Source organism: Platalea leucorodia (assembly GCF_965183815.1).
Source record: "Platalea leucorodia genome assembly, chromosome: 1".
NCBI classification, from domain to species: domain Eukaryota; kingdom Metazoa; phylum Chordata; class Aves; order Pelecaniformes; family Threskiornithidae; genus Platalea; species Platalea leucorodia.
The window spans coordinates 34,861,577-34,933,665 of NC_138823.1; the positions used below are offsets into that span (position 1 = coordinate 34,861,577).

At 38.2% G+C, this 72,089-nt stretch overlaps 1 protein-coding gene across 1 annotated transcript; it reads right to left on the minus strand.

The window, feature by feature from the left end:
• Positions 1 to 37,971: 37,971 nt before the first annotated feature.
• On the minus strand, positions 37,972 to 58,654 carry PI15 (peptidase inhibitor 15; the record flags this gene model as incomplete). The annotated part of the gene is made up of 5 exons (XM_082337880.1): positions 37,972 to 38,107; positions 40,690 to 40,805; positions 40,951 to 41,083; positions 41,367 to 41,485; positions 58,382 to 58,654. 5 exons carry the CDS (start codon positions 58,652 to 58,654, stop codon positions 37,972 to 37,974), a joined length of 777 nt encoding a protein of 258 aa, XP_082194006.1.
• Positions 58,655 to 72,089: the final 13,435 nt, after the last annotated feature.

The following is a 72,089-nucleotide window of genomic DNA, read 5'->3' on the forward strand; positions in this document are numbered from 1 at the left end:
TTTCCACAATTCTTTTTCTTTTTTTTTTTCCATAGCAAACTAGCTGTGCCATTTCTTCACATGTTCAAAACCAACAACTCTCCTCCTCCTCGTCTAACATCCAAAACAGGTGTGGTTGAAATTCACTGTCACTCTTACACTCAAAGAAACTTCAATACTTTCTTCTCAATTAAATTTTGTTACATGACCATGTAAGATACCTGCAATCACTGAAAATAAACAGCAGCATTTACTTTAAATAATTCCTCATCCACAAATGAAAAGGCTCCATTCTATTTTTTATATGGGAAAATGGCGCACATATGAAGGTCTGATATATACATTAAAAACTTGCTCAGGTTCAAAATGAGCAGGGACATCTTCAACTAGATCAGGTTGCCCAGAGCCCTGTCCAACCTGTCCTTGAATGTTTCCAGGGATGGGGTATCTACCACCTCTTTGGGCAACCTGTTCCAGTGTTTCACCACCCTCAGTGTAAAAAATTTCTTCCTTATATCTAGTCTGAATCTACCCTCTTTTAGTTTAAAACCATTACCCTTTGTCCTATTGCAACAAGCCCTGCTAGAAAGTTTGTTCCCGACTTTCTTATAGGCCCCCTTTCAGCATTGAAAGGCTGCAATAAGGTTTCCCCGGAGCCTTCTCTTCTCCACGCTGAACAACCCCAACTCTCTCAGCTTTTCTTCATAGGAGAGGTGTTCCATCCCTCTGATCATTTTTGTGGCCCTCTTCTGGACCTGCTCCAACAGGTCCATGTCTTTCCTGTACTGAGGACCCCAGAGCCAGATGCAGTACTGCAGGTGGGGTCTCGCCAGAGCAGAGTAGAGGGGCAGAATCACCTCCCTTGACCTGCTGGCCACGCTTCTTTGATGCAGCCCAGGATATAGCTGGCCTTCTGGGCTGCAAGCACACATTGTCGGATCATGTCCAGTTAATGCTTACCCTGAAAAGCAATCAGTTTAAATCAAATGGCTCACTTGTTAGTAACCCAAAGCATTCAGAGGTTCACTTGTATTCATATAAGATCATGGCGGTGATATTTATCTGAAAATATACAAATAATCTGAACCTTGTGCCTGTAAACCCATGCTGAAATTTTTGCAAGGACAGACATCTTGAACCTTGCATTTTTTTGTCAGGCTGAAAATAATGTGGCAGCAGTGTTTATGAAGTATTTTGGCCATTTTGTATTTCTTAGCAAGTGAAGACCCATATGACACATAAGCTTGTCACAACTATTTTTTATGAATCTGAACAACATCTTGATTTACATTTGTTTCAATTTCAGACTGCAACTCACCTCACTTTTTATGTTAATTATACTTCTTCAACGCTTCTTCGAATTTTCTGAAATCTTTGGAAAGAGAGTGTCAAGATGTATATAGCTTGCTTTACACTGCTGACCTTCAGTCTTTTATAAACAGCTGACTTGCAGAAGTAGTCAACCAAATAACCCATTTATCAAGAGCTGTTTGTATGGAGAAATGTAAGTTCATTAACTTTACTAAGCTCTTACGTAGTTTTGCGAGTTGTGTGCTTCAACTTCCTTGTTATCTGTACCTGAGGTAGCTATTTAAGGCAGGATCAGGTCTAATGACAGAGTCCGCATCTGTTGTAGTGTAAATATAGCTAAAGAATCTATTTTTGTTTCCCTGAATCAATTAAAAAGGAGTTAGGCATACCACAAAACCAACAGAATATACATGTGTTAAGGTAGATGTTACCTTTCTTTATAGAGGGGGTTTTATGCACATCAGTCCTCATTTCTTCATGTGGCCACTAGACTTTATTTCATAAGAGGCCTGTGCTACCAGCCTTATCTACCCCATCAATATGTTATTCATCATGATCTAGGATGTCCAGATGCAGTCTTAAATTTGGATGTAAAGGCTTTAATTCACTGTGTGAGGCTAACGAAGAAGAGGACTAAGCACACATGTCAGTCCTGTGCTTTCCTTCTGAAAAGACAGAGTATGAAACATCATAAAACTCCTCTGAGCCATGGACTCAATCCAGCAGAAATTTTGCAGGAAGCAAAAGGAAGCTTACCGTTGAGAGAACTGCACTGGTCATGTTCCAGTCTCCAGCACATGTAAATAGACATAACCTCACTGTCAGGAGAACACAGGCAATAAGGCTGTTATATTTAATCCTTTTGAATAAGCTATTTAAAGAGGGCCAAAGTGTAGTAAAAACAATTAGAGGCTGTTTACTCCTTGGCTAGTGAAATCTTTGGATATGTGACATGTGCTGTGATGGGAGAGGGGGAAGTGGCCATCTCTACCATCAATGACAGCTAGCTTTTATTCTGGATGTAAAGAATCATTTTTTAGAATTTCTTTTCCAAATCTGAACAATGTCTGAGCAAAATGTTTTTAAAAGTTTTATTTGGATATTTTGAAAATGCATGATCCAAAGGAAATAGTTATTTTGAAATTATGTTACATTCTCTGTTCAACGGCATAGATTCATCTATGAACATGATACTTCTGAAGGCATGTATTTCTGCTGGGAGTGAATCTGTTGGCTCCAGATTGATGTGGGGGGGTGAGGTGTTGAATTCCCACAAATACGCCATGAGAAAGCAGTCTTTTACTTCTTTTGCATGAAAGACAGCCTGAGTGTATGAGTTTATTATTCAGGGCATGGGACTTGATACCTCTTATTTCTGCCTGAGCTATAAGAGCTTGCAGTTCGGTCACTATGAGTGCTCTATCCCAGTAAAGGACTGATGCATTTTTTTCTGCAAGTACCATGCTCACTGTGTGATTCAGCTTAGTAGATCTAAGGGCAGTGGGGTGTTCTCCATCCCTTAACAGAGAAAGGGAGCTGTCCCAAAACCCCTCCTTGCAGTCACATCATGAGGATTTACCCATGGCTGAGGATGAGCGCTGACTGGGTGGCCACTACCAGTAAGACCCTGAGAACCAGTGCAGGAGCCAATAACTAGTGAGAAAGGAGTCTGCCTCCTCTACACTGGCTGTGTTTCAGTGCCACTGTAGAGCTGATTGTAAAGATAGTTTCTTGACCTCCCTTTTTTATGCTTTTCTGCAGGGCTCTGTCCCAGTCATTCAGATGCTCTCATTGCACTGACTTCTTGCAGCTATGTCAAGGACAGTAAACCTTCAGATTGCCAAATGAATGTTATGGGCAGACTTGGAAACCAAGGGATAATTTCATGGCCTATATGTACATTACATTTTCCACTCTTATAAGGCTGGTTTCTGGTTTACTAGTCTGTAGGGAAGAAAGGGAACTGCATGAGAAATTCCCACAGTATGAAGTTCTTCTCTCCTTCAAAGTGGAACAGACCTAGAAATATTGCAATGAACCATCATACAAAACTTTAAAAATAAAATATAAAGGTTGATCAAAATGTCTTATTTCAATAAAGATTCAAACAGCTCATATAAGGGTATTTTTAACTTATAGGTTGTTTTGAAAATAAAACAGAAATTTCTGAGTGGATAGCAATACCAACTTTCCAATATCAGAACACATCCTTTTAGGTTTTTCTTCCCCCAGTTGAAATACCAGTCACTTGGACCACTTCTATTAAATATTTAATTGTGATTAGTTTTCATTTTCCAATTGAAAAGTGTTGCCCTGGAGAATGTAGAACTAGTTCTTCTAAATGGCAAATGAAGAAAACATGTTTCTTGTGTCTGGAAGAGAATGATATACCTCTTGAACATCCTTATTCTCAGAGTTGCCTCAAAATCCAGGAAACTGTGCAGCAAGAGGCAGACTAATGGCTATCCCAATATCCATTCTCCAGTAATTTATCCATAGCATGAGCTACACAAAGATTAATCCTGCTTTCAGTGCCAGAGAATATTGGATAAAACTGATAATCGTATCCAGTGCGTTTCTCAGTATTTCATTACTCTCTATACTACAATAGTTCTCCCTAAGTAGGCAAGTTTCTTATATATACAAATACAATGGAGAGAAAGTTGTGTAGGATACATTGGAAGCATTTTTTTAGGAAGCAGAGTAAATTTAATTTATTTTCTATGCCAGCCTGTTCTGGATTACAGTTCCTAATTCAGTTTCCAATACAATAGGATCAGCACTATTGTCTTCTATTTCACTGTATGATTTTACAGTATTGTCTGTGTGTCTCTGCTGAATCAAACCTCAGTAACCTGAAGAGTGTTTTATGCACTGTGTATTAATTTCTGTTATCTTTTTGACAGCCATACTTATGTAAATACAACATAAATGGATTATCTCACTTGTCATCTGGTCCTACTCAGCTCGACTTCCTATTCCTTCATAAATCTGAAAATAAATAAAATTATTTGAAACTTTGAAAAATTTGAAAAATTACTTAAATTCTTAGGCCAGGAAAATGTTGAAAACATACAGGAAAATGTTGAAAATATACATTTAAAATTCTGAAAAACAATTTGGGGCTCCTCTTGCCTTTTGGCTTGTTTCCAAAACAGAAGAAAGCACCTCACAATTTTCTTCCTTGGCCTGTGAAGTATTTGGGTGGCTCAGTGACTCCTCTAATTCTTCCCAGGAAAGTTTAGACATCTATCAAATGAGTTCACTAAAAATAATGTTCAAAAATCTTCCAGGTAATTTTCCCTTAGAATAAGTGTAAAGGCATCTTTAGGACAAGTATGGTAATCCTCTAAGCTGAAAAAAAACAAAAAGAAAACCTCTCAGTAATTGACTCTACCCTTTTCTACTCTGAATTGTCTTCTGCAGTTGGGCCACTAACTTGATGTGGAAGAGCCATACCCTGGAGCCCAGTGCAGAGCTCTCCCAGTAAATGTGGGAATACTGAATAGAATGTTCCTCTTTCCAGAAGTCTTTGTCTCGTTTCACCACATCATTTCTCTGTTCTCTACTGATGCCCATTGGAGCCTTAAAAGACAGTCTTAATTATTGTTTAACTGCAAATAAATATTGTAACAGGAACATTTTAAGTTTGCTTGTAATGTTTTAGCATTTGGGGGGTATTTTTCTGTAATATTTATAGCTCCATCTTTAGTCAGGAAATAATTATTTTTATAGCAGATACCCACTTTAATGAATGCATCAGAGTAATGGTTACACACAGATTGTTATGATGTACTAGGGATAAACTTAAGGTCTCTTGCTGAGCTTTTCTGTCAGGAATAAAGCAAGTTTCTTTACAGCTTTAGGCATAGTACTCAAAATATAGGCAGAGTCGGAGCAAACCCCACAAAACATTACCAAACTAAACATTTGAAACTGAGATCAAAAGGCAGTAGAATTGAATGGAAAGAAAATATGTATATTTCTGTACTTTACATCTCCCACCCACATCTAGTAGTTTAGTGACAACTCAAGTCTAGGGAAACCTAGAGTTGGAGCAAATGCTAAAATAAACTGTAACTGTTTGCCAAGCAAAATTTAGGAGGCACTCAGTTTCCATTAGTTTGAGAGTCATGACTTCAAGTGACAGATGCCAGTATTGTTCCCAACTGATATCTATTTGTAAAGAATATCTAATTCTAGTTTGCCTAGATAAGAAGAGACATTTAGGTAGAATACTCACAAAATTTGAGTTGCAAGATAGAAGAAAAGTTCTGTAAAGGAACTTAGGAATTTCTTATGGTTATCTTGAGGGAAGGATGACCATGACTTCTGCAACACTCAAGGATCCCTAACCTAACTGAGGAGCAAGTCTAAAATGTCTATAAATATTTTCGTAATTCTATAGTTGAGAAAGAAAACAGAGATGAAGTGAACTGTGTCTGCGCTGAAGGAAGTCTATGGAAAACAGGAAGCTTGGGTTTCTTTTTTTAAAAACTTTTCTTTTCCTATATGCAATGTAATAAGACCAAAAACATGCAAATATATAAATAAACCCCACTGTTATTATTGGGTTTTCTTGCTTTGATCTCTTAGTAAGTGAGAAAGCCCTGTGTTGCCTGTCTTTACAGGAAGAGAGACTATTCAAGGATGTCCCACTTTCCCATTCTCCTGGGGCTCCATGAGCTCCCCTGACCTGTTTTCTTGACTTACTAACATACCAGTTTCAGGTGCAAGGTTTTCACTTGCATTTCCTATAAGGTAATCACAGTTTTGTTTTTTTTTCCCTGCTTTGTGGAGTATTCATCTTCTTCCATGGATTAAGTTAGTACAGAAACACTGATTTGAAGTTGCTTTGCTCATTTCTTTAATTAGCTTTTATTCTTTAAATTATAAAAACACTCAATACACTTTATGTCCAATAGATGGCAGTGAAACACTGAAAATCCACCAACTTTGTTTATGTTTTTATTTTCAAATGTCTTCTGCAGTGAAAATAACCAGCTACTGCCCAATGCTCTTCCTTAAGAGCAGGCAAATTTACACTTCCCTCCAGATTCTGAGCTGCTGTTTCACAGGAATCTGACATTTTCACATGCATCATAATCTACTCTTTGCTCTGTGATATTTTTGTGTGACTGTTTTCTCTGCTTCTGTTCCCCCTTTCTTAACTCTTGTCATTCACAAAAGTCTGTGCCTCTTTTTTGATTAGATATTGATCACTGTTGACAAGGTGATGAGAAATTCCTTCCAGTGCTTATCTCTTCATCAAAATAGCATAATATCTTCAGTGTCTTCAGGATGGTGACCAACTGACCTATTGACTATATACAGAAGATCTTTCTGTGTTTGCTCTTCTGAGAAGTATAGAAGCTTGTACTGCATTACTCAAAGTTTTTGCATCAACTGCATAAAAAGCATAGGTTTTGCAGCACTCAAGGGAAGGAGTTGAGTTTGCAGTTTCAAGGAGGAAGGTTGTTTTCCACTGTATGTAATGTTCCAAGTTTCATTTGATAGCAGTAGGACTTTGCAGAAAATCTTAGAGCAAATATTTTGTATGTTGTTGAATGATTGTCCCCAAGGAACTTGTTGTTGCCTTTTCACCATGAGACTTCATGCTAAAACTGGTAATTTATTTGCACTTCAGAAAAACGTGAGCTGCAAAAACTGGTGATGTCCTATTTTTATGATTGCACTTTCAGTCTAGCGAGATCTTCAAATAAAAGTACCATCAAAGCAATATTTGCTATTTGGGAACTACCAGAAAGGGCAGAAGTTGTGAAATATTTCCAAAAGGACGCACATGACATCTGATAGCTAGAAAAATTACACACCCACTTTATAAACATACTTATGATTTGTGCTACGCAACACAAATCTTTTTCCCACCCTGTGGAACATGTGGGAACATAATAAAGGATTTGTATTTATAGTTCGATTTACTAAGAGTTGTTTTATGGCTGCTTGCAGGAGTATGCAACTTTTTCTCTAAAGATTTGAGGTTTTGTCCTCACTTTCTTCAGATGGTTGGCTAACTTTATGAAACGGTATTCATACACTGAAGAGCCCTTGACAAGAAGATCAGTATGAGAGAGGAGGAGAAGCAAAGAGAAGATATAGTCTGAAAAACTAAGTACGGAAGGTTCGTAAATAATGATTTTACCTGTCACATGCTGAAATTCTCTGCAAGAGAAGATTTCTACTTACTGATTTCATTGGTTTGCCTTGGCTATTTCCATAAGGACTAAATTTAACATCTGTCTTGTGATATGAAACACTTAAAGGACAAACTGTAGGCAAAAGTGTTGGGGACTTGCCATTGGTGGTATGTTCCACTGCTGCCTTTCTAGCCCAAAATACAGACCTGCCATTTTGTGGTCCCTGCAGTGCAGCAGCTATTCCACCCAGTCCCTAAAGACCACAGTTTGCAACAGAGATTCAGCTTTTTTGCTTTGGTAGTAAAAAAATTAATAAAATTGAACATGCATTTTTTTTGAACATCAGTTACCATGCAGTAATTTTTTCCTAACTTCAATATTCATATCTTTTTGGCCCACACCTCTTTCCTATAACAACATTATAATAGCTAGTGGTTTGGATGGAGATGATACATCTTTGAATATCATGTCAAAGATCAGCATAAATAGTTCAAAGAGCTGTTTTGGCATTGGATCAAAATTCTCTTGAAAAAATCTAAGCTTGTATTTATACAATAAACTGTGCTAAACAATATAATTATGGTTCATCATGTCAACTTGAATAAACTTGAAAGGTTTCACTATTTTTAATGCCATTGTAAAAATGTACCAAAAGTGAAAAACTGAATACTGTGTATTTTCTATTGAACCACAAAAGAAGTCTAAGTCCAGATAATACTAAGGGTCTCATTTAAAAACCACAAACTCCTGAGAATTTAGAGTTAAGGCTAAAAATACAGTCTTAACTTATTTTGTTGCATTTAGGTATTGAAGAGGTAGAACTGCAATACCTACACAGAACGGGGTTAGTTAAGGATCCTAAACAGACTTTGAAAATATCCACAGACACAGCATTATATGTCGCCAGTCCCATTTATGGATACTGCTATATTAGTGACACAATATTTGTTTTAGAGGCCACCAAATATCTTTGCCAGATTAAACATTTGTAATCTGGATCCAACTTTAATATACTCTTTCAAATGGGAAAGCCACAAACAGCTATAGGCAACATCAACACAGTCTCCCTCAATCTGTTAATTTGTCAGAATTACAGACAAGGTAGAGCCAATAATAATAAGCACCTTCCATGAGGACATTAATTAGAACGTTAAAATAATGAGACTCCATGCTATGAGCAAATCTGAGTTCAGTGTGCTGCAAGAAAATCCTACGCTATCTCAACAAAAGACTAGCAGTACACTGAGATCAGTCCAGTGAAATGAGAGCAGAGAATAAACTTCTTGACCTCTTTTTATCCAAAGATGCCCATGATCCATAACTTTTGAATACACCTGACCATCTTGTCTTTATATCATTCAGTCCTTGCTTACCATTTTAGGCATGTATACACAGTGGATCTGTTCACTTAAGTATAGAATATAATTATTTTAGAAATGTCCGCTTCACTTCCTTAGGAGTAACTAAGGGGATTATATTGTGTTTTCTCTCTAGCCACTGGATTTGCCTTTGCAATTCCATGGACTTTTGATGCCATGGCAAAAAGGCAAATGGAGAAGGAAGAGGAGCAGCAACATGAAATACAGCATTAATCTGAAGCAACTTCACCAGTGGAGACATTTTTCTGGACACAGAGTGCTAGCAGTGACTAGTGGACTAGGTTAATGGTACAAACATGGGACACCCAGCCACGACACTGATCTCAATGGTAACATAACTCATTTTCTGTGAAAATCTTCCTTATTCCCTTCCCCCCAGTTTTGACATTTCTGTCCTCTACTCTCACAGAAGGATTCTTCTGCAAAGGCAAAATATTTTCCCTGAAAAATAGCCTTTGTAACAAAAGGTTAATAGTTGTGAGGTTGTGATTGATTTTGAGGTTGCAAAATGGATATGCATTTGGGCTTTATGCATGTGATGGCTTGAGTGGCTATGTGGCACTATAGTAATTCTATGTGTGTCTTAGCAGACTGTACTTTACAGGCGACTGCATCAGCTGATGTAAATATGCACGAGCTACAGGAAGGACCCTTTTAGAACAGGCAATGAGCAAAGTAACAGCAGATACCATGCTGCTGTTTCCCATAAAAATTTGCACTGATACAGCATAGGAATAAAAGAAACTCCACCTGTATGGACTATTTTCCTTGCAGTCTGCTTCCCAATGTACTACAGTTCAAAAATGAGCCAGTATACATTTTTGATTGTTATTCTGTCTTTTCTGCTTATCACTACATTGCCTCACAATGCAATTATTATTATTTTTAGATAGATTCATATTGGCGCTTAGGGACATGGTTTAGTGGTGGACTTGGCAGTGTAAGGTTAACAGCTGGACTCAATGATCCTAAGGGTCTTCTGCAACCTAAATGATTCTATGATTCTATGATCTTCATAATCCTATCAGTCAAAGATGGCGAAAGAGAATAAAGGGGTAGAAGGATGTAATGGGTTAAGATGGTTGAAAGAAAGGGACAGTAAGCAGAAAATGGGTTGGGGAGGGGGCTGGTGGGACCAAATGCTGGGAGAATTGCTTATGCAGGGAAATGAGGATTGAAGTTTGACAAGTGCAGCATTTTTTAACATGCTGAGAAAGAGAGAGGAAGAGGAGAATGGGGACAGAAGAAAGCTACTTGCAGAGTACCACAAGAGAAGCATTAATTCTGCCTTATTTAGCCCATATCCAGAAATCTGTGAAACCTTATGTTTGCGTAACGGCACACAAAATACCTGCAAGCATAGTGAAGCATCTTTAGGTTTGTTCAGGCAAAAAAACTCCTGATGGCCACAATGATAGTTTGCCTGTCTCCATGATTAAGCAAAGCAATGTCTATATCTGCAAAGTCACTGAGTTTTGGGATGCTCTGACTAAATGCTTTGTGATTGGGGCCCATGTCTTACAGGAAGAGCTCTTCAGGGGTTGGGAAGAGGGGACTTGTTATGTTAAGCTAAGGGCACCCCCATATAGCATGGGGGCTTTTTATCAAATTTTACAGTAATGAAATTTTTTCATGATTCGATGGTAGAACAAACTTGCAGTCCACTTCTTTATCATTGGGACAGCATAAGATCCATAAGTGCTCCCTTTTCTGTTTCACTCTGTAATATCTGTATAAGGATGCCTGTGTCCTGTCAGTTCTCCAGACGGCAGTAAACATGCTCCAACACTGAATATGCTCCAACCAGGGCAATTGAGTCCAGCCACTCGGAGCTGGCATACCCAGATGCAGGGACACCCTGTGAGTGATGTTATAATTATCTGCCTCTGTTTTTAGACTGCAACTTCCTGAGCTGCTCCAGGCTGCATGATGAAGGAGAGCATCTGGAAGAGCTCAGGATAGGCAGGTGCCTGAACAATAGCAATCAAAACACTAAGCAATGGGAGATAACAGTTCAAAGCATTCAGAAGTAAGAGTGGATTTGGACAGAACCAGCTGGAGATACACAGGGCCTTCTAATCATGTACTTTGGGTCAGGTAGGAAATGATCAGCACAGCGGGCAGCAGCGAAACGACTGGGCTAATAACCTGTGTTCAAATATGAAAAGATGCAAATCCTAACAAGGCTCTTTTCAGCATGGGATTCAGTGCTTCTGCCTGAAAGTCCAGCTTGTAATCGGAGGAGCTACAAACACAACTTCCTAACACAACTTCTTAACCTTAAAATGAACAAGCTTACTGCAAAATGGAGTTTCTTCTGTTCTAGACAAGGTTAGAGGCCTTATCTATTTGCTTTGTTTATTAGAAAGCTGTTAAGTTTGAAAAAAACTTGTGTATAGAAGTAAGCCACTTAATAGTGAACTAATTAAAATTGTTCAGATTTGGCTTTTTGGGATTGAGACATGTTTTTAGTGTATAATAGTCTTCAAGCACAAAGTGCAAAATATGTTGCCACTAAAGTACCTCGGTTTTTCGGTTGGTTGCTTGGTTGCTTGGTTGTTTTACTGTGGTTACTTTATTAATAGGTCCATACCATGTACAACATATTCCCCTTGAAAGATCATAGCTGGAGGGAGTGGCATTGATTTATAAAATTAGTTTTGAGTGCTGTTATTGATTTCTCTTCCAGAAAATATGTTTAAAGGATGGCACTCTTGAGAATCCTGATAGATCGGGAAATAAATCAACTAGTTTATAACTTTGCATCGTATTTTTTCTACTTTTTGAGAAGCTCAGGTAAGCAAAAGATTAGCAAAATCAAACACTGATCAAGTGCTTTGAACTCCAGCACATATATTTTACATGCAGTGGTTTAAATTGCATTTTAAAAAGTGATCTGTATTTTTAGAAGCACCTGTATAAAAAAAAAGTCATCCCACTATTCTGTCTTATTTCCTCATCCATGAAAGAAGCTGGTTAGTGTACTCGCATTTGCCAGGTCATTTTAACCAACATTTGTACATGCATAGCCAGCAATTACAGAAAGTTGCAGGACATCCAGAGACTCATAAGAAGGCCTCTGCCTCTTCTGGTAAAGCAGAAATGGACTCCAACAAACAAATATTTACTCAGATCTGTGACTCACAGATGCTGTAACTTCGGGTTACAACTTCATCTTCAAGCCCGCAAAGCACATCCAGCTCGTATTTACCAACTACAGCAGTCTGCTGCTTGTGCTCTTTTGCTTTACTCCAAAAGTAGAAGCTCCATGACTTGTTTCTATATCTCTTTTAGGTAGAGATATAGGAATCAGTTATGTAGAGAATTTGATGATGTATATTTAAGAATGTAGTAAACTTTTCTAATATTTAGTATGAGGAAAAAGAGCAAGATTTGTCCTGTTTATTATTTTTGTGCCTGATCTGAATTTGACATACTCTTGTTCACAGGGACTGATCCAACACCTACTGAAGTTAGTAGAAGCGTTGTGTTCTTTTTCCGTAATAGATGTTCTTAAACTACTTTATTTGTGATGCATTAATATAAAATACTTTCTCTTCTGTTCATCAACAAACTTGAGAAAATTACTATATGTAGAAACAAAATTCTTAAAACGTGTCAAAAAAGGTAAAATTCATAAAAAGTGTCTTTTCCAAGCCACTTAGCATGCACAACCTTCAAAAGATTAGTAGTTTAAAATTTCAGATGGTTCAGAAGACACGATTGTGTTCACAGGGTATAATTTTTGGTGATGTGGTATGAGAGGTGCTGTCTACAGGGAATAATGATCTGTGACCACAGACAAACTGACCCCAGGATCATTAGCCAACCACAAACACAGCACTGGGATTTAAATGTGGCTTCCAAAACCACAAACCTCCACCCACTGAGCTAAAACAGCAACGCTACTAGATCAGCTAATAGAGAGGACTGATGAACAAACACACGAGGAGGTGCATCATGTTTTCATTACAGCACACGTGTACTTCAGTGATCACATCATTAGCAGGTACCAGAAGGTTAAGCAAAATAAAAGCTTCTCACACACAGACAGAGGCCATACAGAGGGAGATCTATATTTGACAGCAGCCTTGGACATGCTTGGTCCCTTTTTAAATAGACGAGTATTCTCCCTGGCTAGTGTCCCCTTTGGAGCCTCTTCTCAGCCCTGCCTAATTCATAATGATTCAGTGTTTTCTATCTTCACAACTAGAGGTGGAGTGCTGTGATAGAGCCAAATAAACAGGAAAGTAATGGACATACTGGTGAAAATTAAAGGTTCAAAAGGCAAAGCAGCAAAGTTGCTAAACCCATGACTCTTATCGGGGGGGGGGGGGGGGGAAGGACAAAACCTAAAGAGGGAGAAAGGGTATAATTTTCATAAATCAAGAGATGTCATTCAGCATTATCAGCTCCAACAATGAACTCCTCCTTTGGCAGGTTTCCATAAGAGCATATTAAAACTGGAGAAAACAAAATGCTTCATCTGGCTAGCCTTCATCAGGAGCCTTTGTCACACTTCTCAATTCACTTGTGTGGCTATTATGATAAACTTACCCAGGGAAAATATTTACAAATCTTCAACATCAAGGTTAAAAATGAAGCGAGAAGGAAGGTGAAAAACAAATCTTCTTTGGTGGAAACTCTGAAAGACTGGAAGACTCACAACAGCTAAACAGAGCTTTGCAAACTGGCCTTCAAGTACTTAAATACTTCATCTGATGAAACCCATGTAGAATTTAGGATTCTCTCTGCTGTAATTCTCTGTATTTACAGACAACATATTGTTTTAAAAAGCAGATGATGCCATCATATTGCTGAAATGTGACTAGCTGGAAATAACTAGGTCAAAAAACCACTGGAAATAAAAACCATCAAAAACTGTACTCATTCTCCCTGGATGTTTACATTAAAATCTCAAATCTCAAAGGACTTGAAATTAGTCTGTTCATCTTTTTCAGTTAGCTTTGTGGTGAGTTTTGTTAAGAGAGGTCTGTGTTCCTCAGAGACATTTTTCAGAAATCTTTCAAGTAATTTCAGTGAAAACCTTATAAAATTAACAAGTAAAAGCCAGATGTCCAATGGGTATAAAATATCAGAACTCTATTGATCCTGTCATTCTGGATCAGGAGGAAATAGGGCTAGCTCAGGTGGAATTACTGGGAAAAAAATAAAAACAGCTCTAATGTTTGTTTTCTCCTCCTGCCCCAGTCTATTGACTGCCTGTTAAATTGTTATCTGACCATTAGACATTCAATGGCTACTTAAGCGTCTAAATTCCACAAAAAAATTTGTTTTAAGTCAACACTGGTAGTCACAAAACCACCATCTAGGACTATCAAAACTTAGCCCTTTCAGAGCCTATATTTCCATTACTAATGTTGCTATGGTACCAAAACCTTTTTACTAGGAATGTACATATCTGCTTGTAATCTGACAGCAGTAAATTGCAGAGTTCCTTTCTCATAGCTCAACTCCTTCAGGGCCCATAAAATGTGCATTCCTCCACTTCTCTCAAAATACAGTTTGATTTGGTAGATGATCATGCTTATCAACACTTCCCCACGTCCCCCCTTCCCACACATTCCCAAGCTAGCTGAAAGTGTAATTCTTGTTTTACTCGATAGACCAGTCATTAAAGCTCGGGGTGCTTTTAACATTTTTTGATCCCTCTTTCACCAGAAGTTTTTTCCTGCTCCCAGAAGACAACATAAACTGCCAAGCTGTGGCATATTCCAGGATGGTCTCTGTGTGACTTTCTCTTGTAGTTCACGTAGAATATTTAATTTTATGTTGAAGGACGAAAGGCATGAAAAAGTGAGGATGATTGTCTAATGAGTTAAGGGACTCCCTGAAAAGGGCAGACTGGGACCCTTTACTTACTCAAAGAAATTATTTCTGTAAAGCAGAGCAGCTTCACCAAGGCTATGGTAGAGCCTTGCACTAAGTCATTGCATTACCACAGCATCCTAGAGCTGTGGTTTTAAGTTCCCTTCAGGCAAGGAAGGGGACTAGACTTTGAATCCAGTCATCATACACAAAACAAGGACACTGAGAAGTTACGTAGATATCTATTACTAAAATCATATCCTGATCCAGTGTTTTGGAAAGGACTGATCTGTTCGTATTATCCACTCGGATTGAATATCAATGAGAAAAGTCCTGAGAGTTTATAATTTTGCCTCCAGTTTATATTTAGCAGTCAAGTTATTTATTCCAGTAATAATATTTTTTTTCTGGCTTATGGAGTTAAAAAAGGCTATTTTTGCTGTTTTGTACCTTTATAAAACTAGTCAATATATTCATTTGGTTTTTATTTTGTTTTTGAATAAAAGTCTCTAAATCATTGACTGAAAAATATGTACTATGTAATTATTACTATGTAATATTTTGTATACATAGAGTAATATACTTAATGTGTTTATACTGCAACAAAATAGTCCCCCAAAACATTGGACAAAGGAGCAAAGGAAGTATTATTTTTATGAAGAAACATAAGTTTTCCTAGTTAAATAGTTTGGGTCATACTTTGCTTCTAGGATAGCAGGGGAAATAACAACAAAAACATTCCTTTGGAAGTTTTGAATGATACCTGAGAAGTTCCAGGAATTTGCTATCAAACACATTCAGTATCTTCCGGAAGAAATTAGTAACATAAATCTGAGATCAAAAGTGTTTGTCACTCAGGAATGGTCACTGTCTATTCCCAAGAAGCAATTAATTGTACTAAATTCTGCTTTTCTACCTGTTAAGCCATAAAAATGTGATTATACAGCTCTTCACTAATGCCTCTGTAATGAGATGCAGTTAGCTCAGTGCCATGGGAGGTTTGATTCCACTGATGGTTTCCTGTCCCTACATGAAGGATAGTTTTTTCAGTTCATGGAGGTTTTTTTTTCCCTTTAATGAACAGTGTGTTTATGATGTCCTTCTGCCAGCTCCAGGGAATGTAACAGCTACAGACTAAAGGCACGATCTCAAACAGAGGTGCTGGAGTATTATTAAAAGAGTCTGTCTTCTATTCAGCACTACAAATGGAGTCACACGGTGGAACTGCTGGGCCTTTTCCATCTCTTGACTGCCTGGAGTTCCCTCCAGTCTTGTGGTGAGGGGACAAGGCAATTGCCAAGGAGCTAATGATATTGGAGACAAGGGGAGGGGCCAGCAAAAAAAAAAAAAAAGGAAATATTCAGTTAACACCTACTTAGCTTTTATAATAATGCTCAGACATAATTATACTGTCTGGTGTTAGAGGTATATGTCTCATTAACAGCGCTATATATATTTATGTATGTTTTGGCAAAGGAGACTGAATCCTAGAATTTTTCATAATGGCAACCTTGCTGTTGTTAACTTCACCCTACATTCTTGTGATTGCACATCATTCCAATGTTTTCATACTTTTTTTCCTACAAATAACTCTGTTGGAAATACAAGATTGTTTTGAAACCAACTGTTATTTTTCTTTGAAAATAAACATTTCTTTGCATTTCTCTGTAGGGGACTTGCTTTGAGCTTACTCATGGTTTTCAAACTATTCCTTCAGAAAGCTTCAGATCCAAGCTTTCCCTGTGCCTGAAGCTGATCCACAGAAAATGGAGCCCTTTAACAGCTACACCAAAAACATGGAGCTTCAGACTTATGGTCTGGTCTCAATGGTGCAGCACATTTTCCCTTTAAATCCAGATGTGCTCAGATGCAGTCACCTCTTGATAAAGCTGAGCAGATGCTTAAGTGTCCCTATGATGTTCTTACTATGATTTCCTACTTCTGACTCTTGTGAAGGGCTTAATCAGGCCAGTCACCTAATGAGCAACTAACTATGAGAGCAAACCTCCACAATAAGGATTAGCACAAAACACTGATGTCACAGATAGATAGAAATATCCTTGCTTTCATTTTGTCCCAAAGGTCCCATAAATAAAGTGTCAGCTGGAATGTGATCGGTATGGGTTTCACTTACCTTGCTTTCTAAAGGGAATTTGCACCCTAAGTAAGCACTTCTGTTCCTGAATGTTCTAGGATGGCCCTCTTCCCTCTTACATCAGCATTTCCCAATGGATACTTGAGACAGTTTCTCACCTAGTACTAACTGTTTCAGACTCCCCATGCCCTCCCTCAGCTGACTGAAACTAGGGCCATAAATTCCTCTAGACAGGAAGTTAAAAATGCTGCTGTGTCCATCCTCATAGCTAAGCCCTTTTGCTCAACTGTTTTAGTGCATCCTCAGAAAGTTGGAGCATGGGGTCCACAGTCCATGGACCTGAAGTATTCCAGCAGCAATTCCTAAATTATGTGAGAAGAGAGGAGAGAAACAACCTGAAAATGCCTACTGGCATGTCGACAAGTCTAGTTGTAGGCAGCAGCAACCATTACACTCCATTACACCCCTCATACTTTCTCACTGGTGACTTCAATTTGCTTGCATGCTGCAGAAGGGAGTTGGAGCGAAGGTTGTGCTTCTTCAAGAAGGTCACACTGTCCTCCTTGAGAAGACCACAGTTTTGTGTCTTTCATAGCACATGGCCCTTGGCATGTGATAGCCAACATGCCAACTAGCAGTGTTACAGTTGTAGGGTAGACAGGGAAAGCGACAGTTCCCACGTTGCGGCTGTTCTCTCTTCTGCAAGGTAGACATGGATCAGTTGACCAGCACAGATAAAATTATACTGTCTACAGCATGTCACAGATATTGATAAGCTAACAGCTGTTCCTGTCACCTTTCATCCTAGCAAAAATAGTGCTATAGAAACAGAAACTGAAAAAAGTCCACTTTTTAATAAAATTCCCTTCTACCAAGGATCTTGAAAAAGGCAATTTACATTTACATTAAAAGAAATTCAGTGTCATCTGTAGTTTCAAACAGAATGGCAACCCACACATGCTGCATGTAAAGATTACAAAACGTGATTTTTAGACTATTTCAAGGACACTTTTATGCCAATAGAGATTAAACTGAAATGAAAATCTGATATTCTACAACTTCCAATGGAATGAAAACATTTCTTAAAAGAAAAGATGTTTTTGAAAAAGTAATTATCTTTGAATCAGTCAAAACACTTTGTTCTGATTTTGACTTCATATAGTATGGCAATGTATTTATTTTACAAAATAACACCATAAGAAAAACCTTATGTTGAATTTCCAAAAATGCCTTTATTTTCCAAAAGGAATTAAAAATTCGACTAAGAAGCTCCAACATAAATTCTTTTTTCAAGAGTATCAAACTTATGGATGAAAATTTTGCAAAATTAATCTCTAACTGTTTTTCCTCTCTACCTTATGAAACCTATTATGCTCACTGCACCTGTCAGAAGGATCACCTGGATTTTCACAGAGGGCCAGTAGACAAATTGTTGTTATAAGGCATTGACAGGGAAGCTCAAGCTGGACTGCTAAAGCTGCTATCATGGCTCTTTACTCTTGTGCCATATTAACACAAATTCCAGATTTATTTTTTGAAGAATGACATTCTGCTTACAGAATGAGTATTAGGTTTTGTACAGTCTGCTCTTTTGTAGGATTTTGTAATATCTGATTATAAGATATGTTAATAAATAATGAGCGGAAACATAAAATGGTGAAATTTGAAGATTGCACAACTAGAATAACATAATTGGAAGAAACTCAACCATTAACAGTCCGGGAGGAGCATAAAATAAGAGACATTGCATAATCTCAACACTTTGTACTGTTAGTCCAACACAAATATCACACAATTAAGCAGCAATAAAAAACATATAACATCCATCTTGGCTAATACAGCTTCTGAAAAGATGATTGTTCTATTGTCTGATGATGTGATGACAGCTGTAGTACTGTATCCCATGGATTTACACATAGTTGTCTAGAACACTTTGTTTTAAGAAAAAAGAGTGGGTGGTGAAATTACCTTTGTTTAGTCATGTTGAATTTCATATGATCTTCAAGATACTCACACCTCATTAAGTAGACAGAGAATAAGAAGGCTCATTATGTGGTGAAACCTTAGTTTAGACACTTTGGCTTTTTTTTTTCACATTTTCAACTCATATGAATGTGATATGCTCCCTCCATTAAAGGTACAGCATTAAAGCTCCCACAGATGGACTCATGTTAGTAACAGAGCATGAGAACACAGCCAGAACACACAAAATCAGCTTGAATAACCTTTCAAATTTAAGCCATTTCATAAATAGCTCTTTTGTTTAAAAGCAGCGCATGTGTAAAAAAAAAGATATTATCATGAGCCACACAGACTTTAGTGACACTTGATTCAAATGTGTCCGTATCCCCTTATCTAACATTATATCTCTCTTTCTCACCTTTGTAGTTCCCCAAAATATATGAATCTGTTTTTTTATTAACTGACTGAATTCAGAGTACAGTGGTCTATAGGGACTAACTCCCCTTTCTAAATATAACTCCTTCTGTCTGTACAAAATGCATCATATCCCTTTTCCTTTTCTATATGTGAATGCAGACAGTGGAAGGGAAGTTATACATGTCAGACCATGTCTGGATGTCACTATAATATTGATGAAAAAGCTGTCAGCTTCTTCCCTCTGCTTAAAAAAAGCACAGGAACAACATATGGTGAAACTGGAGGATTATGACTCTTCCTCCTTCCCTGAAAACGTTCCTTGGTAGGCTAAACATCTGAAAGTTCAAGTTTGACCCATATTTTGTTTTCCAAAATAAGGATTGATTGATTGAATTAGTGCTTGAGAGAGTGAATGAATCATCACTTCAATAAAACTCCATTAGCAGCAAATTGCTATAATTCATATACAATGTTGAATATAAGCTGGAACTTGTTCCTATTTGTCATTCTCACTGGGTGTCTTTGTCCCACCAAGGTCAGTGACAAAGCCCATGCCAGTACTGATAAACAGGTGAGAAATATAAAATGTAGCAAGGTAATGATGAGGAGAAGTATTGGGATGAGCAAGATAGCCCAAACTAGTAAAAAATAGTGGGTTTGGTTATTTTCAAATACTTAATTTTTCCATAATGAGTAAGAAATGAGAGGCATTCTCCATGCCTGTGAGTGGGGCAGGACAGAATCAATCAGGAACAGTGTCAGGATACATGCCTACTTGAGATAGTGTTCTAGCTGTGGGAATGAATGGCAACTGCTTCTTGTAGAAGGGAAAATGGGTGTATGAGGCTTGACCAAGATGCTGAAAATCATCAGCCACCAGAAATAGGTGCTGGCTTTGAATTCTGCAGCAGAACAACAAGAAGATCAGTAATCAAAGAGGCAGACAAAATATCTAGATCTTCTAGTTTTCTTCTCCTACAGGTGTGGAAACCAGGGCCTCTGTGCTGAAAAGAATGGAGTAAAGCTCAGTGGTATAAAACTGGTGTAAGATGGTGAAAACCTGAAATGAGAATGCTAAAATTCTACGTTCCTTTGAACAGGAGCTGGTTTTACGGGAAGGAAGCAAGTCAACTGCCCAGGAAAGAGGTGAGATGTCTTAAAAATGAAATTAAGCAGCAATGCAAGTTGTCCAACATGCATATTGGAGGAAGGAGGAGCCATGCCTTACCCTTTGCCCCTCTGGGGGACACATTTCAGTCTAACATTGGCTTCATTTTTACCCTTAGTTTTTTTGTTTACTTGCTTACAGTCAGAAGAGCTATCATACAGTAGAAGTTAGAACTGGAAAAGACCCATGAGATCATTAAACTGTCTCCCAGCCAAGGCAGGACTGGTCTCAACAATATATCACTTTTTTCTTTTGTTAAGTACTGTCTTGTGCTTCATGTGACTGACTTATCTGGTACCTTCACCGCAGTTGGAAAAAGTGGTGTGTATTGGAACTACTCTGCTGCACTTTTCTTCTGTAAATTTTGGCTTCTAAGACCATTTTCTTTTAAAAAAGGGCTAAAATAAATCTTCTGTCCCTGACTGGCTATTAGAGGGCTGAATGTTTTTCAAAACGAAAAGTTGAAATAACAGTCCTAATGACAGAGTGATACAGAATGGGGGAGAAAGTTTATTTTGGTATGTACAAGTGAGCCATAGAATTACAAGTTACAGGGATTAAAAATGATTTTACCAAAAATAGTTTATCTTTGCCAGCAGATAATCTAAGCTAGAGGTTTCTTGTAACTGTCACTTCAGTTAAATCTAATGGGCATGTTTCTATCATCTTTATGCTTATGCTGCCTCCTGCCTTTTATGCAATTCCTCTTTCTCTCACTTTCTCTAATTTCTGCCTTCTCTTGGCTTCCAGGCTATATGTCTGTTTCATTCTCATCCTTCTTTGTTGATTAAATCCTGCAGTTGTATCCTTGCTTCTTACTCCTCCTTACTCTTATTGATCGGTAGATTCATTTTTTTATGCAAAATCTATCAGCAAGTTTATCTATGTGCAAATGGTTCCCAAACTGTATTTTTTATTTCTTCCTTAAGTTCTAAGTCAGATTTATATCATTTCTTTAAAATCACCTTCTGGTTCAGGGAGTGAGTGAGAGAAATCATAGAAAAAATCAATGGGATCTTACTTTCCCCTTTTTAGTATATATAGAGTCTAGGTACATAGTTCAGATGTATGCAAATCTTAAACTTCTGAAATATAAGGGGAAGCTACTTGCTGAAGGAAGTGACAGGTGAGTTTTTTTAAACATATCTGAGCCTGTGCATGTGAAGTCTCAGAACTGATTCAAAAAATATGAACAATAAGATTCCTTCTAATAATTGAACTAGTTTCTCTTCTCAAAAAACGTACATCTCAAAAAGACATTTTTATCTTGCTGAAGGAGCAGGAAACTATTCAGGAAAAAAAGGGATCTGAAGGTTATTTGGTAGAGATTTGTCTATTTAAGTTTCAGTGGACCATGTCAAGAATGAGACTGGCCAGATGCTAGGATCTGTAATCTCTTTCCTCTTTATCTACGTAAGCTATTTATCCAGCTGTATTTAAGCAAGTTTTTTTCTGACACTTTCTTTATGAACATGCATCTTTGCTAAGTATTTCAGCTGCTAATATTGCCATTATGTCATTGACTATACTCATAGTCAGCTTACCTCTTAATTCAAAGTGAAATGACTGCTACAGACTTGATTTTTAAGTGGAACAAATTTACCATCCCATGGCTACATCTAGAAGGAACAGAGAGAGCACAAGACAGAACTTAGTTTGGATCCCATCTCTTCTACCACGTCTCTGCCTCCCACAGTTCAGACAGAGAGCAACTGTTTCTTTCTTCATTACTCCCTTAATAAAATTGTTTCCTCAGGGTTTAGACTCTCTGACTTTTTGTACAATATGGTTTTACAAAACTTTGATTCCACCTAATGATTAATTTTGGTGGCCAGCAGCTGGTTTTGTTGTTGGAGATAATTCTTCTTCACAATGTCAGGAAAAGCCAGATTGGTGAAGGACTTAGACCTGAATGCTGCTCATTTCTGTAGGAACATTTTAAGTCATTCCAAGTGGCAGCTTGTACAGCAAAATAAAAGATCCAAGTACCAGGAGCAAAAGAGTACTGGGATCTTGCTAGTGGACCTTAAACCTAAAGAAATAGAAATCCTGAGGTGTTGCCTTGTGAGGTTCCTATTCCACTACCTTTTCTACAGAAGAGGAGGGGAGGAGAGTCAGGGTGTTAGAGACTGTGGAAAAGCTACTTTGTGATTACACAGTAGAAGCACTGTAGTCTTGCTCTGGACCTCCTCAGATATCACAAGTGTTTTGTTAATGAAGTTGTGGCCTTCTGCATCCTCCTTCTGATCAGGTCTTACAGACCCTAGCCATGGTGGCGTGGCATGACAGGAAAGGGAGAAACCTGCAGTGCTGCTTCCACAGCACACACAGCTCAGCAGAGCTGAACCAGCTTCCACTGGAGTCACTGGCAAACTTTGCTGTCTGGGCTAGTGCCAGATCAGATCAATGGAGTTGTGCCTAATTGAAAGCCTTTTAATTTAAGGGATGGGATAGAACAAGAAAGAACACCTCTGCTTATTAAAACATCTGCACAAACAGGAGAAAGCTTAGCTGGTGTTATAAATCAAGTGGCAAATAATGAGAATTAGTGTTTTAACTGCAGGAGAACTAAAATCATCCTGTTGCAGTAGTTGCCTCAACAATACTGATAGCACTTGCACTCAGATTTTCTGATGGCAGGTTCTTTTCGCTCTAAACTCTCTTCATGGACCTGCAGCTTTAATAAAACTATGTGCCAAGAGTAGCAGTGGAATAAGCATCAGTGCTTTCATTGCACAGGTTATGGGTAGGTAGAGACAGACAGAACCATTTTCTTTGGTTTTATCACACCATGCTTTCATTTGCCATCATTTACAGAAACAGTTGTCAAAGTGTAGCTTGCAGAGCACTCACTGGTGGTCCATGAAGAATTAGCTCATCACATACTGCATATTTCGCTGCCTTTCTCCTCTTCTCTAAAAAGACAGCTAAAACCACATTCAGTGCTTTCCTAGCACTCCTTCTCAAGGCAAGCAAATGCTCTACTACTTGCAGGAATGTTATAGGTTTCTGAATGCATTGGTTAAAAAAGTCTATCAGTCCTTTCCACTGGCATCTCCTGAAAGCTGACAGCTGGCCCTTCTTAGCTATCTGGCAAGCACCTGGTGCACAGCAATAAGAAATTATAATACTTGTATTCTTTTTTTAAAACATGACAAGGAGGCAATACAAAAACAAATCACAGTAATGCATGATTATTCCAGCCTTGGTTTGTGCACAGTCAGCATGCTGAGATATTCCAAGCCAAGAGGATTTTTTCCTTGCTTTTAAAGAAAGATTTATTCATAAGGGTGAAGAGGGCAAATTCCCAACATTTCAGCCCTCAGCTGGCTTTTGTCAAGGGTTTCTAATGCACACACATGGTGAGGCTTGGCTAAGGCACAGGGGAAAATAGTTATGAAGTAAATTCTATGGGTTGATATATACTCTTTGTAGTAATGTTAAGAGTTGCCAAACTTCTCTGGATGAGGAATGTAAAAGCTTAGGAATATATGCAGATCTGCATATACTTTTACACACAGAGATAAATAGCACGGTCTTTGTTTTGCCACTATGACTTTACCATTTTATTATCTTACTTTGCCATTAATTCCATTAAATACAGCCAGTAACCCTTTCAACTACACAGCTGGAATAAAAGTAACAAAATCTGGCCTTCAGTGACCCTAGCACTAGAAAGCTCACTTCCCTCCCACCCCCACCTTATATGTAGGGTAAGACCCATGCTTATCTGATGAGGCATTGCTTCATTTTAAATTTACAAAACACCCAGGAGAGCATACTTATTATAATGTTTAACAAGCATTTGGGTTTATTTCTACTTCCTTTTTTTTAATTTTTCTGTATGTGAAACAATTTTTCTGTGTGTGAACACGCACTTCAGAGCTAGCTTCTGCCTAGCTCTTTTAGGGGCTCACCCAGCCTATGTAAGGGTAGAGAGAAAGTGATATCCCTCCTCTCAGGCGAGACACATACTGTTCCATAGCAGGTGGTGGGTTCTAGTCGGTGTTCCTGGGAATGTTGCATTTTACATTCTATGTTTAAAAATAAATGCATAATTGTCATGGATGAGTGGTTAGGCTGCTTTAAAAATCACCATCAAAGATATTTGCAAATAGTGATTTTAATAGAAATCTATAAAAGTGTGATTTAACAGACTTCAATGGCAAGGTTCACTCTATTACTTGTTAAATGAATGGAATATATATATATATATATAAAGAGAAAGAAAGAGGAAATAGAGCCCGAAGAACATACAAGGAGGAAAAGGGGAGCCCTCCTGTTGAGTCACGAGGTTCAGAATGGACCCCCTTGCTTTCTAAATTCCTTCTCAGAGAGGAGCCTGGGTGCAGCTGGATCCAATCCTAGTCTCAGACTTGGTCAACAGTTTATGTTTAAGTATTATGTATGTTTAGCAGCAGTTTAAGGTTTGTTTGCAGCAAAGAGAGAATCACAAAAATTTAGCAATAACTAATCATTAATTAATCTAGCATCTACAAAGTGATTAAATGAGGTTTACTATAATATTTGAATTGATTCACACACACACACACAATAGGCCTAAACACTTATTATATGCACAAAGGTACCTATTGAAATATGCACAGTTAAAGGCCCCAATAAAAATTCCCCTCCACATTTAGTGAAATACTCACTTTAAATGACTGTCTCAATGGGCGAAAGTCAAACCTCAAGGAGCAAGGAGCACCAGAGATCAGCTCATGCAAACTTAAGAGTTTGCAGCTCTGAGAGGCGTCCCACTCAGAGGGAGATTCTGGTGCAGCCCGCTGAGGTCCAGGAGAACTCAAAGGGTCTCACTTGGTACCGCTGTTTATAGAGTCACGAGATGACTGACTTTAGGCATCAGTAAATTTCCATTCTACTTTCACAGCCCGTGTTGAAGATTACTAAAGTTCTCAAAAACTCCAGTGATGGTGGTACAAATCCTCCTGAGTTATAGCCTAGATAAGATAGGCCCCAAGGCTGCCAGGTGGCAATGAGTACAGATGAAAAATACGTTCCAGGGTTGTCAGGGCTGCCTCCCTGGGACAAATAGGGCTGCTCCCACCTCAGCCATGTAAGAGTTTTTGATACGGTCAAGGAATGCTTAACCGCCAAACTCCTTACACAAAGGCTAAGTTTTGACGGGAGTTACTGAGATTGTAAAGCAGCTTCACTTCCCATGCTCTGCCAGGTGCACAATAAGAAAAGGGGGCAGGGGGGAATGCACCACCACAATAATGTTATATATTTTACATGCCAAAATCACTGTCTACAGCAGCCACAGTCCTGAGAGCAGGGGCTGGGATTTGTAATTCTTCTAGTTAGGTGTCCAAACCACCACTTTTGTTTTGCCTTGACCCTCTTGCATGACTCTTGCATACTTGGCTGTACAGCAGTGGCTTCTTATTGCTTGCCTACCTGCCTTTTAACAACGCTCTTCTGCACATGTAAACTGTTTTATCTGGGAGTCTACTGGAAGTGTGAGAGAGGGGTTGAATCCTCTCAGGATGAGGAAGAAACTAACTCTAAGGCTCCTGCTTCATGTATGGGTTATCTAACAAACAGACAATATGGAAAAAAAATTAACATTTATAGAAGCAGCACTTGCTGCCACCATTTTAGCCTCTTTTCTTCTTCAAGGCCAGCAGAAGGAGCAAACTCCATCTCTGTAGCTCTTCTGAGCCCTCTGCTTCTTCCTGGGAAGAAGGCTCCAGCCCTTCATGCTTGGGATGTCAAAATTAGGTTTTGCTTTCACCACTGAAAAGAGGTGAACAGGCTCTGCTGCTACACTAGTATATGCAGACATTGTTGGTAGGAAGAAAGGATTATTTATCACTGTCTTGCAGTTAGGAACTTGTATTCTAAGTAGCTCTTTAAATAAACAAATGACTTTTGAGGATCTTGCCTTTTCTACCCAGGTGCTCTACCACATCATGCATGGACTATGATTTTAATACCTCTCACTCTGTGAGGAGGAATAAGATTTACATTAATATAATGGTGAGCAATTTTCAAAATACATATCGTATAAATAACATTCTGAACTACCAGTTAAAATTAATTTAATTCATATTGTTTTGAAAACACAAAATTTATATGACAATAAATAGTAAAATATGTGTTGCAGTTTTAAGAACCAGTATTTTCTGATTGGCGAAGACTCCAAAAGACTGTTTTAACATTGAGAATTATACCTTTAACAAGCATTTACCATAACACTAGTTGAAGTGGAAGAAAATATTTTAAAAGTGATAAAAGTTAAAATGTACTTGGAGAAAATACGTTGAACAAATAAAATGTGATTGTAGGAATTTAGAGTAGAAACTCATTTCTGATACCACCAGTCAGGAGCAAAAGCATTTCACTACACAAACAGCATTGTGTGTCTTCAGAAAATAAGGACACTTAATGCAGTTAATTTTTTACCCAAATCAGATATTTTACTTATTTTATTCTTTTCAGTTTAAAGACTTTTACTGGCTCTGTATCTTTGGTAAATGCAGCTGTCAGAAATAAAAGTCTTTACATTTAAAGTGAGTTCCACATTATGATGTCTTCATTGCACAAAAACTTGAATAAATATCATGTGCTAAAGTAGAAATTTCCAAAGACTCAAAGTTAAAATTATATTTTTCATTTGCTTAGTTTCATTCAGCTGGCATTTTGCTCCTTCTGATGTATTTTCTCCTTTTTGTAACCCCTCTCTCTCTATTATATGCTTACACAACTTTTGGAGAAGTGGATAGAGCTTGCAGGTATCTTTAAAGTTCCTTCTCTCTTTAGCTGAGGTAAAGTGATATTATTTTAAAAAGTCTGGAAAAGCAGAAGTCCTCAGCTTAATGGAGGAGAAATCCCAGCTCCAATGGAATGAACAAAACTTTCATTGACTTCAATGGGTTGCTATTTGACTCCATAGCTATATGTCTATATAGCAGTACACACACCTAAATGGCAGTATTTAAGAGGAAAGTTTCCCAGAAAGTACCACTACGTGGGGCTCTGTGAAGCTGTTATTAGCATCCACAGACACTACGATACAAACTCAGAAGAAAAAGGAAAAAAAAAAAAAAAGAAACAGAGAAAGTGATCTCTTGCAAGCAGCAGGGGCAAAGTTATCAAATACGAAGATGATCCAATGACATCAGCATCCACGGCCCATGTGTGACAGGCTGTAAAGATGACACAAAAGAGAGATGATGTCTGAGGGCAAGTAGGCAACCTAGTTGGGAGAGAGGGGAATTATCTGCATCAAAAACTGTATTGACCACCATAAACCTCTGTGAAACACCTGAAGAAGAGTGGCATAAGAATAAAAAGAAATGAAAATACCTTGTATAGAGGAATAAAAATCTGAAAAGAGCCAGCAAAGGTGAAAATCTATTTATATACCAAAGACTGCAGGCTGTAGTTAAAACATGTTTTTGACATGTCAAGATAATAAATGGATACAAATAAAAGGAAAGATAGTAAAAAAAGTTAGCTTCGATTTTTCCTGACACATTCCTCACAACTTTGTCAGAGAAGCTACGAGTAATAGAAGATAAGTGGATACAATTCAGGTTGAGCTTATTCCCACAAAAGGGCAGATGAATTACACGCCTGGGTGAATAGATAATGGAACTTATAGAAACTGTAATAGAACTTGGGTAAAGAACATCTATTTTTTGGTTAAAATCATGTCGCTCCATTGGTCTTATGAAGAAATTTCGTGCTTTGAAAAAGAAGAGAAGCAAAACAGATGAGAAATTTGACACTGTTTTCAAGGAGGGGAGGATCTTCCACTGCTGTACACCATCCAGCCAGGCTGTGCCACAATCTAGGTACCCATGAGAATTGCCTTCACCATAAACTTGAATTTCCAAAGGTACTAGATAGGGTCCCAGCAATGAAACATATGGCTCTTGAGTTGCGATACGGTTTGAAAGGTGTTACATTCAGACCTTTCGCTTGAGCTTTGTCATACAACCATCAAGGCTACTTTGGTGTGAAGATTTCATGATATGGCTGTGAAAGGAAGTGAAACAGACTCTGATGTAAACGTCACAATACCGTCATGAGGTCCAGCTGCAGGGCCCATGTGGCCTTGTTCAGCAAGGAAATAAAAGTATTCTGGGACTGCCAAAGACATCTTCTGTTTTTGAGCCACTCTTGGAGCATCCCTTGCCCCTAGCTCACTGAGCTATACTGTTCTCAGATATTACATTTTACTATTATAGCTCCAGTGACTACACTGGGCTTAGAAGAATGGATAAAATAGATACACTCACTAAAAAACAATGATGTGCTTATTTTTGCTTATGGACATACCCAAAATAATCAAACAGATATGTAAAAGAGGAATATTTTCCACTACCTGTGAGGGGAAAAATCCTTCAGGAGATGGTTAATGCCAAATATTTTTTCATGTCTGATCATACATCAGCAGGATTCTGGCATTGCCCATAGGAAAAAAGACCACATGTCTGTGCACATTCAACACGCCCATAGGGAGACACTGTTTTTTTGCAGACTGCCATCTCAGTTATGTTTGGCACATATGTTTTTCACTGGGAAATAGAAAATGTTGGTGGTATACAGCATACTAAACAGAAATTACACTTTCTACTGGGTAGGATTGAAGAAGAGGGTGACTAGAATGCAGCTATGGGAAGAGCTGGAGGTTTTGAGAAAAGCTAAAAAAGTAAAAACATCAATTCTGTGTAATGAAAATAGCATACACGGGGAGAAGTTTATATGGCAGAATCTGCAGGTAGATCACAGTATAGTATGAAAAATTTATCAACATATCTGATCCAGCAAACAAGAAGGAGATACAAAGACTCTGAAGAATGATGCAGAAAAAATGGTGCCAAAATTAAATCCCACTTAAAGCAGCAAGCCAAGGGGCCTACAGTGCCTAAACGGACACAGGAATATTAAAAGTTTAGAGAAAACAAAATGGTACTTAAATAATGCAAATGCACTTCACCTCCTACTTGGATATTAGCACGTCCCTCTCTGTGCTCTGTTCTACATTCTAGTACAACAGTATGGTCAAGCCGTAGACTCATCTGCCACGGTTACTAATAAACATGAATTTCAATACATTCAGTTACAGAGAAGATTTTGGATGTGATCTGGGTGGAAAAATCTTCCATCATTATGCAAGGTCCTTGTTGGTTGAAACTACCATCACCTCACCATTGCCAATGTCTACAAAAGACTGCAAAACAGCACTCCAAGGCTGTAGCTGCAGATGTATAGACTGCAAATTGAGCAAGACCTCAGAAAGTTTTGGGCTTACAGACATAATTTCAAACTTTTTTGACAAAAAATGCAGTGGAGCAAGTCAAGTGCTAGATTTCACAGACAAAATCAAATAAACCTGTCTTGCCTCAGATGAAAAGGGGATTCAAAACGATGGAGCTAGAGCTCAGGGTGAAATCACACAGAAAGTAAAAAAGCTATAAGCACTGCCAAGTTGAGAAAATATATTCTCAACGTCTATTATCTATGAAGGAGAAATCTTTATATTATTTTCCATTACATATTTTCATGATGTTGCCTGTCATATGTGTAAGGCATGCAACTACTACAATGGTCCCCTAATCAAACATAAGGGACTATGTTAAAGACACAGGAAAAGTTTGCCTGGTTGAGCAAGTAATTTTCAGGTTATTGTGTTACTAACATGAAAGAAAAAAAAAAAAAAAAGCAGAAAAAAAAAGTTTAAAGAATATCAAATTAATGCCTCTGATGTCAAAGTCACTGGGGACTTTGGGAATTATAGGCTAAGACAAATCCAAAAACTTGGTATAATTGGGCTCTCAGGCACTGTGCGATTTTATGAGAAGGGAGCTGTCTGCCTCTCTCCTAGGTTGTGAATGGCTGGGATGCCACACTGACCACCTGTGGAGATATGGGGTTATCACCCTGTGGACATATACTCTGTTGGCATGGTAAACATTTTCTCAAAAAAAAAAAAGAAAACTTAATCTCCTAGTTTACATGAGAGGTTCTCAGACTGACAATAACCACTATGCAATAACATAAAGGCACTCCAAACCATGGTACTACTATAACATGTGGACTTGCTGCCTCCTGACAACAGTTCCTCCTGTTGAAGTCACAGTTTAGAGCACTTCATGATATGTCTGAACTGTGGATTCTGCGACTGATTTCAAGTTTCCACACCTGACATCACACACCCCAACTAGATCCACTCTCCATGTTGGGGTGAGAGTTATATACACATCAGCTCCTCCATGTTCTGGTTTCTGTAGATGAAAAATCAAGGTCTGAAGGCCTGATGGAAACCATGATTAGAAACCTAGGAGACTGAGACACAGCATCAGGGGGAATCTTCAGTGGACAGTTCTGTTTCAGTCTCAGATCCAGATAAAAGGGCAATAGAGAGAAAATGAAAAATAATATTGCGGACTGATGTGCCTTAGCATTGTCTTTCCAAAAACTGTAGACCAATTCATAGGTCAAGAGAAAGACGAGAGAGAAGCAAGATAGGAAGAGAGAAAAAGAAACCAAATCAAGTCCATCTAGAAGTAAGAAATTAGGCAAAACCACTGTTCTTTTTATTGTAGTCCAAACAGTACTGGGCTCAGATCAGGGAGAGACGAGCAACAACACAATATTGTTGGTCAGCTACTGACATTTGACATAATCCTATTACAATTGCCCAGAGAGTGCCAATAGCTTGGGCTGTATTTATTCATAATTACACATAATATTAATCCCAAATTTCAGTGAACTTCTACATCACAAACAGGTGTGATGAAAAGTGTACAATGTCATTAAACAAAAAAGAGCATATTAGAGAAAATGCATTGTGGCATTCTGAAAGAATCTGCTCTTACTTCTATTCTTTCCCATTTTCTGTGAGATTATGTCCTCCCAGCTGAATCTCTAAATTAATGATATATAAAATAACTTTGTGTCATGCTGAATTATAAGAAAAGTGTTTTTGTTCTGTCCAGCTTGTGAAGGATGAATCAAAGAGAACCATGGATTTTCACAGAGTTTGAATAGCTTTTGTGATGCTAATTCTTAATATTTTAAAACTGCCTTCTCTTCCTCCCTCTGCTCTCCCTTGTCCTCATGATATAGCTTCCTTTTGTCTTTTAAACAGGTATTTCTAGTTTTTGTTTTCAAATGTAGCTTTTACAGCTTTGGTACCACCTTGGGAGGAAGAAGAATTACTCAGGTTCTGAAGAATTACTCTTTTTCTGACTGCAGCATGGTTCCTTCCATGGAAGAAAACTTGGCCAAATTGACAAAGGTACCTCTCTGATTTTCTGTGGATATCTTCTTTGATCACAGTTCAGATTTATCTTCTTGGCCAGAGGCACATAAGAGACCATCCCCTGACCACTAATTCTCATGGAGAGTTCAGGCTTTCAGTACCAAAAGATAGGCTCCTATCCATATAGGTGGATACATAAAGACAGATTTCCCGTATATAATGGAGCTCAGGTGTAAAGCATACGCACTTATATAAATATATTCAAACTGAATTTAAATTCAGTTTAGATATGTCCTTTACTATCTCCCTGAAAATTTGTCTTCAAGGAACAAATCAGCAAAAGAAACAAAAAAAGATGCCTCAAAAGAACATCAAGTGTAAATACTGATAATTTTACTTATTTATTTAAATGCATAGATATTACAAAATAGATCAAAATGATGTACTTTTCTTTATAGTTTCATAGCATTAGAAGTTGAAACAGGGATACAAATTTATATCTCAGGTATAACATATATAGCATCATATGACAATATGAAAGAAATGTTATATTGATAAGTTCACTGCAAGACGTGTTACACAACAACCTTTCTTCTCTGAAAAACCAGATACAACCCCACCCACACAATTATCAAAAAAATCTAAACAAGAAATGATGAAAATATATAATGAGAGGGGGTAAACAACATTTCACTGTATAAACACTGAACATTTTTTTGGCTTGGGTTCATAGAGAAAGCACAGAAATGTAGTCATTTTCCAATCTTCAACATCTTCAATCTTCAGAAAAAAACTTCCTTATCACATATGGAAAAAAGCAACTTTAGGTAGCTTTCTTCTTAAATGAACCCTGCCTTTAAGCACCGTTTCAATTATGTAAGAGCACCCTACGTGAAACAAAGATGTTTAACTCCTCAGAGCTATTAGATTCCAATATTACCATTCACTCTTAAGGAACAAGTTTATTACCTTAAATATTGTATCTAAGACACTTCCTGACTTACATGATGATGTATTGAAGCTGTAGCGAGTTTGCAACATGATGAACAGCCCAGTGATTTGAATAACGATTGCTGTTGTGAGCTAAACATATAACCTGGGGGATATTCCCTCTCTTATCCTGCTGGCCAAAAAAACCCCAAGCATAATTTATATGGATTGTCAGTATAAGGGATTCTTAAAGAATTTACAGCCTGATTGCCAAATGATAAGGTGCTAAAAGCTGGAGGAATCATAAAACCTTTTTCCACTCTGAATTTTGTTTTCTGGCAAACGACGAGGAGATAATACTAATTGCAACAATTTCAGTCTGTTCTTCTCACACTTCACACTCAGGAGAGCTCAGCAGAGTGAGGTTATCTATTAAAAGTTTATGTCTGTTCCATTAACTTGTGTGAATTTAAAAATGCATTGCATTGTAATATGAGCAAAAGCTTCTTCTCTAACAGAAAATAACTATATCCTGAGGGAAACTTGGTAAATGAAGGTTAAGCAGCAAGAAAGTATGGAAATTATCATTAGTAATGATTTGTTCTTTTCTTTTCTTGAATTAACCAGATGGGCTGTTGCCTACCTGTTGAATTAACCAGATAGATTGTTGCTATCTTTTTTCTTGATTTTCAATTTAGTTTGTATTGAAAGAAAGCAGTTTGAGAAGGCTGTGGTTATTTCAGGTTACTATTGACAGAAGTTTAATATTCTCCTTATGAATCCAAATGGGAAGGCTTGTGCATCTTGAGACCATCAGACCAATTATGATCTGACAACCAGAGCACACAAATTTTCTATTTTGCACAGTTTTAAAAAGCACCATAAAAATGCTGTGTGCTTGGATTCTATCAGATCATTTCATTCTAGATGAGGAAAGCAACAGTTTTGTCTTGAAAACTTAGCAATAATGGGCAAATTTCAACAGCAATTTGGGCCTTTAAAACTCTTATTTTATTAGAGATCATTAGAATTTAGTATCTGAGTAATGAGGCTTCCCACCCTCTGCTTTTTAATAACTATATCTGATTTAACACCTCTAAACATTTTTCTGACATCTGAATAGCTCTGTTTTACCTCATACTCATAAAACTTTGTATGATAGGTAACCAACGGCCAATACAATTGTGATTGAGTTCTGTACTTACAAATCGCATAAAACTAAGAAATGGTGGAGTTATGCAATGGGCTTCATTTCTCAAAGAGAACTGACAAAAAGTCATGTGTCTTTAAAATCAAGGCCAAAAATTTTAAAGGAAACAAACTAAATTTGCACATGCTTGTTTTTAAAAAATCCTAAAACCTTTTGGATTGCTATGAAATCAAACAAATATATTGGCATTCTCAACCACAAGAGGGCATCCATGCTTGCATCCCTGAAGATCATATATAAACAGATATATCTATCTACCTATCCATCCATCTATCTATAGACATAGATATGGATATAGATACAGATATATTTCTTTCTGTTAGGTTCCAGCTGTGGTATAGAACACATTTGCTCTGGGAGGTTTCCTCTTTCAGAGTCCCACAGCATTTCTCAGTGTTGGTAAGGGATAGCGCATGAAGTCTAATTTTGCTGTCTGTAAAGCTCTCATAGAATCCAACTTTCTTACTCCCACAAAAGTTGTGTTAAACCTCCCATGGTTTTCACTGAGGCCTGATCCAACTCATCTTGAATTCAGAGGGGAACAAACTGAGCTCAGAGAAGAGGAACACGCAGCTTCCCAAGGATAAGTGTGCAAGGTCAAGTCTAGATTTTCTGAAGTCATTTATCGCCCCAGAGAGAGGATTTGGGATCACTAAAACCTGCTCAGCATCAATCTGAAGTCATGACTGTCAAGAGGCCTTACTGTTCCCATAATCTGTTCCACAGGCACTTCACTGTTGTGATGAGGGGAGGGTGCTGTTTGTTTTGGTTTTGAACAGGAATACATTTTCCTCTATGATGCACATAAAACTCTCATTAGAGCCTGAAACAACCATTAAAAGGAACTTTGAAAGCAAATCTGGCCTAGTGGTAGTAAATTATATGCTTAGCTGAAAAAGATTTCACAAAGACTGGAGTGTATATGGTAATATTGGAAGTAAACCTCATCTCACACAAAAATAATGTATAACTTCAGCACCAGAACATATAGGTTAGCACCAAAAGGTATCAATTGCTACCCATCATCTTAGATGTTTAAATGAGGCAAAAAATCACAAGCAGATATTATAAAGGGCTGCACTCAGTAATTAATGATATCAATTACTTCATTTTTACTCTTGTGCCTCTCACAGTATTTTGACCAAAAATATTTTTAGCCTTATTTTAGTGTGTGTATACTTTCATAATTTTATATTTAGAACAGAACAAAAGTCTGAGCTAATTTCTTTGTCTTTAAAGGCACACCACTTTGCTTAGAAGAAATTAGTACAAAGCTTCAAGGCTAGCAGAACAGCAGCTGAGGGTAGTTTGTGTCAGCATAACCTTGAACTCATCAAGACTTTTCATCAGCATGTATCAGAGCAGATATACTGCCAAAGACATCTGAAGTCTTCTGCACATTTCAGTACTTTTGTTCTAGAAGCGCTTGGTGTCAGGTAATCAATCAGGCAGCACTGACACTGGTAATCAAAGTAGCACTTTACTGGCATTGTCATTACCCAACCCAAGAGAAAAAAAGATGTTAGAAATTGGGGTGATTCAAATAGGTACTACAGAAAGGCCTTCAGTAAACTACTTACTAAATAAAGTGGAAGGGCAAATTTCTTGTAGTAACCAAGTATTTGATGAGCTGTAATCCTCTCTGTTCAATGAAAAATATTCAGCTAATGCTTGAGTGCTTGTGGCTGGTTTTATCAGGAGCTGCTTGTATGAAATAGCTTATACCCAGATCATTTTTTGCTGCTGTCAATTACAGTGTGATTACAATAATTAATCCCTAGCACCATTATGGGATGTTGTGAAACAAACTGCATACCTGTTTGTTAAAAGTAAAGTTTTCTATATCCACAGAAAACAAAATATTCCACAAAATCAAGATATTTGTAGCAACTTAAAAAGTAACAGATACGATAACATATATACCCGTTATAATAATTTCAGCTGAATTACAGAATTATAAATTAAATTACAATGTCTAGTCCTGTTTGGAAAGTGTACCATACAACATACAAGTTGCAAGTTCCAAAGTGCATAGTCATTTATTGTTAGACCTACTGTTGTAGGCTCCATGGCTTAACCTGAACTTTTGCTTATGCTCTGCTTCCTATCTTGTATTAAAAAAAAAAAAACAATAAAGATATTGAAAAAGGCTAGATGTACTGTTTTAACTGTGCTGTCTGTACCTCTAGAGAAGTTTCCTTATGCAGAACAAAAATGTATTATTTGTCCCATGCATCTTTGTCAAAAACTGGGCTGGCTGAGTGCTAGTGACCCACCTAGTATTGTCTCACTGAATTCTTTCAGTGTGTACATAGATGACGCAAAGAGGTTGTGTTTCACTCCCAAAACAGGACTGGATTTTACTCAGCCAAAGTGTTTGACTGATTGAGCACTGTCCAAGTCCAAGCCCCTTTGAAACCAAAAGGAAAACCATTTATATTGTAACTGTTAGAATAAAAGTTAGTAGAATATTACAAGTGTTGTTCTTTTAAAACATGGACACATTTTAAGACAATATACTTGTCTAGTTATTGTCCTGTCAGATACAGAAGTGTCACTAACCAGAAATGTCTGAAGAGCCACAGATCAGTTGCTGACGTTTTCTGAGGGATCAGATTATGGACAGATGGAGAGGGGCTGTTACGTTTCATGTGCTGTAGAGCCCATTCCCCACACACAGCTATCTTGCTGGAGAAAAAGAATAACTAACGTGAAGAATTCAAACTCTGATCTTTCTTTTTACATCACCAATGTGATACTTCATATTCTAGTGACAGACTGTCTCAAACACCCTCAAAAGGACTGAATTGATGACTTAAAGACACATACATATGTAGCGCTAGTGAAATTACCCTCTGTTGTTCTGCTTGCTCTATTCAGGATTGCTTTTCAAAGTTCATAAATTTCAGAGGTCTAAATGTAGCACCGCAAGCAGACTAAACATGTATACTTAAAGTGGAGTACACTCTGCCCTGTAATATAAAGCCAAAACTCAAGGCTATTTCAATGACATAGTAGTTGCAGCAGACATTCGATTTCCTCCTTTTTATAATCTGTTTTTCAAGAAAACTGCTTGTATAATATTCTAGCTTAAAGTGTAGGTCCTCTTTATAAATGTTCTAGTAAGCACCCATAAGGCGTTCAGGTTTTGGCTGGAAAGGTATGAATAAACAGATTTGGGTTTTTATTAATTCATACAGATATTTTCAGGAAATAGTGCAATATATTTTAAAGGACACTGCCAATTGCTTTAGAAATTTGAAATTTTTGTCACAAATCTCTATGAAGTTTTAAAGTTGCCTGATGTCTTTTATTTGGAAATCCTCTTCTCTACTTTTATGTCTGATCTCTCCTTGAAAGTTTCACCTGGCTGTTTCAGTCAAGGGGATAGCACATATACTGGCAAACTTATAGTGTAAAAGACAGTAGGGATGTCTTGTATTGATATATGTTGCTTTGTAGCAATGTATTTCTTTATCTTCCTGTGTGAGAATAAATACACTGCTGCACAGCACCATTACACCATTATGACTATTCAGAAACACAGGAAGGTAGACTTAGGCTGTGTTATTATACCAGTATATTTAAAGTGATGTAGCTTTCTATCTAGTTAAGACTTTAGACATGTGAGTTAACAGCCACTGCATCTTGTCCAGTGTGGTTCCTCATTCTCTCTAATTTTCCTGTCTGCACACAGGCATTGTTGATGATAGCAGCAGCTGTGTGCTGAACTCTTGGAACGCCATAAATGAACTGATGTTGTGCATGAGGTAGGTAAGATCCTGCAGTTTCTCTTGCACATATGTTTTCCTCTGCTCAGAGTCCCATTGACATTGCAGGTGAAAGCACATGTGTAAATGGGAGGAACCACCGGGATCGTGAGGACAATTTGTTGCTTTCTATGTCACATTCCATTTTTAAAGCACAGTATTAAACAATGACCCTTCTCTTTCTGGAGCTATTATTTTTAAAAGGAAGTCATATTCTATCTTTTAATGTGCTTTTAATAGACCTTAACCTTCAGAAAGCTACACTTGCTAAGTTGAAAATTAGTTTGCTCTCCTTTAACAAAATGTTAATCTAAGAGGGTTAATGTGAGTCTTTTAAATCCCAAAGTGTTAAAACCAAATTATACTATACTTTGAAAGCTAATTATACAAAAGCATACAAAAAGAAAACATCAGAGTATTATTACAATATCTCTCTATATATAATATGTGCAAAATTCAATATACAAGCTTCTTGTTACTCATCCATGTTCTTTTTTTTTTTTAAAAATAATGTAAACCTTAACTTATTTAAACCAGTATAAGTAGTTTGATGTTACTCCTGGGAAACAAAGGTTGTTGGTACAAGAACCTCCATAGCTTGGTGGACAAGCCGAACATGGGACTCCTACTTTATATGGTGCTTCTCCAATCCAATTCCCCCTGAAAATATAAAAGCAAAAAGAATGCTTAGTAATTTCAGTGAAGAAGAAAAAAAAATCATTAACCATACTCGTTCTGAGTGATTAAAGTTAATGTCTTCAGTGATATCCTATAAATGCCCTGTTACTGAAAACATACATTAATATATTTCTGTAGGTTACTGACAAATATTAATCTACTGATTCCCAAAAACCAGCGGGAGAATGACCATGTCAACCCAGGCCAGTGGTCCATTCCATATCCTTTAGTCTCTGTGGTGAAGTCCCAGTCTTCTTGCTTTTGCTACAACCATGTGATTTTTGACTCTCCAAGCCTGGGACAGAGTATTTTTTACAGGAGGGCTATATTTATGAGAAATTAGCAACATAAGCATTGGTGCAAGGTGAACACTTTTTTGTCTGGCCATTATATTAAAAGCTTGTTTTTGGAATGTGAAAAAACAAACTGAGCGAAATCTTATTGTTAGGTTGCACTACCTGTGGTTAGAGAAAAGGGAAGATGAAAACTATTCCCACCAGTAATGTATTAAAAAGAACTGTATTTGGGCATTTGTAGGGGTCTCATAGGTGTTAACGGGAGGAGGAGAAGTGCTCCCATCTGGTGAGCAGAGCTGGGTAATAGAGCCTGGGGGGAAAGGGGTACAAGTCTGGAGAGTAATCATGTGAAAAGAGGTAACTCTGAAAGATCTAGGAACATCTGAAAAACGCATCCAGACTTTTAGGTGCTTTTATAAACCCCAGGCTTTTTGAGATTCATGTAACACTTGTGATGTAGGCAGAAAGTAAGTTAAAATTAGATTTTTATTTAAATGTTATGTCTCACTGAGCAAAGAACTTTCCTCTAGTTCGCATGTGATGTGGTATAGCAGTGAGTAATGCAATTATTTATGAAACATTTTCTCATCCCCCACCTCCCAGCCAATAACATTGGATCAAAAGTCCTGGTCTGGGTTGTGCCTTGGAAGAAAGTAGGAATCTCTCAAATAATTTCCTCATTCCTACTTCTCTTCCAAATGGGTACAGCAGACTGAGTGCTCAGGAAATATATTTAGTTTGATAACAGATATGGAAATCCAGAAAGAGTTTGCTGAAAGCTGACTCCTCCTTCATTTTCTATGCAACACGTGGCTGATTTGTGTGAGTCCGTTAGATAACCAGCTGCAGGGCCTTTCTAAACTTTGTAATTATCTTCCTTAACTTTTTTTTTCCTGATTTCAGAAGCATAGATATTTTTCAGCATTACAGCATGGCATCAGTGAAAATTATTGGAGTTCTAAATCCTAAATCTTTGCCAAATTCCAAACTTCATAACTCAAGTTGGGGCTGCAATATTCACTCCCTTCTCCTTCAGAGACATATTCTAGGAAGTTTGTAACTTTTAATATTTTTAAATATTTTTTTCAAATGGAGATATATGAAACATAATATTTGGGTTTCTCTTATAAACTTTATTTCCACTTTGTTCATGTTGTGGAGCTAAAAGTCAGATACAATTTTTGCTGCTTGTTTTTTGCTCCCTCACATTCATTTCTTACCACCCTTTTCTAGTAGATATTAAAGACAAAAGGACAGAGAAATCTCCTTGATTTCCAGAAGTGTTTTTTCCCAAGTCAGTTTTCTTACTAAATCCTATCTTTTTTTAAGTTGCAAAATCTTTAAAAATTCTTTTACTCATGTAACAACTAGAATGATGACATATTCTTGCATATTCTTCACCACAAATGGACTTGTGCCACTGAGAGTTTATGGAAAACATGCTCAATTAATTATACTTAGATTCCTATACAGAAGTATGGCTTTTCCTAACATTATACAGTCAGAGAAACCAGCCATTTACACTGTCCGTGCTGCTTTTGAAGCACTGGTCCAAACCAGACCTCAAATCGAAGCTCTTCCAGAGCCACATTTTATTGATTCATTCTGCACCCAGATGTAACTTGGGATGATGTCTAGGAAATGCTGGGAGAAATTCATTTCTTCATTTCAACCTAACACAGATCTCTGCACAGCTACTTGGTATAGGGCCACCTATGGGTGTCTATGACCTATACTTTGAAGGACCCTAATATGGAAGGGAAGATGAGATTTGTAGACACTGAGCTTAGGTACATGATAGACTTTGTAGGAAACCTATGATATGGATGCCCTTATGCAGCATGGCCACAAGCAAAGGTATCTTGTGGGCAACAGCATGTGTTCACAGTAAATCAAGGGCCTGATCTACAGTAGGATTGCTTACCTGAGGAAGTCTAGCTCACCATGAGTATATAAAACAGAGTGAAGAAATAAGGAATTGAAAGTAAAGTGGAGTCAGCACAAAGGAGGAAGACAAAAAGAATTATAATAATAATATCAACAATAACAGAAAACAAGTGTTTGGGTTTGTTCCATACACATCAAGTTATTTCCTTTTCTTCCTTGTATACCAAAAAAAGTCATGCATTTTCTGTATGTTCAGATGTAAAGTTAGAATGAAGGAGCAGCCCACAGAAAAAGCACAAATAGAGGTCAAGCTGCAGAAAAAGGAGGATGAAAACATGCATGAAGTATAAAAATAAACAATATTAAAAGAAAGCAACTCACTTTGGGGCATAGTTGCATACCAAGTAAACTGCTCGTCGCCAAACAGATCCCCAGACGTTCATATTGTGGCATGTGTGGATTGCGCAGCCTATACGATTGGAAGTGGCCCAAACCATCTGAATAAATATTTGTTATTGGTGAAGTCCAAATTGAAAAGAAATATATATATATACATTTATGTGAGAGAGAGCTATAAATACATCACAGAAAAGTCCAGCTTTGGACGGTAGATTTTGAATAGAAGAATGGAATTTATATAACCTGTGTGTAATGGGTGCACATGGGTCCGTAACATCGCATGGGGCACCTGGGGTTGCAATCCTGAGGATAAGGGAAAGCATAATCCTTCACCTCATCGTACCACGGCTTTACCAGCTGGAGAATAGATTGATACCTGGGTTTGTTTAAAAGACAGAAAGAAAAAACATGTAATTTTAGATTTAGGTATTTTGGAACTTTCTGCTGCTCATCCCTCTGATGCAAGTCACCTAAACAGACATTTCTCCATGCATCACTAGGGGCACAGTATTAAGCAATAATACTCTTAAGCCAAATGAACATAGATGGATATCAATCATTGCTAGAATACTGGATGACACTTGCATCAGTCTAAGATCTGGATCTCAAAGGCTGTTCGAAGGCTGACAAAATAACTGTTTTGTAAGGTATCTGCCTACCTTCCAGTTCTTACAGACAGGTTCTGGCCTAAGAATCTCAGTAAGTAGGAAGGTCCATGGTCCCAAATGCATGTAGCAGCCCAGGCCTCTGCAGATTTGGCGAGAGTTTCATCCCAAACCTGACAAAAGAAAATATCCTTAGCAATAGAACAGAAAAAACAAATAGTGATCACAGTGCAAGAACACAAGAAGCAAGTATCTTAAGTCACAAATAAACTATCATAACACATCAGATCTGTAACCTAGGCAGAGAGCTCTTGAATTCAGGAAACTGTGGGGCAGCATGTACAGGATCTAGCAGGATTTGCCCTAACGCTGGGCAGAATTCCCACCCACATCATCAGAGGAAGCCAAGTATTCAGATCTCTCCCTTTTTTCTGGAAAAGCCCTTCCCTGAACAGGCATTCTCCTACTATTTTCCCTTCTGTGTTGATGAGATCCATGTGTGGAGAGGAGTGAAACATTGGCTGGGACTCAGATGGAAGTTAAAGTAAAGTAGAGGCACACAGGGAAGAATAATTCAGCACAGGTATTACATACCCCGCAAAACCCCAACACATTTCAAATAGGATCTCAGGAGTATCTATAGCCAGAGAGAGTGTGTGTGGCAGCTTTTCATATTTGAGGCCACAAGGTGAAGAAAAGGGATTCCACAAAGGCAAAGACTATGGATAGTTTCCAGGTGTGGTACGAGTTTCATCATTTTATTCTGCATGGGAGCTGACATTGCTCCCTGCCCGGAATAACAAGATAACAGTTCTGTAAGAAGAGACAATTTGACTTCTTAAGTTGTCCTCTAACAGTAGGAACATGACAAGTGAACTTAAACAGTCTCCTTTATATGCTTTTCCTGCTCACTTACATGCTTGATTTGTAACTCCACTGTTTTCTCCACAGCAAATAGGCTTGCCTCAGCAATAATGGAGATATCAGCAATAGAACCTACTGCACCACTGGAGCTCCAGATGAAGAATATCTCACTGTTATGTTACAAGTACACACAAATTCTAGTATATTTTAGTGTTTGAGTGATACCCAAGTAGGCTCTAGATCCTGGAATTAGATGTGCATTTTGAATACCCTGAGTGGACTGTTTCAGTGAAGGACAGTTTTAGTGAATGTAGGTAGAAAGGCAGGAACAGAATGTGGTAAAATTGCCTACCCAGCTCATCGCTGCTTTCTAAACACAGACCCAAACTCATAAATCTTGAGTGGCTATGAAATAAAGAGTATGCTCCCTGAGGTACAAAATAAGAGGCAAAGTCAGAAATAAACTTATCAAAGGATAAGGTGCTCCACATCACAAATATTTTCAGTTCTATGAGCTAATAATGATTTCTAACACTGAATTCATAGTTTTAATTTTGCAAACCTGCAGAGTGAAAAGACTGACCACAAATCATGGACTAGGACAGTAATTCATGCCCTGACTCTGTCTGGTAGTTTGTGAAATTTCTCTAAGTGAAAAGGACAAAAATTGAGAAAATTGTATGAAATTGCTGTATCATTGAACCAAGCCTTTGACAATATGGAGTGGGTGAGGTACTTCCTAGATTAAAGCTGAAAAAGTGCGAGAGAGATCAATATGAACCCTTAATGCAAATGATCTTCCATTCAAGTGGAACTACATCAGGGAAAGTAAGATGGATGGTGCTTGAAGCACAGCAGATTTACTTTACACCTGTTTGTAAAAGACTCCAGAACAAAGTCAAAGCAAATTGCCAGTAAAAGGACAAAACAGAGAATTGTTAGGAAGAAGCATGCTAAGAAGGAATGGTCTTCAAGCCAGGGAATACTTTGACTTCAGCTCTGAAAAATGAAGGGAGTTTCTCGGAGGAGTTAGAGATAAGTCTATAACTTGGGAAGAGAAGGCTAAGCTGGAGCACTAGGGTACAAGAGAGGGGACCTGGGGCTGCTATGGCACCATCCAAAACCCAGGAAAAGCTCCAGGGCCCAAGAAGAAGAAAACTGTTTACAGACATTTGTTCTGCTTTGTATCTCTGACGTTAAGCCAATTAGCTGCATGTGGCCAGCGTACAAATAACCCTTTATAATCTCTGTGCTACATCAGTGGTCCCAAAAAGAGGGCTTAAAGAGGGGGCAACAATAGGTACAAGCATAAAAGTGTGCCTGGGAAGTGTGCCTGAGAGGCCAGGGGCACAGTCAGTGTTTGGAGCCTGCCCAGGCCCAGGGGAATGGGGGTGCACATGGATCCAGCGTGTGGGTCCAAACACAGCTGCCTGGTGTACATCCATAAGGGGCAGCTCCGCCAGGACTGTGACACCCCATAAACACCCTCCTTTGCTGGGATTAATCATGCTTCTGGCACGAGTGCTCCCTGCCAGGAGGCTGAACATGAGGTTTGCGTGCTTGCTCCCAAGCGACCTGGCTGCAGTCCCACAATAATCTAAATGTGTACTGTATTTGCACAAATAGCACCGAGCTCCTGATTTCCATCTAGCATATTTTCACGTACTAAATTGCCTTGCAAAATAGTATGTTAGGTGTCTGAAAGAAATGTGAAGACTGGATCAGGTTTTTACTGTTAATGCTCTCTCTAAACTAGGCACAGCCCCTGCCTCGGACAGTGAGGGCATTGCCAGTCCACTTTCATTTCTCCTCAGCTTCATTTTCTGGTTCTCAGGAATCATCTGCAGCATTTGCTTGGTAAAGTTTCAGGGAGTTGTTTGAAACTCAGTTAAAAAGTTGTGGGTTTGGCAGGTAAGCATTACTGTGATACACAGTGTGCTCTGCTTTCCATTGTCTATTCATTCTTGACCACTCTTTGGACATATGAAATTTTTGGCAAACGTAAAAAAAGAGAGAAAGAGAAAGAAAATAACTACTGAATAAGGAATAAGGGGGAGGGGACCATATGCAGCATCTTTTAATTTCCTCCATTCCTTCATTAGCAGGCTGGTGAAAAGCCTTTGTATAGAGTCCACTCCTGCTATGTAAATCATTTGTATTTCATGAGAGAAGATGAAGTGCTTCACCTTCCTTATTTTATTTTATTTTCCTACAAGAAAAGGTGGTCTCAGTCCCTCTAGGACTAGCTCTAGATCACCCCCACAAGAAAAGACAAATAATTAATATAAGCTGAAGCAGAAAAATTATTACCTCATAATGACCTAAAATCTTCTAAACTGTAAGAGACTGTACCATTAGTTGACCCCTTTCAAAAGAAGCCTGATCCTGAGTCCACACTTGTATTAATTTGTATCCCAGTTCAGTCCCCTGTTTTGGGCATGTAAGAGAACTGAGCAAAGACATTTAAATTTTTGAGCCCATGAGGCTTCATTGTTGTACATAGGTAAATAGCATATAAAGAAATAGAAAAATATCCTAAAAAGAGAAACTGAAGTAACTTGAAAGCCAAAGAGACAGTTTCTGTATGAGGAGAAATTAAAAATCTCAAGGTAATTAGCAAAGAGTTTAAAAAAACAGTGTGATGATAAACAAAACTATAAACTCTGAAATGATGGCCAATCCAGTGTTTCTATTAAACATGTTAGAGAAAGCTGCTTGACATGAACACAAAACTGCAAAAGGGAAAAACGAGAAAGATTTGCATACTCAGTGGGTCAAGATCTGAGGAGGTGACTCATCCTCAAATGCTAATCATGCAAACTCCCAGTGCCAAACTATGCTCATTCTCTCCCTAGGGATAGCAAATCTTCATTTGCTAGGTCGTTAGTAGTTGGGGAAGCAGTCACCTTCCTTCCACCCAGGATAAAGATCCCCCCCCAAACTCTCCAGATCACTGATTTGGTCCAGCATGTAAACCCTCCGCACTACTCAACTGGGCCTAACTGAGCTGCGATAGAGTTAAAGCGTCTCACCACACTTCCACTGGCAACTTAAAGTGAACATCCTTTGGCCAATTTATTTTTCTTTCCTCAGCCAAAGACTGTTTTCCTAGAAAGCTGTTCGACTGTGCTCTCTGCACTGCTCCCTGCAAAACTACACTGCAAAACTACACTTCACTTGAAAATTGTCAAGCAGACTGAATACAGGGAACAGGCCAGTGCTTCTACACGGGATTAATAAAGTCAGCGGGAATTTTGTCAGTGAGGCTAGAATTTCACCTAAGACGTTTTTTATGTTTGTTTCACTCTGTAAACAAATAGTAAAATAAATTTTTTCATTCCTATAATGTCTAACACGCAATGGAGTGTAAAACAAAATCTCTTTAATGTTGAAAAAAATTCCTTGAAGCCCAAAAAGCGAGCTTCCTTCCCCAAGGGAAGCCTTTTAATGTTGTGAGTCACAGTTCCCTTGTACCCTCCCTTTCTATGGCTGTTTCTATAGCTGTCTCCCAGTTGTTCTTAGATAATTTATATGTAGAAGGGATGGAGTTGCCCTTTTGTTATTTGTTGGAACAACTTTGTTGGAACAGGAGATCCAGGTCACAACTATCCTCTTAGGTATTAAAATGATGATGAAGCTGAATAAACATTATGATGATGAAAAAGAAGAGAAGCAACTACAATATTACAAAGATCTGTCCCCAGCATTTGTTGTAAAATAATTGGCTGTTCCCTTCCTACATGGATAGCTATGCTTTAATTTGAGGAATGATGTACGTAACCATTTTCAACTATAATTTGAACTTAGAAACACGTTTCTTCTGCTCATTCTTATTACAGTCAAAACTGTACTCCTAATATCAATTGTTTAAAGGGAGTAGCTTTCCCTTAACACCCTGCTCAACACATGTCTTAGGGGGCAAACCCTGTTGCAGAACAGGAGGCAAAGCTGAAGGCAACCTCACTACTTTATCTGTAAGTAGAAAACATTGAACAAGTTTACCAAAACAAATTTAATGGAGAGCTTTTAATCCAAATCACCTGTTCTTACCGCAAACTTTCTAAAGGATTGCTGTATTATTGCAAACATATTGTTACTCTGGATACATTTACCCTGTGGTACTTTTACTTGAAAAGTAAAAAGTTTCATATTCCTAGTTTTAAATGCACTACTGCAACATCTATTAGCACAGCCTGAACATGCAAACTTTGCCGAGAACATCTGTGAATGATGGTCATATGAAGTCATGGTTAAATTACACTGACTAAAACAGAGCAGGGATTCAAAGCAGTGTTATCAGGGTTTGGAGCCCATCATTGGTGCTAATGAAACATCAGGCCCCGGGATCTTGACGGTATCAAGGAACTGTCATTTGGGATCTGTACCTTTATTAAAGCGGGGGCATATATTCACTATAGGCCTTCAGTATGACTAGATGAAATAGTTCCTGTCAGACTCTCCTTAAGGATCATGGAGCACCTCTCAGTTTCACTGCACAACAGGTTGGAGTCCTTTTAGTCTGGCTTCATAATATTTGTACTGTGTAATTACATAAAGGTTAGGAAACTAAATATTTTTCTTGTGTAGGGTCTGATTCAGGACCTCTGGATATCAGTGAAGCTCATGACATGATTGTGTTTTTTCCTTAAATTAACCTGTTTCAGTAAGATGATCTGTGTGTGGAACCTCACATAGACCCTTGATGGACGCTTTTCTTAAAAACAGACAATCCCTACCCTTGCAAGTGTAAAACTTTTATATTCCTGAATTGTTTTTATGTATGCCAGAATATGTTAATGACTTGTTTCCCATTTCTGCAAGAGGATATCTCCTCACTATTTGAAAAATAAGCAGAATTTCAACATTTCATAATTTTAAAATGGAAAAAAAAATCTGGCTGCTCTATAAAGATCAAAATGGGCATCCATTCTTATTACATCTATTCAACACACTGTCAAAGAAAAAAAGAAAGACAATTCATAATTTTCACTTTCTATGTTGCTGATACCTATCCTCAGATTTATGATCTGATTGATAAATTCTGGAAAACATGATGTGATTTTTTTTTTTTCTGCCACAGAAAGCAATTACTGGCTTCTTCCAAAGTCATCAGTAAGATCTGTCAACACTTTACTGCATTTACTTTCCTTAAGAGTGATGTTACATTGTCTTTTTCTGATGACTCATTACTTCAAAAGTAAAAATAAGGTACATGCAGATAAAATGTTTATTTCAGCTTTCTTACAGGTAGACAAAAAGTAATGTTTCAAGCAGTAGCATACCTCCCAAGTAAAACAGGTACTTAAACCAGTAATATCTTTAGAGCTGAAAAGGTAAATTGAAAACTAATGTTTTAGTTCCCCCCACTAGAGATGCCACACCTGAGAAAGAATGACTAATACTGTCACCTGGAATTACACCCCTTTGTAAGTTGTTCTTAAAGTTCAGAATTTGGAAGAAGAGGAAGTTAAGATCCATTATTCCTGGCAAATATGGAGAGTGAGAAACAAATATCAACCTACCCTTTGGTAGTCTGGTTCATCATTATGCAATGTGTGGAGAAAGGAGAAGTATTATTCAGATGGGGATCACCATTTAGCCAAGGATGACTTTCCATGAGAAAGCTGAAACATTTTTTTATTTCATTTTTTTCCTGATTTCCTGATTTTCAGAGACAAAAATTAATCTGTTTTCAGATTAATCAGATGATACCTTCCCTGAAGTTCAGAATGTAGATTTCCCGTGACAAAAGAAAATATCTGACTTAGTACTGTTATATCTTTATGCACACCTTGTTGCCTGAGAGAGAAACATCATTACTGAAGCAAATGGCAATGAACTCTCCTCTTCTCTGCAAGTACTCTGAAATGGTTATTAATAGCAAAAGGTAGCAAGAATTTGTGATCTAAATACAAAGGGAGCAGAATACACAGTGATACACTGTATTAATGCTTTTCTCATTCTGTGTGGATATCTGTGTGTAAACTGGATGTTTTTAGAAGCATTTAACTTTACAGCCCTCATTGTCGCAAAGAAAATATGAAAAAAATGTAAGAAGTAGGAGCGCTCCTTCTCTGAGATTGCCAGTAGACAGATTGCTAGATAGAAGATATGGGCTAACTGGGGAATCCATAAAGATATGTTTTTAACCTGGTGCCCTAGGGAGTCTGCTAATGATCATTTTAAAGCATTCAAGAAATACAGAACCATCTTCTCTTGCCATCATAATCCCTAAACTTTCCTGGCTGAGTTTTATTGCCAGTAGCAAGGAAGCTCCCCTCACTTGCACAAGAGTACAAGAGAACCTCAGCAGGGCATTGCTCTGAATATTAAATACCAGCAGCAGCCCTCAGTACTTTACTGTTTGGTTTTGTTCTTTTTTTTTTTTAATATGACATATCAGCTAGTATAATATTCTGCATATTTCTCAGTGTACTTCAAGTACTTTAAGCAAAACATACACATCCCAGTCACTCACTACCCTGCTACAAATTCCCTGCGTGTCCATTGGGCGAGGGCTGCTGCTCGTAACGCCACGGCAGCCGCAGTGAGACTATCCCATCAGCTGGCTGCCACCGACTGTACAGCGGGAATGGCAAGCACCAGGTACAGGTTTGAGCACAAATCCAGAGTGAAAATGTGAAGTATGCTGTTTTACTCACTCTCCTCAACAGCTTCTTTACACAACTGTAGTTATGTGATAAGATTGCAAATTAAATGTTGGGATATGTAATTTTAATACAGCTGCATGGCCACACTGTCACATTTTGCAGTAATAGAAAGTGGCAATTCGTTTGCCAGTTTTGGCATCTTATTTGTCATTAATATATGTTTACTGGGGACTCATATTAGCATCTTGATTGTTGTCTGGCACAAACAAATCCACAGTGGCTCCTACGCACCTCAGAAAGGTGGCCAGTAGGACCTTCTTTTAGCAGTGATCAGTCAAAAAATTAACCTTTCTACTTCAGACTTCTGATTTTATTCTCCATTAGCACTGAGCTTCTGCTTGTTTGCCCAGCTGAAGATTAGAAGTTCTTACTTCCAGAATGGCAGCAAGTGGGAAAGAAGAAAACCTCAATTCAAGCAATTTCTTCCTGTGAGAAAAATGTTGGGAAGCTGAGGGATGAAATCCGACATCTCCAGCCCATCTGTGCAGCTGCACTCCACAGCTGCTAGTGCAAGTCCCAGAGCAGATTAGCAGATGTAGGCTGCTACCCTCTAACATGCAGGTCTTGTCCTCATGGGTCATTCAGCCATCCAGCCTTGCACCGGCCGTACTGCTTGCACGTGCAGTGGCCATTTCTCAGAAATCCCACAGCAGTGTGCAGGGCACACAAGAGTCCCTCTTGCACAACTTCTCCCCTTCTCTTTTTTATAGTCAAACCTGTAGCATTTTCAGGTTCAGAGACTTTCTGTAGGACCCCCCACCATGTCCGCTACCCCAAATCTGGCACAAAGCTTAATAAAACAACCCACCAGCCCTTCTGCCTGCATGCTTTTTCAGCAGAGTGACTGAAAGAGCCTCGTCTCTTTGCCTTCACTTTTTTCAGTACATACTGTGTGATGAAAACATATGAGCTCATTGGAATTTATAGACAGATTTGGCAAACTTTATATATTTATTTGGGCTCTGAGATCATTTGGACTCTAGGCTGTCTCTCTCTCTCTAAGAATATGAATACTTTTTGCTCTCAACTGCCACCTGTTAGAAATTTTACTGTGCATACTGTAATTGCTGCTTACCACATCCGCGAGTCCTTTCCCAAATGCATTAGGTACTAATTAAAAAGTTTACACAGAAAATTGCCAAAGTCTACCCCCTAGACAAAAAAAATCTTGATGGGAATCACAGTTCTGTACTTCATTCTTTTGCAAATAAATAGAGGGTTAATACATCAAGCTGCTTGTCCAATACTCCACTGCAACTCAAAGTAAAATTGTGTAATGTTTTATAGTCAATTTACTCTCACATAACCAAACCTCCAAACATCTGATTCACACTTCTGAAGGGCTCAGTATTAGAAGGTTTGTCTTATAGTAATCAGGGCATCACCAGACAGATGTCCAAGAAACCTCATTGCCAGAAATTCTTTTCTTATGAAAATTCAAGCCTATATTTTATACAGAAGTTTATATTCCTGGGTGTCTATTTGGTCCAAATTCAAGGTGCTATCATTTGAAGATTGACCACTGCTAACAGTCAATTTGTTTCTTCTAAAGGTTGTCCGCATTTCTTTTCATGTTTGGCACCAGGCTTTTAAACAATAAGAAACAAAGAAAATTGGTAGGCTGTCAGATTTAATAACAATAAGCTTCCCTGATATGTTATTATTTGTTTAGCTTTTGGAAAAGTTAAATATCAGAGCTACATATCTTAAAATATTCAATGCTTTGCTAACCTACTGCAAGGCATATTTTAGTTGGCAAGAGCTTATCTCAGAAGTGGTAACAAAAAGGACCAAACTTTGTCTAGCTCCATGTCACCCTGACAATTGGTCATAAGTCTGATGAGGAAGGTGCCTGACCTCTATAATTTTAAATACAATCAGAGCAAATTGCCTTTTCTCAAAACCACAAAATGTGAATGAAAAATATATTTCTTTGTGGTGTTTTGTTTCTCTTCTATATGAAAAAAATCCACATTTTTTACTTTTTTTGTTACTAACCACTGAAGTGTTTCATTAAAACAAAAAATGTGCTTAATTTCTTTAAAAGTTTTCAAAGAAAATACTTATTATTTTCTAAGTAGCTCTAACTGAAATATATGGCAGCATGACACAAAAGAAATACATAGCAGCTTCTTCTTTCTGCAGGATGAAGAATAAGAACAATAGTTCTTTATTCTCAGAAGAAAGCTCAGTTTAAGATTCTTTCTCGTGATACAGATTAACAGATATCACTGCACAGATAGAGATGCAAAACCAGTTCATTCTCAGTTGAGTTAAAATAGACCTCAAAAACCCATTTCAGGGCACGTGCAGATGCATTCATACGTTGAGGTGCCTGTGCTGGAGACAGTATTCTGCGTACAAAAAGCAAACAAGTGGTTATCCTGGGGTTTCCATCTTTTGCTGTCTTTAGGATACACGTTTCCACAGACCTGGATAGACTATTCTTCTTTTCAGATTTTCTTTTCAGGTACAGAAAGAGGATAAAAATGTTGAGAGGTTTAAGGTTACTATCATCTCCATTCATGTATGAAACAAAGTACTGTGTATTTTGGATCAAGATTCTTGTGAAAAATGCCCTGTCTCTGTTTTTAGCCAAGAAGTTCAAGAGGTGCTACATTTAATAATAAAGGAATGTCTAATTCTGAGAGCTCTGGGCAGGCTGCTTTTCTATCTGAGACTTTACTAGGTTGTTTTTTGTTTGCTTAAACTCCTAGAAGGCTTTCTGCTAATACTAAATTTAAATAATGTAAATATTCTCTTCTAAAACACCATCAGGATGGACGTTTTAAAATTCTTATGCATAAAACATTGGAAAGGAGCTCTAATACCAAGGCAAGTTTAACACAGTAATTTTTTATCACAATATTTATCAACAATAGCATTTATGGGGAAGTTCTTCAGAGTTTTCAAGGAGCGCTTTCCAGGAAAAGTCCTTTCTGTTCAACTCTTAAACAGGTCTTCACTCTGAACATAACTGATGGCTTTTGTACTTCTTATAGCTAGCATCCACTTTGATTTAAGCCTAGATGAACACCAGTTTAGTTACTGAGATTGAACAAGGGTTCCTAGCCTTTTGTAGATGAAACTCTGCTAGAAAATGGGCAGCATCCAATGGGTGGTACAGTGCCGCATTATTGACAGTGGTGTAATAGGAAATAGATAAGTAGATAAACTCACCTGTGAGGCAAAAGAGATCTAGGTAACTCTATTGTGCCAAAATTAGCAGAAAGTAAGCTCCATCTACTCTTGCTCTCTTTCAGTTTACTGTCAGTTGCCATGTTTTGCCTCCACTGCAGAGAAAGTCGGAGTATGCTGTATAATGACTGCTTCCTTTCAAAGCTGTTATGCAGACACCCCTAACTGTAACCATGTAAATCATATCAGTTCTTTCTGGTTTCTTCTAATTTTCTGAGAGGAATGATATTCCAGAATTCATTAGCCCATGATCTTCAGACACTCCTGGTGCTGCGTTATGGCACCACGCAGAAGGGACATACTCAGTTGGCTAAACAGAAACTCAGGTGGTATGAGTAAGAAACTGGAACCTGTGAACACATTTCACCATTACACCCTTTCTCATTTGTTCTCACCTCACTTTTGAATTCCTAGCGTAGAACAAGCTAAAAGCCATGGCAAACTGGGATAGGTGGACTACACTGGGGAAGCTCCAAGCTCGTTGATATCTCTCCTCCCAGAAGAATGGAGTGGACTATACTTAGATTTACTTTGTGCTCTGGCATGATGAAAAGCAGATTAAGATCTTTGTACACTGACTCAGTGTCTGATTACTTATTTCAACCTTCACCATGTATATAGGATTTAAGAGAACAGGGCTATTCAGTGGAAAAAGTAGGCTGCCAGTAACTTCTAGAGTAAATTCTCCATTGCATTATGGCACTTGTGTCTTTAAACATGCATAGTTAAAATGATGGGCCTAATCTGCTTTGACACTTAAGGGTGCTGTTCACTGATTTAACAAAGGAGCTGTAAACAGAGTGCAACTGTAATTTGCTCCAATATGCAGAAGTATTGTTAAGACACGCACATGGAAATCAAGGAAACATTATATGCATGCATGCATCTTAATTAATGCCAAGAGAACTGTCAATAAATATGTAAAAGGTAGTGTTTTAAATTAAAAAGGAGAGAAATTCTATTGGGCAGTTAAAAAGTGCATATAAAGATTAATTATCTGAGTTTTAGAGGGAAATATTTAGGTTAGACATTTGGAAATCATTTCTATTCCTAAGGTAAAATATTTGCCAAGAGATGTGACTGAGACAGCATCACTGTATGTGTTCAGGAGTAGACAAGATGAAAACCATATGTATTTAATGCAGAAGGAAGTCCTGCAAAAGGGCAGGGATAAACTATATGAATTAAGAGATCCTATCCAACTCATTAGACATAAATCTTGAAGGAACTAGCCCTGAAATTCTTACTCACAGACATGGATGATTTCAGTGGGACCATGTAGATGAGCCAGGGCAAACAACTCAAGAACAAAATGTCCTCTAAGATTTAGAATGGTTTGCAAGAAACCACACTGACAACAGCAAAAAATAGGTAAACAAGTTGAGAAGCTTATTTATCAGAAATGCTTTGGAATTGGAGAGAAAACCAAATTAACTCACTTTTTCCATGTCCATATGAAAGGCTTTAGATATTAAATAGGTCTTTGGAAAACCTGAAGTAGGGTTTTGTTTTTTTTTTTTTTTTCATTTTGTCTTACCCATCACCTATTGCACATTCACAAAGCATTTTTAAGATCACCCTAACAGCAAGAAAATTTTATCAAGACTTTCAAATTTAAGAGTGAAATAATAATGCAGTTATTTACATTTGTGATGATTAAGTAAGTAAGTGGGCTATTTTCTTGCTTCTCTGACCTGACTTTGTAAGTTGTCTGCAGATCTTCATGGACAGGAATCAAAGTCTCCAAATTCATCACCTCAGCAAAGAGTGTCACTGGGCCATACAGAGTGCACAGATTTCCCCCATGACTCACATGGACTCCCTCACACAACTACAGGAATTTATTTTGGAACACAATTACTTTTATTTTAGAACAATGGTTCATTTCCTTTGTCCATTTTATCACAGTCTTTCATGTGGATTTCCTCGAAGATTAACAGGCTCAGATTCTCCATTCACTTCCAGCTGCTTTGCCACCAGCTCATGAGAAACTATCTTCATGCTATGTTGCCAGGAAATAACTCCTGGGTATCCAAACTAAATCATTTCAGGCTAGTCTGAGAATCTTTTACTATCTTGAGTCCTACAAAGTGACATGTTCACCAAGGGGCAGATTCTCCCAAATATAAAAGTGCATTCATGCAATCACTGAACAAAAAGGAATTGAAATTATTTAAGAAGATCTTCTATACATAAGCAGGTTCAAGTTATCTAAAGCATTTTTCTGCTCTTAAAAAAAGTTTTCAGACAGTATTCCACAAACATTCAGCTTCATATTTTTGAGTGTGCAATCCTGCTCCATCTATCCTACTTCAGACATGCTACTGCCAGTCTACTAATGACTGTGTTGATCAGTACTGGGGTCAGGACTCATCCATGCAGAACCCCACCCTGCAAGCCAGCAGTGAACTACTCTCACACCTTGTCTTTCAGTAAGGCTCTTTAACAAGTTATTCAGATCACCTCAGAGTACTCTTAACTAGAACAGATTTTCCCACTTTGCCTATGGCAATGCCATGGAAGACAGTATTCAACGCCCATTAAGGCCCAGCTATATCAGGTTTACTTGCTTCTGCTTGGTGCATGTGAAACTGTAAAGAGCGTGCCTCTATGTAAGCACCAGGTTTTGCATACACATGGTGACATGGGTTACAACAAAGACAATATGGACTTTTTAAAAACCCTTACTTGAGTGGGGATGATTGTAGAGAAGGTAAAAACAACATTTGATTCTCATAGGAACAGGTATTTCATTAATGAATGTTTTGGGAGCCTAAAGATAGTACCAATGCATACTAAATGACATGTTTTATGAGATTCAGATTTCAGCTGACAACATATCTTTATTGGCCTACCAAGTAGCTGAGATGTTCCAGAAAGGCAACACAGGCTTCTGTACCAAAGAACTGGCATTCAGAGAAAGGGATTTGCTTCTTCACTGAATTGCCTGTATTTCCAGATTTACATACCTTTCACACTAGAGAGCTGCAGGTAATTCTAAACCTCGCTTCTTCTGAATCATGAATTTTATGGAACTTTTCTGCTTTCTCCAGAAAAAGTATGCAAAGCCAAGTGGATGATTTTCACCCTTTGTCAGGTCAAAAGGATGGCGTCATCTTTCTTTCTGCAGGTATCGCATCAGCTTTTAGAGCACAAGCAAAGATTGCTGAATGACAGTCTTAGGATGAAGAAGAATGAAGGATATCATAAGAAGACCCATATTAAAAGAAGAGGTCATTACTTCTACATTATAGGCCTGAAAGTTCTTGTTTCTTTTCTCTTTCACTTTCCTTCACATATGCACTGACTCTAGATTTGTACCTGCAGAAAAACTTCCAGCTGAAGGCATCAGCAATACCAGAATGCGAACCAAAAGGAGGACTACTTTAAAGTCTGACTCATAGGGTGCTAATATCCCAAGAGAAAGATATGAGAGATATATTGATATTCTCAAGATGTGAGAAGCAGACTGCATCAGGGGAAGGAGCAGAATGTATCAAGGGGAAAAGCACAAAAAAGGTTGGGTGTGGAGAACTGGAATCACAAGAACTAACCCGTACTGTTAAACCCTAAGTTCTTATCAGTGGAAGAGAAAAAGCAAATGGAACTGTACAGAAATGAGAATGTGATACAGTCATTCATGAGAAGAACAGAGTTCCTAACAGAATTAGGAAAACAGAACAAAACACAATTTAATATGACTGTGGACAGAGAAAAGATGAGAAAACATCTTTTTCTTGTGCTTCCAAACTGCTTAGTCCTTCTCTACTTCAACACACTTACAAGATGTTTCCACAATCTTCTGCATCTGTGAGTAATTCCAGCTCTCTGACATGTGACATCCTTTTTAGTCATTGTTAGGGGAAATGGGAAAGGCCACTTTCATCACCACCACTGCACTTTTCCATAGTGTTCAGGACAGGAACGCACACTCTGTAACATTCTTTCAGCACAGTATACATTGTCTGCTGGTAATGACAATGTGTTTGCTATCTTATTTATGAAAATGAATATTGAGTGAAACATCTTTTATATATAAGAGCAGCAATCTTATGTCCCCAGAACAGATGCTGTGCCATACACTGAAATTATACAGAGACCAAAGAATGGACTAAGCAAGATCAAATGGGCATTACTGATACAGGGGTCCCCTGTCTTGGTAAGGCTTACACCACCATGTCATCTTCAAGACCTTCCTACCAAAGCCTTTCTGTAGCCACAGAGATAAAAAGTTGATGATGATAAATCTGTTGAAGTTGATAAATAGATGATGCTGTGGCTACAAACCAGACAGCAGAGCAAACTATGTGTGATGTTGCTCACTGGGCTTTTTTTGCTCTGTGAAGTTACATGGGACACACACAGACTGACTAAATTCTGAAAGAGAATTGGAGGCAAAGGGGTTGGCCACCACTTGGGGATCCAAGTTCAAGTTGCACTCTGGATCATTACCTACGTAGCTTGAGGTGCTGCTCTGAATTCTGCAGTATGAAGTCACAAAGTACTTTCAGACTGGGAAACCAAACGTAAAAGAAAGCCTTAGACTTTGCCCTCGAGACTACTGATGGGGCTGATGCTGACAGGAACACAGGTACATCCTATGGCTGGTTGGTACTGCTAAAAGCAATAGTAAGAAGGGCAAGGAAAAGAATAGCAGGGCAAGGAAAAGAATAGCATATCAGCTGTAAAGAGCACGGCTTCAGTCTTGATTTTGTATCAAACCTTGCACAGTACCATTGCAGAGCAAAACTACAGCAGAATACCCAACCAATATAGGTAAAATCTTGGCAGTTTATGCATATGAGTGCATTACAATAGATTTAATCAAGGAAGATTGCTTTCTCTTTTGAAGGTTTGTTTTTTACAGAACAGGCTAAGAACACTGCACTTACGAAACTCTCGGGAATATGACATGGTGCTGGCTTCACTTAAGCAAACTGCAGGAGCATATTTCTAAAACACACAAGCCAAGGAAGGGCATGGTAGGCTGCCATTCCCTCAGACGTTACAACAAAGTTTATTTATGCAGAATCAAAGGAAACGTCAGTGGAGAGCACAGCAATGAAAACGATGACTGAGCTTGACTTCTGACCTCTCTGTTTTTTCTATCTCTGACCTTTCCACTTAACCAAACTTCAAACTCAGCCTATGGTATGGCAACAGGCCTTCAACCTGCAACATTTTGAGTGCACTCAGCATTTTGAGGTGATGCTGGGATGTGCTAAGCAGATTATATGATCAAGTCCAGATTTAGGTAACATCTGTGATAGAAAGATGTCCAAATTGTTAGTCATTAGCTGCTAAAAAGGAGGAGTTGTTATTACTATTATCCCCTTTTTATGTCAAGCTGATGGTGTCCTGTTTCTCAGCCCGTTAACCATCTGTTGTCTTATGAGAAACTCCGTGACTTTAAGCAGATACTATGCTGCTGACACAACTTGTCTGTGCTTTCAAAACAGTATGAATACCTTACTTAGAAGGTAAAAAAATTTTTGCTTGGCCAACCTATGTTTAATATTAGAGGTCAACAGTATGCATGCATTCAAAGTTGGAGCATAAAACAGCAAACACGCTGCTTTAGCTAGTAGTGCCAAGTATGAAATCGCAGTGAATGAATAACTTTTATCATACCTGCAGGAACAGATAATTCACATAATGAGTATTTGCCAATAAGGGGAAAAGGTGCTTGCCACAAACATAACATTTTGAGCACACTGAAATTCTACATACTGGAGAAACGTTTAAAAGCAGCACTGTATTTGATGGAAAAATAAAAGTATTAGGTGCACACAGACAATATGCAGTAAGTAAAACACATGAGCATGAGAGAAACAGTGCATCAGATGAATTACTTTGCAAACACAATTTTACCATATTGTCTCCGAAAGTACTATGTGTGAAAGAAATGAGAAAGGTTAATTGGCTATCTTTTTGCATACCTCAGGGCAATGACTTTCAGTGTACTCCACAAAAGCAATGGGGCTACTAATGATTAGCACTTTAAACACATGCAATCTCATGTTGTGATCACATACTATTCTTCAGGCCAACAAGCAGTTAACTCACAACTTCATTTACTTGCATCCCAGAAGCTTCATTGGGACTACTCATGGAAATGAAAATTCAACAGGGCAAGTAAGAGGTTCAGAGTTCAGTATGTAGCTTTTGCTTGCTTAAGTTAACGCAACTCAAAAAATGTAAGAACATTTTAGTAAACAATAACAGTTAAAAATAATTTGTCTACTTAACTAAACCCTCACCTCATTTGTTTACAAAAATGAAACAACTGACTTACTTACAGTTTGTTTTACTCTGAAATAAACAAAGTTTACTTACCATGTATTCCATGTTGGAAGCAGGTGGGAAGACTTTGCCTCTGACTTGATTATGATAATCAAGAATGGCAATCATGTCATTCTGTGAAATGTAGCGCTTCCGCCTGGCTTTGGGAATTTTTGCAGAGTCCAGATGAGCTGCCAAGGCCGTCTCAATGTCAGTGAAATTATTGTTTGACAGGAGTAGGTCAGTGGAGTTGGGTAACACTAATGCACTTGTTTCACAGAGAATGGAAAACAAGAAAGCACAACTGATTGCAGCGATTACTGTCATTTTGGGGTCAAAGGAGAAAGACAGGCCACAGAGGTACTCTGCTTTAAGTCAGGGCAGTAGAAAACAGATCTGTAGAAGAGAAGATGTCAAAGATGTGATTCTGTACATCTGGGTAGAAAGACAAAGTGAATTGGCAGGCTGTGATCAGAAAAATGATTCTGTCTGTCAGCTCAATCATAAAAACAATCCAGTCAGAACACGTGTTACTGAGCAATTTTGAATAACCGTATTATCATTAAGAGATAATATGTTCTTACTACAAACACACCAAATGAAGTATCATTATACCATGACTTACATGATCAGAGCTAGCAGTATTCCTGAAATAGTGACAGGGCTATCACACCACATCAGTCCATAAACCACACTATAAATTTCATATGGGAAGACTGCAAGAAACCTCACAGAATGTTTTCCACTGAAAATGAAAAATACATCCTAGGCTACGCCTATCCCATATGCATGGATTGTTTTGACACAATGTGGCACAAACTAGTAGGTAAAAGACAACATATAAAGCATGAAAGCAGGACATCTTAGAAATAGCATTCAAATCTTAACTTCAGCAAAATGTGATGAGCACTGATAAAATTGCATGCAAAGCAAACTTATTGAGCTGAATGGCTTACCTCTGGATAATACCAAAAAAGAATACAGCCTATTGTTCTCCCAGTATATATAGCACTCTCCTATGTGATGATAAGAACCTTTGTGAAGGAGTGTCTCTATAACAGCCCCCCAAAGAACAAAACTCTGCTGGTTTTGAAGCTTCTGGCCACAGGAGCTGCTAACAGCTTTTATATGTTACAGTCTGTAGGAGCCAGAACAGGCAGTTTCTCTGAAGGTCTCTGCTTAGCCAAAACGGGAGGGGAGGAGGAGTTCTGCGAAGCACACAGACAGCGATTGGGTGGCATCCCTGGAGTGTAGGTGGTTTGGATATTCAGTCACACCCCCACTTTCTATAATACAAAGAGACAACAGGCAAAGACTCTCTTTTTTCCGGTACTTCCTACCTTTTTTTCTCCGTGTTTGTTATTTTTTTTTTTCTCATTTCACGAGCATCATGCCGGCTTGGCAAACGTTATTTTACGCAGCTCTTCGAGCACTCAAGGAGCAGAATGAAGCGCTAAGAGAGTTTGCAAACCCCTGTTGCCCCACTCACAGGAAACGGAACCTATGCAGCGCCGTCCCCCCCGTCCCGTCCCGTCCCGTCCCGTCCCGCGGGGCGGCCGGCCCCGGCGAGGCGGGGGGATCCCCCCTGGGCAGCGGGAGGGCTGGCGAGAGGCAGCGCGGGCCATCAGCCTCCGCTCCATTCATCGCCCAGCACCTCGGATGGCCGGGGTGCTGCTCCTCCCTCCTCACCGCTCCCCCTTCGTCCTCCTCCCTCGCCTGCTCACCCTCAGAGGCACAGACACACAGGACAAAACTCAAGGCAGGTTGTGGCTAGCCAATATCAGTTACCTGAATGTCTGCCCGTGAGAAAATACGGGAGCGGCAGGCCTGAAAGCTCTCGCCAGTGCCTAGGAGACATCTGTTTCACATTAACTAGCATATAGCTGGAATTATTTAAGCACAGAATGGTCCAGCCACTCACACAGCAGAGCTAAGGGCATAACACTGAGGCCATGACGAAAGCTAGCGGAGAGAAGCAGCAGCAGCCAACAATTGTGTACTGGGGACAGGGGGTGGGAGCAACACAATGTCAGGCTGATCCCCTACCAGGGCTAGGTGACCTGGGGCAACCTGTAAAATGAGACCCTTAAAAATGTCATTACAATATTTTGCGACATCATAAAGGAGCTAGGAGAGAGAAACACAACCGGTTTGATATTTCACCAAAACTTACTGAGTGCTCAAAAGTTTCAGTAGTTCTGTTAGAGAAGCAATATGGGAATTAAGTACTAAGGAAGCGAAGTCCAGTAGTTAGAGCACAAGGCTGGAAGCCAACACTCACGCTCTGCTTTTGGCTCTGCTGCTCACTTGCTGTGTGGCCTAACCCAAGTCATTTAATCTCTATGTGCAATCTCTACAATGGTATAATAGTCTTCTACAGACATGTTGTAAGGCTCAAATAACTAGTGTTTGGTAATGTACTTTGTGATGAAAGGCATTAAGTAAGTATAAAGTATCATCACTAGTTATATTACTATATGTATACCCAGCCTGTCCAAAACTGCTGCTTACAATGCAGCTGCAGGTATTCCTTTACATGATTATACAAGAAACTTTAACACATCTTTTGTCTTTGCAGCACTAGATGTTGGATAATTTGTTTCATCTGATTTTGTCTTCTGAAATCAAGAGCATATTTGTTTATGTTAATGTCAAGAACTGTCCTCCCATTGTTTGAATACAATGGGAAGAATTCTTAGCTCCTTTGAATTGCCACAGGTCCCTTGATTTCATCTGAGCTGCAATAAGTTATCAAAGGGAAGACACGAGGTTAACATCTCAGGAAGTTCAGAGGGTAGATTTTACTAGTTAGTCACATTTTGGGTTGCTATAATTATTTCCTCATACTTACCCTGTGGCAGTACTTGGAGGTTGTTATGACACAGGGCTCTACACAGAACAGGCAGGATATCCAAGCAAATGTTCTAAAATAGCCACAACGTTCACAGCTGAAAAATTGAGCTGTACTTCCCTAAGAACAGGCCAGCTTATGAGATTTCTTTTATTTCCATTGCTTGTGGTTATTGCCTAATTATTTGTTTCCATGTCTAACAGGCAATCAGCGTAACTACGCATCTAAATGTAGAAAAAAAGGTTATGAGCAATACTAAGAAGCACAATAGCAAAAAGTATATTGTGAACATGAAAGGCCTTAGGGCGTGAGAGTGCCTTGACCCAAGCCTGTTGTACTGATAAGTTCTTAAATAAGAAGCAGTGGCAAATAGTGGAAGAGCAATAGTAACTCTCAAGCTTGACAACTAAGATACCTTAGACATTCACATGCATGTGTGCATTCAGTTTTCTTCTGAAAGAAATGAATCAGTGACCTCACATGCAGTGAAAATTAGCAAGCAAGACCAATGAAGCCACACTAAAGTCCTCATGAAGGTCCACACCAAGGAGAGGAATGGATAAAATGAGGAAGAATGAAGAAAAGAACCATCAAAGATGTCTGCAAGCTTATAAGGAGAAAAATGAGAAGTGGATGGAACCATCTGCAACATACACAAAAAGAACTATTTCCAGACTCTTCAGCCCACTCAGAAAAGCCAAAGAGAGAACAATCAGGCCAGTGACAAAAGATGATTACAGGCCAGAAAGAGACATTAGTGAGACTGTGGAATGAGTCAAAATATGTGTAAACCTAATTAAGAACAGAATGTGCCAGCTCAGGCGGCCACAACACGGTTACTGAGCAGCCTGGAAAAAAAAAAAAAAGGCAATAATTCTTGTACTTAATGTCGGCAAATGTTACCAATGAAGAAAGTTATACAATCAAGAATGACAAAGAATGTAGAAGAAACTAAGAAAGAAAAATAACTCAGTTTATCTTCTGAAAGACTCTCTCAATTCTAGGAAGCGGAATAGATTTTAAGGTTTGACTAGAAGATATCTCCTTCTTCACAGAAACAGTGTTCACACATAGGAAAAAAGCAGAAATGGTAATACAAATATTAGCATAAGATCTAGATTTTATCTGGGAGATAGGCTGTACAGAAGCATGGGTCAAAGAGAGCAGGATATAAGTTTATGAAATACACCATCTTTATCGTCATTGCACAATAAAAGTGATGACTCACAACACTCATGGTTCTTCTGCAGTGTATACCTTGGATTAAGAATATATAAACTCTGATCTTCTAATTGTCCCTTACTCAACAAAGTAGCATGAACTTTATCATTTTGACTGACATTTATTTTAGTAAATGAATTATGACTGTATAGAAGCTGAATTGTCATCATTTAAGAATAGTGTATTTACACCAAATTAATTTTATGTTGGTTGCTAACATTAGACGGTTAAGCTTGAAACATTTAGTATAGTTTATTTTACTTCTACCTTAGAAATGCCTGCCTGGAATTCCACATACTTTTGATACTATAACTTTAATGTCAGACAATTCATTCATAAAATTAAAACCCAAAGTGCATTTTTTTTCCTGTTCTGTATCTCCAGGCATAGTAAAGATCAAAAAGTCTTACACATTCAGATTTCTCCCTTGTATTTTTGATACTTCATCATACTGATAACCATCATACAGAGACAATGAAGCATTGAGAGGCTAAGTAGCATACCTATAGTTACTCAAGAATCATGTTGAGAGCAGTACCTTGACCTGAGCTCTTCCAGGTCCTAGACTGCAGATCTACTTCTATCTCTGGATCATCCTGGGAAAGAAGATAAATTTCCTACTGTTTCTCAAGGACAAAAACAAAAAAGAAACAAACAAAAAAAGGATGGCCTTTTCAGCACAGAGTGAAGTGAGAATAGGAAACAAATTCTTCGTTAAAGAATGCTTTGGCAATATCTACCTCTGTCTGGCAGTATGGTGACAGAAATGTCATCAACTATAACAGTGTCATAGACGAAGTCTGAAATCACAAGCCAATCAGGCCTATAGTGATAGTTTTCAGTTCAAGATTATAACAACTGACTATAAGTGCCCAAAGAGCTATCTAACCTCCTGAAAAAATAATGGCAGCTGAGGAACAGTGGAGCCTAGAAATGATTTCAGTTTCCTAAGGTAGATTTTCTGTTGCCCATAGACTTCTAGTTTCATTTAAGATGCCCAGACATTTGAGATGTCTGCTTCACAGATATGTCATGGGACTTAGGAAGATATGTGGCTTTTTGAAGTACAGCAGGTGACCAGATGAGGACATCTCAGGTTGCATCAGACACCCACCCTGGCACATTGCTTGGGTAACTCTCTCAACGTCATTGACTGTATTGACCATATCTTTGTTGACTACACTGGGTGCTTAAGTGCTCAGCTTATATATAGACACTAGTTTTGGTGTCTTCATCTTGAACTGAATCCTATCCAATATGTCAACATGTACTAGATCCAAATTCCACACAGAAATCAAAACTGTAAACAGAGAAGATAGAACAAAAGTACAATATGGACAACCATATTATCAGTATTAAAAATTTTTCCTGAATTTCCAAACAAGTTTAAAATATAGCTTCCATCAAGCACAAGCATTAATATTCTTAATATACTGTGGAGCCAATGGCACAGGATTGGGTGGCAACAGTAACAAAATTGGCATATGGAGGGCTCATGAAAAAATTTGCTCAGGTTTGTCTATTGTTACTGGTAATATATCAACAGCCTAGAAAAGAATTAGTAGAAAATGAGGAACAATTATTTATAATGGGAGGAAATGCTAATTACATGTAGCAAGAACTCTGCTTTGCCAAGAAATTAGTGCTGAGTAGAGTGGATGCTAAAGAGCTGTGCCAGGCATAATATAACATTTCTTAGAAATGAGGTAATTAGCACACTTTGAGGCATTGATAAAATCAGTATTCTTCTCACTAATACATCAGAAGAAACCACTGGCCACAGAGAAGAGAAGCAGAATGGTTAAGAATTTACCAGGCTAAGTGTACTTGTCGTATTAAGCATACATTTTCCAGACTTTCTTTTGGTTATTGTGTCACATTTCACTACTCTGGGCATCGCTATGGTGTTCTTTTAGGAATCTTATCATAACCAACATAATGAAAACAGATGAATGCATCAGTGCTTAACTTCTTTGGATAGATAAATTATAAAACAAAATCTCCCTTACCATCAATGTAGTGTCTGCAGTGCTTGTCTTGTGGGCTCATCATGACCAAACCTAAGCATTTTTTTGTGTTCTCTCATAGCTCCTTGATACTGTAGTCCCTTTATATGGTGCTTTAAGCATCTTTATAATTGAAAATACATTTGAAAAATCCAGTGTATACCAATACTAAAAAAGGCAACATTTCTCATTCCAAGTGCAGAAGTTCACATTACATTTCTGCTGGATTGAAGCATCCTTTTTAGAACTTTTGAGAGTACTGAAGTGAAAAAGAATAATAGTTGGGTGGGTGTTCAACATCTGTCAACTGCAAATCAGGTTCTGATTCTAGCACTGTGTCATTTTCACCATTTTTAGTATTTCTTTTTTTAATGGAAAGATACGTAGCGACTTGGCACTGGTTTTGAAGAATGGGTGTGCATATTCCGCAGTATTTTTCCTGACCTTTAGAGGATTCGTCTTCTGTCATATGCAACATCTGTGAGCAAAAGAACTTTTTAAGCAATGTTTGACCTGACTATGCCCAAATGAACTTTGCTTAAGGAAATTAAATTGAAACCTGAAAAAGTTTCTAAATATTTACTTTGAAGGCAATATGGTTTAGTGACCAGTTCACTGTACTGGAAGCAGAAAATGTAACATCAATTTCTGGATCAGTTGCTGACTTTCTTTGTGACTCTGGGCAATGTAGTTTACTGCTTACAACTTCAGGCAAGAGTCTAAATCTGCGTGTCTAAATGCCTTTCTGTCTTTTTCCTCTCTCATCTATTTGCACCAAACAAATAACCTTTTGAGGCCTGGGGTAGAATATAGTATTGTGTGAGTATTGCAATTTTTAACCATTTTTTTCTTGTAATAGAGGTCTGCTTAGATTTGTCTCTTTCTCACCTTCACAACATTTTTAGTTTTATGTTGCTAACTTGCTCAGCATTATATTGTCAGACATTCTGACACAAGTTTCCCACAGACCACCATCTAAGGAAATGGATGAAGAAACAGTTTCTCAAAACATGAAAGATGAAGTGGTGAGCTATTACATGCCTAATAGCTAATAAGCTAAACATTTCAATGCAGTAAAAATTCCTCAGAAATGCAGCAGAAAAGTTGAGCATGGATTTAATCTCTTCATAAGGATGAATAAATCAACTTAAAAATAAAAAAAAGGTAAGCAGAAGGTATTTATATATATATATATATATATATGTATAAAATGTTGGGCCAGAGGTATGAGGAGCATTTATTATTCCAGAAAAGTGAAATGGCATAAGGCAGTTATCAGACTGTACTACAGATATTTTAGGAAAACAGAACTCCTAGAGAGAAAGAGCCTTTTGAAAGATATCAGTTTCCTATGAAAACTCAAAGAGAGGATGAAACTTTTCAAACATTTACAACAGATTTGAGACTGTTGAGTTAAACATGTAATTTTGAGGTTTTATGGAATCCCTAATTCAAGACTAAATTGTAATAAGAATCAGAGACCCAACATGGAGAATGAGATTGCTAGGAGAATGTGACTTTAACATAAATGATAACTACTAAAATATGCCAAACTGAACCTAACAGACACAATATTTTGCAGAGTAGTTTCCAGACTCTTCTTCTAGATCTTCTGAGACATTCTTCTAATATCTTTGGAGACTTCTAGGAAGTCTTCTAGGAACATTGGAGTGACTGATGTTGCTGGGAAAGGGTAGCTACTCCACACTTTTTCTTCTACCGAATCTAGCAGTTTGTAAATACTTCTGTCAGGTATTTATGGCCAAAAGGTGCATACATCTTTTATCTTCAGCTGCCTCCTGATTTGGGAATGTTAAGCAGTTATTCAGCTAGTGCTAGGAAGAGACCCATATAACTGTCAGGCCCTGACTGAAGCTCCTAGAACAGCAATTTGTGCAGCTGGGGGAGTGGAGGGAGGATGGTAACTGAAGACAGTGTGGCACCATCCCCAGCCCTGTCTGGAGCAGCTACCTCTGACACAGCAGAGGCCTTGACCCAGGCAGAGGTCTGGAGGGAGGATGTGGCCATCCACATCCTAGCCTACAGGCTGACATTGAGGGATACTGTGTCCTCACTTGCAGAAGCCATGCCCTGGTTGAGGAGTCAGGTCACCACATGAGGAGACATGGGACAAAGAACAGACTACACAGCATCTGGGAAGATGACAGAGACCCAGCAGAGGTGAGAGGCTGAACCTTAACTGCACAGAAGGAGGAGAAGCCCTACTATGTTTGACTTATTGGAAGTGGAGAAGGTGAAAAGGGTTGGAAAAATGATAGACGGGCTGGCAGAATGGGCCAACAGGAACTCAGCAAGGACAATTGCCAAATCCTTCATCTGGGCCTACTGGGATACTGGCAGGGAGCAGCTCTGTGGAAAAGAACCTGAGGCTTTGGTAGACAAAATTAATATAAGCCAGCAGTGTGTCCTTGCATCAAAGGCTGTCAGTTTCCTGGGATGTATTAACAGAAGCATTTATTCACTTTTACTTGGCAGTTTTTAGACAGCATCTAGAATACTGTAGTGCATCCAGTTTCCCCAGACACACCCCACCCAATACAAGAAAGACACCAATAAGATGGAGTGACTTCAGCAGAGGGCCACCAAGATGATCAGGGGCTGGAGCATTTGCCCTGAGAAGGGGCGAACAGTAGGCCTTGTTCAGCCTGGAGGAGAGATGGCTTTGGGGTAGACCTGATAGAAGTCTGGCAGAAGCTATGAGGAGGTAACTGAGCAGATGGAACCAGTATCTTCACAGTGGTGCACAGCAGAAGAACAAGAGACAACGGATATAAATTGAAACAAGAGGTTCAGTCGGAATATATTAAGAAGCTTTTCCCTCATGTGGACGGTCCAGCAACAGAACAGGTTCCCCAGGGAGTTTGGACAATCTCCATTCTTGGGAGGGCTTTTAAGACCCAACTGGGAAAATCCCTAAGCAACCTGGTCTGAGCTCAGAGCTGACCCTGCTTAGAGACTCCTTCCAACTTAAGTTATTCTATGATTGCAGAACAAAGCCAGATCAATTTTTTGGAAGAAAAGCAAGACACTACTACCGTAGACTGGACTTCTAAAGCATAACGCCACAGGAATATCCAGCATCAAGTCAAAAGTGACAGTTTCAAGGAAAAGCAAGTGAAGCAGAAAACATATAGTATGGAAGCAAGTATAGCCCTAAACTGTGTCCTGCTTTTGGACAGAGGTTTTTTTTTGGAATAGTCTAGACTGCAGCTGTAAAGAAATAAGATTAGAAATACTCTAAACATGAAGGCAGCATTTGCAGTACTGGACAGAACCGAATGCAGCAGCAACCAATGTAATTTCTTCTGCAACTGTCAAGAATTATTGCAGAGATAGTTACCTCCTGAGACTGGAACAACCCTTTGATGAAGCTTTTATACATTATAAATGAGATGCACAGGTACAGGCTATATATGAATTTTTTTTAAAAAAAGTCCAAAATCCTGGAACACAGTTAAAATTTAGTCATTTGTGAGGAAGATGGTTCCTACTTACTAAATCAAAATCTTAGAAAGGCAAGGCTTAGAATTGTTTCAGAAGATCTACCTGAAAGGTTTATAATAAAAAGCCAAGAAGATGGGGAGCATAAAGTGTGGTTAAAGGCACGTAAAACTGATTAAAGGTAGCAAACGAAAAGCCAAAAGGACAGATGCCATAGAAGAAATTCTACAAAAATGTCAATGTTAAACCTTTGTACAAACTAAGAAAAAACATCACAATGAAGAAATATTTGTTTAAGCACATAGTAAAGAAAAGGTAGACTGGGACTCAGTGTGGAATGATAGCTTCTTGGAAGATTCTCCTCCTTTAGGATGTACAGTCATAAGGCAAGAGCTTGGCTTTTGTGTTCAGTAACTATAAGACTGATGAGATCCAAATCCTTCCTTCTTCATCTTCCATGTCCATGGAGCTGCTCTCACCATGCTAAACATTGACATCCTTCAATTTCTGAGCTGAAAGTTCAGTCTTGCAGCAGTGGAACAAGCTCACCCTCAGAAAGGAAGGGAGAGCAGAATCCCTGACTCGACTCTATCCTTTAAGAAAAATATTCATTGCTATTGAGCTGTTACTGACACTCACAATTAGTGTTTGTTTTGCTAAGGGAAGGTCAAAGATATTGGCTTTGTCTGACTTTGAACTTCATCTCAACCCTATGATGTATGACACTAGAACCCAGGGGAAAGAACCCTCTATCTACAGAAGGCTTCTTCCCATTTTAGGAAGAACTTGTTAACTCTCTTTGTACTTAGGTCAAGTTACTCTGATTTCTAACATGATTTCATGTTTCGGTTCCCAAAACTTTTGAAGACCCTGCTATGCTATGCTTTCAGTGCTATGCTTTAGACTGAGTAAAATTACTTGTTCACAATGTAGTATAGTTTAGCCCATAAACAAAGTAGTCAAATGACATTAAAAACCATTCATTTGAACCACTCTAAATTTAAAACACCTCTCCCATTTACTAGTTGTCAGTCAGAAAATATAGACTACTTATCTAGCTACAGTTGTGTTCTGAGAAATTGCCATCTAAAGGACTTATTTATAGAGGAAAAAGCAACACTGCAAGTTTTGTTTGACTCCTGTGACTATAGTTTAGCCTGGTGTGCATGTAACAAAGATGGTGAGAAATGTGAACACTTATATTTACAGAATACTCTATGCCCTGTGATAAAGAGCAGATTCATGTAAATTGGGTAATTTTTCTTCACTCTGAAGAAACTGGGTAATTTTTCTTCACTATTCCTCTTTCCAAGGATTAATAATCAAAAAGTTTTTGATTTTTTTGTGCACTTCTTAGTCATGTTCTCCCTGCTTCAGTCATTGTCGTGTAAGGATAAGATAAACAATCAATCACAGGTGTTTCAGATGAGGAATCCTCCTTTGTAGATGTGTGAAGGACAGCTGGCTGCAGCTTGTGCTCCATGTACTTTTCCCCTTTCATTTCATCTGTTTCCCTGTGGTTCAACAGTCATTGTGAAGTGGAAAATATAACAATATTCAGCAAGGTGTCAGATTTACATCAGAAGAAACATGAGTTTCATATTCTCCTTTTCCTGTTTACAGTTATATGTTGTCTTCTGTAAAGAAATTCAGTTATAAGCATTTCAAGCAAGTCCAACTCTAACAACATGGAGACAAAGAGAAAGCCATTAGCATCAGACATACGTTTGATATTGGTTACCTCTGGAATTTTTGCCTTACATGAATTTGTTCCTGGGTGTTGATGTTTTTGGTGCGGATATCCCAATAACTTTGGATCCTGGGTAAATGAACTTTTTTCATTTGTTTCATATTTTCTGTATAAACTGAAACTTGCAGCCCATGGACCAAATGTGGTTCACAAAATGTTTTCTTAAACAATATGTAAAAGCCCTTTACTTTCAACAAAGAGGTGGAAAGCACACCATGTAGAAAGCAAACGATGTGTAGTGCTGCATTTGAACTAAGAGTCATTTCATACTAAAGAACTTTCACATCTGTTTCTATGTTTCTTATTAAAATTGATAGAAGAAATGAAGATCAGTCCTGTGATCTGCTTAGAAAACTGCAATGACTGGCTCCATTTCAGGCAAGGCATATGGGACTCACTGGCTCTTAGAAAGTCCGCAGCATCTTGATGTGAACATTCATTAGGGAAGGAGGATAAATGGCACTTTTTAGTTGTCAGTGAACCACTGACTGGAAGGATTCTGGGGAAACCATACTTTATCAGGCAGACCGGGCAGGTAAAAGGCATTTCCTACTGCTGAACAGAAATGGTGGCAATGGTTTTATCAAGCTTGATCCTGAATTAAAATCTTAGACTTGGGCAAAGGTGTATTTTTTATTGTTGATTTGTTTCAACTAATTTTGTGCCACTTATTCCCTGGGGCTAAAAGATTTGAAGAGAGACACATTTCAATTTATATCACCTGAATTAAGATTATTGTCACTGGAAGGGTAACTCTTTTACTGCTTCATTTTGAGATCACTCCTGGCATCAGTAGTTTTCCCCTAAACACATCTGCATTCAGTCTGAAAAAAAATCACAAAGACTAAAGGAGCTACCTTCAACTCATGTCAATCTTCTATGTCCTGTTAGATTATTTACACTTTTATGAAGACAGGCAATACAACGGCCTCTTTGACCTCAAGCAAAGATCTCTGACAAAGATCTCTGGTAATACAACTAGACAAAATATTTTAAAAAAGGGGAATGATGGTGTTGAGTTTGTTTTTACAGCGGGTTTGCCAAGTGATGCAAATGCAAATTGGAATTCCACATTCTGTATTAACAAGAGACAGAGCACGATATTATTCTTCGATGCCTTTCTGAATGTTTTTCTCCAGTTGTATACAAAAATGCTGATCTTTTGGTAAGAAAATGACATTCCTTTCTTGATCAAAGATCAAGTTCATAAAATGTAATCAATTCTGATATTAAAATCCTTTAATTTATTAAAACAAAACCATTGTTTTATCAGACATTTTGATATAGTGCTAATCAGAGTGACTTCACAAAATTATTTTAAGCACTTGCATAAATGACTAAGTTCAATGAAAGTGGAGGCAGAAACAGCTCATATGAAATCAATTAAGTTCCACTGGTTACACTGAGGTTTCATTTGGCCTCTATGTTTGTGTGGTTACTGTGTGTGTTCTTTTTATTAATTTGCTAATAACTATTTTATACTTCATAATGACCCTAATCTAGGAAGATTATAAACTGTTTTACAAGCTATATGTGGGAATAGTTTCTCTCAGCACTGAAGAGCTGCCACTCTTATTTCAGTCCTCCTCCTGTTGGCATTTTTGGTCCCTGAAGTCAGGCACTTCCACTGACTGCAAAGCCCTAGGCTTTTAATAGCCAACACTGCATATGTTAAAGAACACAGTGATGTAAAGAAACATGGAAGGGCACTTCTACGCTACCTAAGCAAGGCTGAAAGTTATGTTGGCATATTAAATAACTGAAGTAGTTTAATCCATATATAACATCTTCCATTTGTACCTGGGGCTGCACCTTGAATTTCCTTGATTACAACAGTCATAACCCTTTAATGAGCTACTCTTGTACACTTGTTATGCCTTAGAGAACATCTTTTCTCTTATGAAAGAAAAAATAGAGCAAGTATTTCCTGAGTGCTAGAAAAAAAATAACTGAGAATTGCTGATGCAGAACTTAACTTAAAGAATCAGTGATGCTATGACCTGCTGAGAGACACCACTTGCTCCTCATGTATTCATGGAGAAAGCTAAAGCCATAGGCACCATTCATGATCTCAGAATGTTATAACACAGCTCCAAGGCAAGCTGAAATTGTAACTTAATTTGTACCTATATAAAACAAATGTTATTGGCTTCTCACCTACTTTCACCCTCAAGAGATGTTTAAGACTGGGAAGGAACACTGAAGTTAGGGTGGTATGATCTATCCTAACATACGTTAAGAACTGCAATCTGTATTTCAACAGAAGTCTTTGGAAAGGAGAGCCCCAGATTAGAAAATTTCACCTTAAAAATGTGTTACAACTTGACTTTACCAGTTCTTCAAAATTTACAAAAGTGATGGATCACAGTCAGTGTCAATACACTAGAGAGAAGACAGAGGCTTTATTTAAGCAAATTTCATACTCTACATCAACTGAGAGGGACTTTCAGTAAAACACAACATGTCACAAAC